The following is a 72,089-nucleotide window of genomic DNA, read 5'->3' on the forward strand; positions in this document are numbered from 1 at the left end:
AACCGTGAACTACCCAAACAATTTAGGCCACGTCACCGATTCTCCCACACTATAAATTTGAAGTTTGGCAAAATGGCTAAATAATTCTTATTGGCCAGTCGTAGCCTAGCCAGTAGCCACAACTGGGTCATAGCCAAAGTTGCAGCCCACATCCTATAAAGACGACAAGCTTACGGCATACAAAAGCCAAACACACGGAACTCCCAAAAGACAAAACAAGCTTTAATTTCCAATTTGCTCGTGACGTTGGTATTTAACCAGTTGGATAGTCAGATAGAGCCATAGAGGAAACACCCTGTTATTACACATATACTAAAGTCGGAAAGTTACGTATCACTGATGGGCAAAAACGGAAAATCACATGAATACAAACAAAACACTAGTTCCTGTCACACAAAACGGATAATTAGGCCCAGGCCCATTATGGAGGAAAGCTTGAAGGAGAACGGATATGATTACAAGGAGAGACGAACATACGTGGTCCTAACGTATTTGCAGTTTGTACTTGGCCTCTTTATGTCTGCACTCACTGTCCATGTGAGGGTAAAAGGTCAACAAATTTGAAATTCCACCAGCCTTTGGAAAACTCGAAGAACACAGATGTAGTTTCATGGGCTTGGGCTTGGGCTTTCATTTCTTTATATATCTTTACACAAATGAAATGAAAAGGATTCCGTCTCGGTTTGTCTTTGGTATCCAAATTCAACATGGGAGGCTGAGAGAGTTGAGAGTTAAATGAATGTTGCTGTCATATGAGGTTGTGGTGTGGTGGTGCTGGATTTTGTGGACCTTGATGGGTAGGCCTTTGGGGAAGTCGACGAATGGGAAGGCCAGTGCATGATCTGATTCGGCTAACTCCCACTGGTAATTCAGGACCAGGTGATGCATGAACACGGCCATCTCCAGCTTGGCAAGTTCGGAGCCGGCGCACAGTCGTGGTCCACCCCCAAATGGCATAAAGTTGATGCTCATCGTCGCATTCGAATTAGCACCCGTGCTGCTACTATTGCTGCTGCTGTTGCTACTACTACTGCTACTAATGTTCTGCACCAACAAGGAAAGATAAGTAAGCAATGAAATCGAATATAATCTAGCTATTGGGGATTTGGGGTTCGCTTGACCTCAGCTTGAGATGTCCATTTCAGGCCTAAACCAGTTCGAATTCGAAACGTTGTAATTGGGCCCCAGTGGGTAGGCCGGTTGGTCGGGCTAAGAATGGTCACCAAGAGATGCTACATAGTACATACCAGTAAGCACTGATTATTTAAGATTTTAATAAGCCCAAAGGCCCACTAACCGAGTGAGATAGAGAGGGAGAAAGGGAAAGTTATGAAAGGGAAAACGGATGGTGATTTCTACTTTAGATGGTGGGCCTCACATGCTCACCTTACATAGATTTGTCATTTCCTTTTTGCTTTCTTTTCTCTCAACTTTCCCTCGTTTTCTTGGGAAAATCGGGTCTATAGTATTTAATTTCTAGGTATGTATTGCACGCATGCACGTGCATGTGACTCTCAAAATCTCCATGGCCCCACAGTATAGGGGCAGTCGGAAAATTAATTATTAATTAAAAACAAAAAAGAAAAAAGAAAAAGAAAAAAAAGAGGAGTTGTGTGATACAAGTTAATCACTTCCCAATGGGCCCTACATCCTTACAGCACATGTAACACAAAAGCGAGTTATGAGATCCAGTTCTGCTGTGGTGGATCACAGTTTTTGAATGGCTGACTTCATCCCCGACCCGACCCCCATGCCAAACGTCTATTACTTGGCTTGATTTCTACTTTTCTAGAAGATCTCCCTATCCTAAATGTGGTCCATCCACTGAACGGTCCAGATACGTTGGTTAGTGGGCCACACGTTCCATCCATTCTGTACAGCAGATAAGCAACACCACATAACTGATATGGGAGCATCTGATTTTCTACAAAATCGTTTTTGCTCTTGGTATGTCCTATAATTCATCTCACACCACACATCCACTGCGATGCGCGGGACCCACCTCCACTTATGCGTGGCTTAAGAAGATTTGTAAGGCAAACAAGAAGAAGAATTGCTGCATCGCTCTATCCCAAACACAGTCTATTTTTCTAAAACCGAGCTAAATGATCTTATTTCATCGGTTCAACCAATGGGTCAATCTGAGTAAGGTCAATCGCAGCTGATTTGGCCCTGTCTGCCCAAGTCAACGGTTCATCCGATGGTTTGGCGGCTCAAAGCCAGTTTGGAGATAGAAAAAGGAGCTGGCTTTGAGGTGAACCACTGAACCGTTTACTGGGCCCGGTGCCCTGTTTAATAGCTATGGACAAGCAAAGCTCTGAACCGGCTTAAGAAAGGGAGCACAATAAATAAGTGAACGTTATGCCTCAAATTTTCAAACGGGGGCTGACCTGCTGCCATCTCCAGGGGTTGAAATGTTGAGGGTGATCATAGGTGGATGGATCCAAATGGACCGCTGCAAACACCGGAAGAACTTTCCACCCACTTGGGATATCATAACCTTTCAAGGCACAATTTACAGAAATGAAAAGGTGAGTCAGATTCCGGCAATTTCACCGGCGATAAGAAGACATCATTAATTTCTTGCTTTCCTTGTCTCACCTTTATACCGGACGTCTTTGATAGCCTTCCTGTGTACAAATCTAACGACGTTGCCGAGACGAAGTGTCTCACTAATGACCTACATAAAAGAACATATATAACATCAGTTAGCAACTTCTCTCCCTCTCTCTCACATCATTCTCCCTCTCATAAATACAGCAAGAGAGTAAGAATTTACTTACGCAATGGGTGAATTCCATTTTCTTGTAGTCATCCCAATTCATCTGAGACTCTCCAGCTTGTTTCTTGGCTCGGGCAATTTTAAGATGCTCTTCCTGAAAAGCGAAAAAAGGAAACAGATGAATAAATAAATCAATAAATGGATAACATCTATTCTGGTGAGTTCTTAAATTCTGTATAGGACAAAGCATCATTTATTCGATCTCTTACCCTCAACTGCTGAAGTGCTTTTGGACAGTCTTGCAAGAAGTAAATGGCTAAAGCTATGGCTACTGACGAAGTTTCATGGCCGGCAAAGAGCAAACTCAGTATCAAATCCAGAATTTGCTCCGTCGAAAGGTTTGAATGCTTCAATACCCACCCGAGGAGATCATCTTCTTCCCTTCTCTCGCATTCGTATCTCATGTGCCGGATCCTCTCTTCCATTTTTCGCTCGATTACTTTCAGGATCGTCGACCTCGACTGTTTTATTGAAACAAAATCCAGAGAAGAAATAAAGAAAGAGATTCATTAGACTACAAAAATCAGCAATTACTCGTCGAGAGCACACCTGCAATCAGATGGGTTTCGTTCGTTTCTTTATTTCATGTGAAAATAAAGCATTAATTTGTACCCGTAAGGCCTTCCAATATGCTGTTCCAGGCAAATTCAACGGCGCCGAGACCACTCCTTTCATGAACGTAATGTACTCTTTCTTCAGCTGCTCGGTCTCGAGCTTTCCGGGATCCATGCTCATGATATGTTTCGCCATCAAATTGAAAGTGAACTGTAAAAATATTTTTTCCCGAAGGATTAGCTTTTCTTGTCCATCTTTGGAACATATCAAAATCAAAAGGTGGAAAAAACTGAAACTAATGGTTTCTATGTATATTTTTTTTAAGATTTAAACATGCCTTCTTTGCTTCATCTTGAGCTGAAAGTGTTGAATTTTCTTTCCAAGACCTTAGAACCAGCAAGGTATGCCTCTCGACTTCCGGCAGGAGATGAGTTCGAAGCCTCACATTGCTCATGAAGTTGAGAGAGATCATCCTCATGTCTCTGTGCATGTCTCCAACCAAGACCAACATCGACCATTTCCCAAGAATCCCACCGATACTCCTTGGATAACTGCATTCAAACAAGCGCCCCTCGTTCTGTAATATAAATCGATTTAGTCCCGCATCTGCAGAAACTATGGTTGGCTCACCAAACAAGTTGGACTTGTAGATCTTTCCATACCTATAAATTTACATGGAATATGAGTCCTCAAATGAACCCAGAACTTGGGTTGTGCTTATTTATTTATTTTTCATTCTGGGTTGCAGAGATTACCTCGATATGTGTTGCTCCATGAATTCTCCTACGGAAGTAGCTGAATAAGGCTTCAAATAACCGATCGTTTCACCGAGAAAAGGCCAACCCATGTTTCCAGGTGGAAGCTTTAGTGTTCTTTCCTTCCTTTTGATGAGGAGCCATACGAGAAAAAGAGCTAAAATTGATGGAGAGAGCAGGAGAAGAAGCTCTATTTCAGCAGCCATGGAGACGCAGAAATTTCTACTCTCCTCGTTCTCCTTCTCTCTTTCTGTGTGTTATATCTGGCTTAGTTTTTCTATGAAAAGAGGTTAGAGCTATTATTGGAGTGAAGCTCTCCCTTGGAAAGGGACTTTTAAAGAGTCACTTGAAGACTTGAACAGGTTGTTTCGGAGGACAAAAATGTAATGAAAGATTTCAAGTGAGTAAGCTGCTTTTAAAAGCCTTACTTTTTGATTGTTTTGCCCCTGGGAAACGACAGAAACTGACCACTGAGGTTGAATTTACAAATTACCCTTATAATTCCGTTGGAACCCTAGAAACTACAAACTCCACACTGTACTAATTCAGTAACTCTCTTCTCTTCTCTTGTTTTCAGTTTTTCAGGTTTTTTTTTTTTTAACTTTTTTAATCAGTGCCGATATGTTTAGAAGTATTTTGTATGGAGTACTTCTATTATTTCCTTTATGTTTTTTATTTTTTTCCTCTTTGTTTCTCTTCTCTTCTTTTTCTATGAAGAGGAATAGAAATTAAGCCCTCTTGAGGAAACACTGACTGCTTTGTGGCAACATCAAACCATTTAACTAGTACCCATTCTGTTTCTCAATTCTCTTCATTTTCTATGAATAGGAATAGAAATTAAGCCCTCATGAGGAAATACTGACCACTTTGTGGCAACATCAAAATATTTAATTAGCACCCATTCTGTTATTTCTTCTATACTTTATTTTTTTCCCCTCTTTGTTTCTCTCCTCTTTTCTTTTTCTTAGCCCTCTTGAGGAAACGCTGACAACTTTGTGGCAGCATCAAAACATTTAACTAGTGCCCATTCTTTTATTTCTTCTTATTTTTTTTCCTCTTCGTTTCAATCTTCTCTACTTTTTCTATGAAGAGCAATAGAAATTAAGCCCTTTTGAGGAAACACTGACTGTTACGTGGCACCATCAAACCACTTAACTAATATCCATTATGGAGGTAAAGACAAGAATACAAGATGGATATCACGCCAGGTCTACAGAAGCAATACCCACATACTCTACCAAACTAACAATTGGCAATTTTCAACTCACCAAGTTGAAATCCTCTGTTTTCACTACTTTTTCTTGTTAATCCCCTATATGTTTTATTGAGAAAAAGGGAAATCACAAACCATCCTTAATTGCACAAGTTATAAAAGACATTCTAATAACTAAAGTCTATTGCCATTGAATCGATTAAAGAATTGGGAGAACTAGTCCAAATGGTTCTGTCCTTTCAAGTTTCAATCACTACGGGACAGCAAAGTGTTGAAGACATTGAGAAATAAATGAGAAACTCCACCTTTTGTGCAGTAGTCAAGGAAAGGTAAGAGAGAAGAAAGAATTCAAAGAATTAGAAAACAAGAGGAGAATAGAAGAAAGAAAGTAAATAAATAAAAGTACGTTTTAAATGATTAAAACTGACAGTGTGACTATATTCCACAGGTAATCAACTTTGTGCAAAAAACAATAATAATAATAATAATGAATAGTTTTTAGTTGGTGTTATGTTGACTTAGATAAGGAAGATATTGCCTCTCTACGCTGTATTTGGCTTGAAGGAAAAAGTAGGAAAACCTATAAAGCTTTGTAAAGGTTTCTTCACATTTCTCTTCCTTTCCTTACCTTTTCCTTCAAACCAAACATAACCTTGATGCATTTCAATTGAAGCTAGCTAGTTATGACCGTAAGTCTTCCCCTTTTATACAACATTTCAGTTTAAGCAGAGTATAGTCATAGAGTCTTCTTTGGTTCATGCTACAACTGAAGAAGTTTGATAATTGGACAGATTTATTTCATCTTTCATGGAAAATTAACTTCAAGGACGTTTTTGATAATTCAAAGAAAATTCCTATTCCAAAAGTAATTTTGCCATTCAGACAACCATTTCTATGTAGCTTCCTCAACAATTGATTTTCCAAGAAGAGAACCTTTTGTTAGGTAATAAAATTTCTCTTTCACATAAAACATTTCTCTTATCCTTCTTCCCTTTTGTGGTGAGGACCATCCATTATTTTAAACTTTTTATACCCTTTATACTCTAGGGGTCTAACTAGGAGGCAAGTTGGGTGGGGTTAGATTTGTTCGCTTTCTTTTATTTATTTATTTATTTTTAATGTTCCCATTTTTTAAACTTAGGATTAAGTCGATTGAGTCTAACCATAAAGACATGATACCAGAAGGGTTTTGACCAATCAATGTCCCTGTGAATTTGATAAAAAAAATCAAACGATTGGTTACAAGGTTTTTTTTTTTGGGTATCATAGTTGAACCTTATATTATTTATTTAATATTTATATACTTAAATATGGATGAATGCATTCGACTTCATTTTTTTAATTTTATTTTTTCTTTCCTTTTTAATTATTACTATTTTTCTTCCTTTTTTTCTATAATTTAAGCCAGCAACTCAAAAGACTATCAGTTGAGGAACTTCTTGATTTTAAAATATCTGTAAGGTATTATTCTTGAAGGTTGAAATTCTTTAACGGATCTGTGGGGGTAAGGAATATAAGATATTTCTCATGTTAATTGAGATTCTTTTTTTTCTTTTAAGAAAAAGCCTAAAGGAATATTAACTCAGGGATGTTTTCGTCATTTAAGACGATGTAAAGAGATGGAAAATATAAGACTGAGTAGAGCTAAGAAACGATTCCTTGCCTGTCTACACATTGGGTAAGGAATTCAACTTGAAATTCGGTTGACTTGATTCCTCTACACTACCTTAAATTTCTGTGGGTGTTTGGCACCGGTGTGTTTTACAAGTGTACGGTTTTATAAACAAACTCTGATTTATAAGTGTTTCTTTTTACTTAATTTTTGAAAAATACAAAAAAATCGGGATACATGTTCATTGGGTGTTTAAAGTGACTTAATCTAATATTATAATATATTTATAAAGACATTAAAATTTCAATATACTGTGTCATCAGGGTGATTCAAGGAACATCAATTTGATGTTTCAAAAAATCCGCCTTTTCCTGAATTCTAAAATTAATCATTACAATAATTTTTTCTTTTTTTGAAAAACAGGATTGCCGAATAGGATTTTCTTGTCGATTCCATTTATTTGCTAATGTAACATACATGACACATCAACATAAATGAAACGCATGTAAAATGCACTGGCGTCAAACACCCACAGATCTGTTGCTCGTTGTTGGTATGATCTGACCCCATGACTTTTTCATCTTTTCATTTATGTCCTTACCATACCTTAAAAGGTTGTGTTTGTGTTTGGTATCATTATTATTATTGTTTCTATCTAAAACGTTTTGAATTGATGGCAAGCAGCTTTCTTTCAAGGCTGTTTGTAACTGAAGACATATCTTAAAATGTTCAAAATGCCCTTTTGAAAATTAAAATTCCATTAATCTGCTGATCTCTGATAATCAAATTTAAAAGAATGTGGGACTTTAAATTGTAATAATACCAGAAAATATCAAACTGTGGGTCCAACGATCTGTTGGTCATAGGCCCTTCAAATCAACATCATAATTGCGGTGAAATCTAGCTTATGATCAAAAGATCCACGCTGATCGCCTTCTTTCATCATGAAGAACTGCTGCGGTAGACCCCACCTCCATTTGATTTCCAGTCAAAAAAGATGGCTCACAGTTTTGATGATGGAAACAGAAAAGATCTTTCCAACCCCAATGGTTAAACAATATTCCATATCCGGTCAAACCGGCTTTTCCCCCTTAGAAGAAGAAGAAGATGAGGCCAAGAGGGAAGCGAAGCCGGGGAGGGGTAATGATAAATGGGCATCGGCACGTGGGACCCACTGAATGATCGGCCACAGCATTACACGTGTGTACTGTTAGGAGACTGTAGACCGTGCATCGGGTCTGCTCGAGCGTCCTTTTTATAATTGGCGGTTTGATTTATTACTCCAAAGTCCTCGAGTCCTTGCGCTGTACTCTGAATTTTGTCCCTCTAAATTCCTTTTTGTCTTCGTAAACGCGTGTGGGCTTTTGTCTTATGCCCTCCACGCTCACTGAAATTATTGGCCTTCCCATGTGAGCCAAACGCCGAAACCTTTTCCCACTCCCACTCGATACAAAATTGTATACACAACTCATTTGTACCGACGCTTGATTGCGTCGTTACAAAATGGATGGTGGAAGAAGTGGCACGTGTATTGAGGTGGTTTGGTTTTGCAAACCTAACCACTCGTGCGGAGGAGGAGGAGGAGGAGGAGAGGTTGGGGGTCATCTCATATTCTTATCCTCATCAAAGGGTTTGTTTGGGGAAGCGAGGCATTTGGTCGTACCAATCATTGTTACCATGCGCCTTGGTTCCTTTTCAACGCCCTCGACACCACGTGTACTATGACGAGAGTCCCGACGCGGACGGAGCTGAAATAAATGGAACCGAATTAATTCAGAGAAAAGTTCATTCGAACAGTCATCATATTCTTGCATTGGGAATATCTTTCCACGAAATAAAATACAGAAGTACGAAAATATTCCCGATGAAAGGTTGTAAAAACTGTTAGGGCCTAGCTCTGACTGAACCTCCCACCCGTTGGCGTTCCAATGCTCCACCCTGCCTTTACTTGAAAAATCTTCCGTCTTTGATTTGATAGGCAAATAGTACAGAGAGGAAAAAGTCAAATAAGGATCTTCAATGAGCCAACGGTGATGATTTTTTTCTCCTCACTAGTCTTCTCTTCATTTCATAACGATAAAAAACAAAATATAATAATAATAATAATAATAATAATAATAATAATAAAGGTGAAAAACTGAAGATTGATTACGATCAAGGCTCTGTAGGACCGTAGGAGTATTGTAATGTAGGACTAATAGTATGGCCTAGGCCCACCAAAATAATTTACCACGTGTCCCGTTCCTAGAGCATTGGGACCCATAAACTGATGGGCCCGCTCAAAGGGCCAAGTATTGTGCTGAGGCACAGAAACCTGGCTCAGCCGGCCTCGGTGGTACTTCGGTACTACTACTACCCCTCCTTTTGCATGTTTCTGGAGCTTCGGGCCGGTTTCAAATATTTGAAAACTCGGTAAAGCATTGACCTACTAATCCGTCCGGTTCAGCCATTAACTCATTGAAATTCGAAGGGGTTTTGGTTGACCCAATCGGGTTTGACAATTTTTCAGTATCTCACATTTTGTTATATATTACAAAAATAATGACAATTTTAATTCATTGTTTCTGTATTCACAACATTTTTCAATCACAAGACAACTTTAGAGTTTCGTTATAAAAAGAAAACTTGAGAGCAGTCCTTATACTAGTTTTCTACACTATTTTGTAATTAATAGCTTTTTTTTTTTCACGAATTCTTGTGAAATCACGGGTGAGTAAGATTGAGCGAGTGGTTGGACCAGTTACCCATGATACAGTACAACTTGAGAGCAAATATGTAAGTAAATTCCCAAGGAGTATTCTCTCATTTGAATTCGACGGAATTGGCTGAAAGCGAAATAAATTCAACCTCCGATTAACCCCGTGAGCCCTATCAATGTCATAGCCAGAAGAATGATCAAGAGAATACTAAGCATAGGCTTAAGCGTAGAAATACCAACGAAGCAGTAGGGGCACTTCGAACTTTAAGTATGGGAAAATCTATGATGCCATACAGATATGTTGTCGGAAGAGTTTTGACGAATCAAAGTTCACCCGTAAATTTTGATAAATACCATATGATTGGTTAACACGTTTATAATTTCGGTTGATTGGTTATATATTTTTCAGATATAATGTCTTTGTAATATCATGGTCAAGCCTTTTAAGTATAATAATAAGAAGCTTGAAGTTGTTCTAATAATCTAGATGATATTAAACTCGAGCTCCAGTAGTTTGGGTGTAATATGGATGGAAAATTTTTCACTTAGGAATCCTTCAGCCATGTTTTCATACTTCCGATACAAAAAATACGGTATTTTGCACCTTTTCTTTTTTCTTTTTTTCTCTCCCAAAGTCTAGCATTAAAGTTTCGTTAGTTTTTTGGTTAGTCATTTACCCATAATCTTTTAATCATAAGTGTTTCCTATGTAAGTGTTATTTTGATCTTTTTTATCCATTAAATGCAATTATTACAATGAATGATTTTATCCCATAATATTTTGACAATTTCTCACAAACAGAAAATTACTTAACCATTTAAGAGATGAATATGTGATATTTGAGTAAGTGATAGCTTGAAAAAAAAACAATCTATTGTGGAACCTACAATTTAGTTCTTTTCTCATCTTTCTCTCAGTAAGCTTATCCCATTCAAAATACTAGAATTATGATGCTTTAAAATTTCATAATGTTCTCATTTTATTTTACTTCTAATATATCTAGAGCTAGATTAAAGGTGAGATCATTGTGCATACTGAATTTTTCTTTCTAAAAGTGGATGATGAAATCTTAACCCTAGAAGTCATCACTTTCACCACCAACCACATTATCTACAAAACAAAAACCAACTTAAACTATTTAATATGTAAATTTCACTGCTTCAGGATTTATTAATAAGGCTTTGTGGGAGTGTGAATGCAAAGAGTGGAAATTCTGGCTCACCTTTGTTTCAGGCTTCACTTCATTTGCTCTCAATTCATATCAAATTCTGGCTCACCTATAAGAGGTGACCAAACGTTACATCCATGTTTAATAAGCTATCCATCCTCCTAGAAAATAAAAAATAAATAAGAAATACCAGATTTGAAAAAGAATGCATCACTTTACCTTATTTTAATCCAATTATATGTAATAATATTACTTCTCTAATTTTCATTTTTTGTGATGAATTTTCTGTACTTTTCAATGGGGAAAGAAGTAATAGCTATTTAGTATACCATTTCTTTTTCATATCAGACAAATGGAATATACATATTCTTGACCATGACTGCATAATCAATCACAAAGTCCTTTAGGACTAGATAAAATGGGTATCTTAATGAGATGATATTAGAAAAATTATAATATTTGTTCACATTCGGTGATCAATGTTTTAAAAATCAACATGCATGGAAATAGAATGGCTTTTTTGTTAGGGTGGTGAACCAGAGGTTCAAGTTTCAACCATTTGAATAAAAATGAGTCAATTCGTAATGTTATACATAAATTAATATACAAAAAATATAGAAAATAGGCATGTTTGATATTTGTATTCATCATGTTAATAAAAATAAGTATTATAAATAATAATTATTGTTACTAATTAAGGATGGTGTTAGAATGCACATGAATTATGAGGAGTGAAAGAGTTCCACATTGGTAAAACACAAGAAGTGCAAGGCATTTATATACAAGAGTGGCCCATAAAGATTGTAGGCTTGTGGGTTCGAGCTCGGGCTCTGACCAAAACACTAAGCCTGATATTTTGGGGCCGTGCTTAGGCTTTCGAAAAAAATCCTGACCCAAGCCTAACTCTTCTTTTTGAGGCCATTTAATATAAATAAATCACTTTTATTGTTAAATAAAAGAAAGTTTTCTTTCCCAATTTCTTGATTGGTCTTTGAACTCGGCTTCAAGATTTAGGTCTGATGGTTGAGCTGGGCTCGGGTTCAAGATCTAGGCCTAATGGTTGGGCTGGGCTTGGGCTTGAACATATTTTATTATTATAGAGGCAAAGTCTAATTCAAATTTGACTAGGTCCGACCCATAATCAGGTCTCGCCATAACCCTATAGTTTAAGCTTTTGAGTTATAAGTGATGTCCATCTCTCGTACCTTAGTCCCATGTGCGAGCTCCGAGAATTTTAACCACTCCTCATGGTTCGTGACTCCCTTGGAGGCTCAATAAATAGAACTTACTAAAAATAATTCTATTTGCTCTATGATTCTAAAATTTAATTGTGTATTTTCTTTCCAATCGGACATGGCTGCTCTATGCCAGAGAGAAAAAAAAAAAAAGAAAATGGTTGCTAAAAAATAGAAAACTATTACTAGACTGCATAATCATCAGCGGAACTTTCAATTCACAAGAGAGCTCTTCCGCTAAACGAGCTTGAACTAGTTGATGATCTCAACTTTCCTTACACTTTGTGTCTACGACTATCAGAAGAAGATTGAATTGGTCTTTAAATAGCTTTTGATTTCTAAGGAAATTGGGCTATCCATTTCCTTTTCAACTTTAGATTATAATGAAATTGAATTTAGATGGTTTGATAAAATTTTATATCATACTAATTAGTTTATCGAATCAAATACGAATTCATGTTGATTCGATACATGGCAGGGATGTGCTGTGGGGCGCCCCCTTGTGGGGCGCAAATCTGAACTCTTAATTTAAATACATAATTGTTAAATGCCTATCAGAAAAGAAAAAAATACATAAAATTATGGACAGGCTCAATACAGTTTTATAAATTCCCATGTACACCTATAAACATTCAAAATGTCAAACACCCCACTCTATACACTAATGCCCCCCCCCCCCGACACTTACCTCAATTATACTTTGTGCCTAAAAATTCTAACCCTGAACTGAACCGTCATTTTGAACTGGCACCTACCGCAATGATGTCACCTTAAGTACAATCAATGTTAGATAACCCTTTCTCTCTCTCTCTCCCTCTTCTGTAGTGTTTCCTATTCTTTGCAACTTTTGCAAGTTTACAATATCTGTTGCCATTAATTGGAGTTGCGAGTTGCCTTTCATGTTCAATATTTTCTACGTTATTTCAAGAGGTGATGCATCTATACCCAAATAACAATAGTGATGCGCTCATGCTCAGGTGATCCATCCTAGCACCTCTGACATTTCCGGAACAATAACTCTTAACATATTTTTCTTTCTCTTCTTACAATTCTCCACCTCACCCTAATCATATATTACATTTTTTTATTCTATTTTCCTTTTTTTTTTTCCTCTTGTTCAATGACTTGTTGTAGACCTTGGATATTTCTTGTAAGTTTTATTTGTAGAGGACACGGGGCATGATGCCATGGACAATATCAATGTCGCAGGGTGCTTCTTCCTCTTCTCTCAATGAATCTAGTTATGTTAGGGTTTCAAAGGAAAGTAATTGGTCCAATTTAAATCGAATCAAATATTTGATGTTTTAATCAATTTTCATTTTGATTGATAGTTTTGAATATTCGACAGATATTTAATCGATCGAAATTGAATCACCTACTCTGTAATTGAATTCAAATTGAAAAGACTGATTTGATTCGAATATGCTCTGCTTAGAAGCCTAGTTTTAGCTAGACAAGGACACATTTAAGCATAATTCCCTTCACAAGGAGAAGGCTGTGAGAAAGGGAATATACCTAGAGCTAGAAGATAGAGTCTGCACATGGCTGCTATCTGCTGATACAAGTGGGTGTTCATGTGTCTCAGTTTTTTTAAGGCCCCATTTGTTTTTTTGGGAAATAAAAGGGGGAAGTTCGTCAATGAAAAAATGATTCTTATTGACCAATTTTATAATGTTCTTTTTTTTAATAAATTCTGAGTCTCATGATAAAGTTGGTTTTATTGACTCAATAAATAAGAAGTCTAAAATCTAAATTCTCAATTTACCAAAAAAAAAAAAAAAAAAACAAAAGCACCAAAATGTCATAAATACCATTTACAGAAAATAGTTGGTCTCTGCTCTATTTTGATTAGAGCCCAAAATTCCACTGAGTGAAAATTAGACTCAACCGAGTTGAGAATTAACTTTTGACCCACCACCTCAATTTTGTATTATTTGCAGTCATTGTTGAGCGTTGTTCCAAATGGTTTTTTTTTCTTTCATTTTTCTCTATGCATGCATGTTCGAGTGTACTGACATAGAAGGCATTTTACTAATGCATCCCTCTTCAGAAGTACTATATAACGTGCTGTAATTCTCTGGTACACTTGAATAATAGTAGGCTTAGTTAGGACGTACGAGACATAGGCATTGCTAGAGCATAAGCACAAGGAAGAGAATGGTGATGAATTGTCATGGAGCAAAGAAAGCGAATTTGCAAACTTTAGATAGAATCAATTCTCCGCCAAAGATGACTTGAATGCAGATGGAATCAAACTATTACCGTACTTGATCAGTATCTTCATCGCTGTTTTCCAGTAAGGGTGTCAATGAACCGGTTTTGGATTAAATCTCTTATTTTAAAATCAATTTAGATAGACCAACAAGACATATTGAATTGGACCCATCCAGTCTAAAATATTTATTAGACTGAATTGGACCTGGTCCATTATAATATAAGAATATAGGTGTTAAATGGACTGAGTTTGGATTGAAATTAATTTAAATCAAAACGAATTTAAACAGATTGGATGGTCCAAAATGATCTAAAATGTTTATTGGACTGGATAGGACCTGGTCCATTTAGAATGGACACACATTGGACTGGACCGGATTAGACCAAATCCGGTCCAACTGACACCCCTATTTCCTAGTTTGACTCGATATAGTTTCTACCTGCTGGTTGCATGTCTCAATTGGAGTTTTTATGGGTTAATCTTCCTTGGCCCTAGGCTCTTTGCTGTTTACCCCTACCAATAGGCCGTAGCTGCTTGGCATGTCTCATATGGAACATTATTCAAACAACGTTCGATCACAATGTTTACAGGTAAAGGCAGTTTGAAGGAAAGTTCTCAAGGAATTTCACAAAAATTATTAGTCGTTATAACCCTTATAAAGCTACACTTTTAGATAGGGCCCACGTAATGTATGCCACGTAGTGAAGTATCTCAATTATGCGTGTTTCTACTGTATATGCATGGGCAGAACAGAAGAGAAGAATCTATTATATACAACTTATTGGGTATCTATACCCAAGAAAAAAAATTTTCCTTGGTGGGACCCATTCAGTAATGGTGGGTCATGATCTTCTGGATCTGCAATAACACAAGCTGAGCTGTACAAGCCTACAAAGGGGCTTAATCATTAATTGATCCTATTTAAGATAGAGCCTAGACCAAACTTTACCTTATATACAGGTTCATTAGTTTCGATCTTTCCAAGAGTTGTACTAGAATTTTGGGGAAATTACAGAAGTTGATTATTTTTCATATGAAATATGGCAACTAAGGGAGCTTGACCTAAACTTTTATTTGTATGAGTTTTCCTCTCAGAGTTGCAATATAATTTTGAGAAAACTTAAGGCTGTGTTTGGTGTAAGTATAATTTTATTTGCATTAGTATAAATGCATGGAGTGCAAATGTTAAAAAGCAAATTTCTGTTTAATTTTGTTTTGGATTTTATTTTATTTTGTTTCATGTCTTAATTTATTTCATTTGCATTGCAACTAAATAAAATAAGTTATAAAATTGACACAAAAATAGGTCTGAATTTACACTCAAAACATTTGCACTGTCATAATTTTGCATCAGTACAAATTTATTTGCATTGCAATCAAACACAGCCTAATGATGCCATTGCCATGGTTCTAACTGTCGGAAAATTTTGCAAATTTTCAGTTTTGGATAGATCAACCGACATTATATATCTTCATATAAAAAATATCTTGTGGGTTTATTTCAGCAATAATGTCACACAAAAGTTGAATAAAAATCAATAATACATACATTCATACATAAGTAGTAGGGGGTGTCAATTCAATTATATCCAATCCAATATGAACCCATTACAGATGGACCAGGTCCAATCCAATCTGATGAATACTCTAGACTACTTTGGACCAATCCTTTTCAATGTCGGACTGCTCAATTTATTCAAATTGGTTTCAATTTAGATTGGCTCCAACTCAAACCTGGTCTATTGACACTTGTATTCTTATCTTCTATAATGGACTTTATATTAATTCAATCTGACCTAATCCAATATAAGATGGACCATTAAGTCTGGATTGATCCAATTCAATGTTTTAAATCATTAAATTTTATCAGTTTCTTCATCTAAAATTAGAATATTTTCAATTTGGATCAAGGGTCCCGAATGGCCAAAATTTCATTCAAAACTTGGGTGACACCACTCCAAAACAAGAAACCATCTACCCATGTAGCCACAAGTTAACTTTATGAATTAAAACAAGAACTAACCTTGATAATGCTAGTTGCTATGGGGAATCACTTGAGAACATATCAAAGGGCGAATCCCTTATCCCTATACTTAAAAGCCATATAAACCCTTGTTTGTAATTCCCTATAAACAATTGGAGGCGTGCCCCCTTGTCAAAAATGGAATATGCCCAAACAGCTCCATTTTCTTATGGTTTTTACTCAATTGGGATCGCATCTCCAGCTAATTCTTAGCCTACTTTATATTGGAAAACATGACAAGTTATGGACCCCCACATCAATCTTTTGGGGCACAAAGCATTCACCAAGCTTTTGCCTAATGCCTATGGCTCCATAGACTGTTAGGACTTGGGGCAATATGCACAGATGAATTTAAAATGGTCACCATAGATAAATTGATCCAAATTTGTTGACTTTTGGAGTCAGCACTCCAGCTAGATCTAGGGCAACAGAAACCCGAAAAAGGCTCTAAAGACTTCATATATGATATAACATACCCTTAAATATAGACAACCCAATAGGTATTTCATCATCTTCCTTTTTGGGTCATCTGCATGCCCAAAAGAACCAAAACAGTTCATATATATCACAATGATTATAAGTTACAAAAGATAATGAAATCCAGGTAGGAACCATTGAAAGATGAGTCTAAGATCCTCTCTTTTCTTGATTTTTCTTCCTTTTTGGGGTAATTGCAGTCAACACTCTTTACAAGCACACAATGTGTATATATATACAGTTTTACCCTGTACGACCTTTGGTCATAAAATGAAGACTGACTTGGTTGGCCCAACTTTAAGACCAGGCTAGCTTTGAAGCCAGATTTACTTAAAAACCTAAAAACTGGATTAATTGCACTCAACTCTATATCAGTTTTGTGTGCTAGCCTAAATAACCCAATTATCGATCGGGTTAAGCTTGTCAAATATGGTCCCATTCTGATGATGACCATGATTTGGACTGCCTCTCTAAATCCAAGAGACTTTTGTCTTCTGCTTTATTTGCTTTCTTGGCACCTAAAAACTAAGGACGGATGGCCGTATCAGTAAGATAACACACAGCCTCATAATTTTGGGTCTTTTGACAATTAGAGAAGCTTCCAAGAAAAAATATATTTACTCTAGTAGATGATAAGGGTTTCCTTGTCTAAAATCTGCAGAGATGGACCGACCCCATTGATTATAATGCTAATGCTGGGGCCAAAGAAAAGGCAATGAACAGAGAGTGGCTTCGTCCATATTTATCATGAATTTATGAATAACAACTCATTACAGAAGACAACAACACAGATCGATTTGACCCATGTACTAACATACATGCAATCCTTTTTCTACAAGGATTAATTCTATCTAACAATGAAAACTAATGAAGTTAAGGAGATCGTGCTTTGAAAATAAGTAATAAGACTCGGGGTTAATTTCTTCTTCTGTCTTTCATTGCACTGTGAAATATCACTGCTGTTGCAGTAAAACTTGATTCCCTTACTAATTAATTACCAACATAAGCCACTACTTCTTTTTGTCTCCATTTGAAATCTTTTATTTCTATTCTATTTCCACTTGACTCCTCCTGGTGACTTTAGAGAGTAGAGAAACCAACTGCATGCTCATATATCCTTATTGGTTTGAGTCTGTCTTTATATTGATCAGCAGTTCATTTTCTGTAATGATGAATTCACTATCACTGAATCCGTATCCTCTTGGACCAATTTAATCCCTTGTTTGAGTGGAATGGAATTATGCACTTTCCACTTCACGTTATCGGTTTCTTTCTGTTTTTCTTTTCTCCTTCAATTCTAAATCGCTTATTCGAATCTTGTAAAAACCACTGAAAGTGATTTAGAACGCATGTTCTCACACACCAATGTGCTCTAAATTATTGGAATGGAATCCGAGGACTAAAATGATTCATACCCAACCCCAACCTGTCCTCATGAGTAGAAATTAATAAATACAACTGCTCTCTCTCTCTCTCCTTTGTCTTACTTTCTTAGCTTAGAATTCTTCCATGAAAGTACATGGGTACAGATGGTTGGAGGAATGTTGGCATGTAAGGACGTGCTTTTCTGAATAATTTTCAAAAGGATATTCATCATATAAAGCTGAGCATTTCATGGCTTTACGTCATGTCTTGTAGCAATCTAATCGATGGGAAGCAAAAGGTGTTCTCGTTTTTTAATGTATATTAGTTGAATTGCTATTGGTTAGTGAGTGATGAATCATCTGGGTGCCACATGGAACTATTCACCAAACGAATCATCAAGCCCACATTTGGTCTGCACAAGTGAGTGGAACATGATTGCTCACAAAAGGCGAACCGAGTGGGCAAATAATTAAGACTTTGAAAAATGCTATAGTTGTGTCTTCTCCTGTTGAAGAGCTAAAGCCTAAAGGGGTTGAATATTCTTGCCTCCCTGCTTTATAATTCCTTCTTCCTTGGTGGGGAAAAGAAGTAGATGGCCGGAGAATTGCAGAAGAGAATGGAATTGACCAACTCTTTTAATTATCACCAATAAGCAGTTCCCAGTTTTGGCCAAGGCTTGCGCCTGCAGAAGAGAATGGAATTGACCAACCCTTTTAATTATCACCAATAAGCAGTTCCCAGTTTTAGCCAAGGCTTGCGCCTGCAGAAGCAGAAAGATGTGTAGATGGGGTGGGACACAGAGAAATTTAACTGTAGGGATGAAAGCAGCATCAGCAGCTTTTATGGTACTTGATCAAATGTCAATACTTAATAATTAAAGATCCCCATGATAGCATTGTTAATGGAGTACTGATAGCCTCAATGGGAACTAGAACTAAAAGGATCCCATTAAGTAGTTGTTAATTGATTTAATTCTTTGGTGGGAGCACATCGACCTATTGGTTGGTCCCAGGCATTGAATTCTATATATCAACTAAAGAAACATGCTGTAACAATCATGTCTGGCTATCGATTCTTTCTGGTATAGGATCAAAGATGTGACCTTGCTCCTAAACCACCGTTTTGGATAAAATCACCCAAGAAGACAAATGTGGCTTCCCGACTCCCAAGCATGGAGCATCTGGATATTACCAGAGATGGAATTCCTTGTACAGCCTGCAAACTCTCTTTTCCTTTTGCTTTAGTCGAAGGGTTTATTGATCAAATAAAGGGTAAAGCAGGACTCCCCTTTAACATGTAGACCTTCTAACTGGCAATGAAATAACTCGTTAGAGAAACATTAATGGTTAAATTAAACCCATTGTTTACATGAGAAGAAAGCACTTATCAAAGGCTGAGTTTTTTTTTTTTTGTGGGGGGGGGGGGCGCTTGGGGAGAGGGAGAAGCCTGGCATTTGGGGTTGGAATTAGCAGATTCTGGGTCAGGGTCGACCTTTCTCAACCCCAGAAGGACAAAAAACCCTATCAGCTAGGAGCCTAGGAAAAAGATTGCACATTCATTCTCAAACCTGATAGATCAAGTAATAAGATTTGCCTGGTAGGCCCCATATAGTCGGGCTAAGGTGAATGATGATGATGACGACGACAATGATGGCCCAACCAATTGCCGCCCTTATTTTTAGGCTTTTTACCATTTCAACATACACCCTGTGCAGCTTAAAAATATTCCAATTTTGAAAAGCAAGATGTTTTCTTTATTCTCCCTTTCTCTTGTTCTTCACTGTTTCAGACCAAATAGTATGATAAATTAATGATTATACTGTGAAGGATCTCAAACTATTCTCTTAACAGTTTAGAGGATCTCAATGCTTAATGATAACTGTAATTTGTGGCAGCTCTCCAACCGTTGCCAAACCAATTAAATTAGAAAACCAAGAGAAGAGTTGGAAGAAAGAATAGCTGGAAAAGCAGCACCGAGCCCCAATCATCCACAACTTGTACCCAACCATTCCAATCTTTAAGCACCAAATCAAAGGAGATGCAGTTATGGAGAAATGATTTGTGGGTTGTTCCATTCTCATCTCATATAACCATCAAATGGAAATATAGAATAGACAAAAAAGGCCCTTTGCTTTCTTTTCGGGCATGCGATGGGAGCTATCAATTACCATTCTTTTGATTACTTTTTTCAAAGCATATGCTACCCAATAGACTATAACTTCTGTTTTTCATTTTCTTTCTTTTCACCTTGTTGTCCGGTGGTAAGTCTAGCCACGGTTAAGGAAACCAAAATAGCATGGACCTCAGAGGGGCCCATCACATTGCAATTCTCAACCATCTTCATTATGAACTTGACTCGAAGGGAGATGTCGGTGGAGAAAGAATACAAGAGCAACTTATAGGAAATCTCCTTATCTTCTTTAATATTAGCATGTTTTGCCAAAAAAAATTGAAGCCCACCACCCACCCACCCACAAGTCCATGACTGAAAGTCTCAACCCAGGAATAAACAGAAGATGAAAAACTTGGGAGAAATATTGTCCTTGTTTACTTTGTATAAAACACGGATTCCTGCACACCCACAAGCCTGGGCTGTTGATTTTATCAGTTTCAGACTTTCGGGTCAGAGGCTTGCCAGTTTGACCCAACCCAGCCCATTGCCACCACTTTGTTTTTCAGTCGCAGAATCTAATGAATACCTGACACATTATGCCTCTTTTTCTTTCGGGTTCAGGATGAGTTCGAATCCAATCCTCCACAGTTTGACTGTTCTACATCTCGTGATACTTGGCCAATTAGGGGTGCAACTTGGGCGGGCTCAGGTTGGAATTTGTTAAAGATAGGGTACCCATTAGGTCATTACCCAACTTACACCCCTTATGGCCAATCACGAGACACCACGTCAGCTCTATATACATGGGTGATGGGGCCCATATATTAGGTTCATAGGCCCAGTAGTAAGTATCCTTCAGTGTGGTTGGAAAATTTTGCAATCCCGCTCTTCCGAACAAGTGACAACACAAATGGATTTGCGATTTTCTGTTTCCAGTTTGAAGTCAAGAAAGTGGCTTGGCTTTTAGATTCCCTTAATAATATCCACCTGTTCAAATTGGGACGTTCAACACAAGGAGTCCAGGTTTGCACATGCGAACGCATGCTTGAAAGCAGTGTTTCCGATTACCCATATCTTAGTAGCCAATCATGTCAAATTCTGTCCCTTTGACAAGCTTATAGGACTGGGTCTCTGTTTGTTAGATTTGTCATCTACAGAGCATTTGTGGAATATCTGCACATGGCAGCTTAGGAGCAGCCAAAATGGATCTCTGTGACATTTCACATCAACCCTTTCTATGTGGCAAGTTTCCGTCCAATCCCCCGTGAACAAATAAGGAACAGATTTGGTTCTTTTTTTATTTGAAATTAAACACAAAGGAAACTCGAGGCCTATCATTCATGAGGGAAGATGTAATGTTGGCATGAGGCTGCAGTGGACAAGTAAACTATGAAAAAAGACTGTCAGATGGATATTCTGGGTCTACAACAAAACCATTTCAGTACTCTACATCTTAGAAAGCCATTGTATGTGAAATATTGAGACCATCAAAATTCAAAACCATGTATTTTTTTGTTAGACTATGAATATCCCTGATTTTAAAGGATGATTCCATTTTGGGCCGATTTCATGTAGTCATGTAATCACAGAGGAACTCATCCTCTTTGATTCATTATATGTTTAGACCATGGCATTGATTTGGTCCAGTTTGGAGGAAAATGCATGTGGTAAACTTAAGGGGGGCACATTTCAGTGTGCTGTTCTCAACCCATTAGTATGGCGTAATATGAGAAGCGGCCTTCTGGCAGATTCGTGCAGCTTTCAAATCTCCACCATGAAAACAGATTGATAAGAGAGAAAGAAATCATACCACTACTCCCAGATGAAGGCTGCGATTCTAATGACTGACTAATCTAAAGTGCCTGAACTGAATGACTTGTTGCTTTGTCTATTGGTGAATAAGTTATTAAGAGGGTCATTAGCTCATTAATGAATGAAGCTGAAGTTGGGTTAACATTTTACTATTTAACTATTTTATCAATTAAGGACAAAACAACGTCATTTGGTTCAGCTACTTTAGCTGTTAGCAAAGAGCCAGCCCCTAATAGGCTAATACTAGTTTCCAACCTTCTAGGTGCTCTGATACAATCAACAAGAATAGAAGGAAGCAGCAAAACATGAACTTGTAGGAATTGTCACATAGAAAGTGGTAATAACATCCTTCTCTCCTTTTTCTTTCTAAGTGAACTTCTATGTCTAGAAACCTTCAGAGATAAGGGAAGAAGAATACAAAGAAATATAATAAAAACCCCAAGATTGAAGTGTCTGAAGTAAAGTGTCAAATAGGAGGATATTAGAAGCACAAAAAACAGCATGGCAAAGAAGGCAGCCACAATTTCATCAGCCCTGCATGAAAACAACGCAAATTCTCACACCAATGAATAACGATTAAAAGCACTTCTTGAACTGAAAAGATATACATAAACAACCACCGAGGTTAGAATATATAAGGTACTGAAAAGCTGTGCTGAACTAATGTTGCTTAAAGGTGACAAGAAGATATAGCAAGAAAGAGAGTACAGTGACAAGGAACTTGATATATTGAGTGATGATGTAAATAGATTTTAATTTCAATTGACTTTGTCTTAGAGGAACATAATTTCAGATACTTAGGTGGCTTTTAGAATTTAACCACAACCACTATTTCAAATGACACTTTATTGTTCAAGCACAACAAACAGCTTGGTGATTATAGAAGCAAGCACCACAAAGGCACACAAGAACAGATGGAAAGCTATAATACTGGATAGAACTTAGAACACTCGCTGGAAGTTTTTGTGCCTCCACTTTGCCTCAAGAAAATGATAGGACTCATTCTTTATCTGACAAAAAATAAGTACTATACTTTCTTTTATGTATTAACTTTAGCCAAATTACCAAATCCTCTCTTCAACTAGAAAAGAACCACTGAACCATGAGAAAGAAGTCAGGAAGTAGTCTGTGACTCCAACAAAACTTAGTTACCAACTCAGAGTGCTTGACTGACCAACCAATCCTCAGATGACTCAGATTGCTAACAAGGTCTAAACCAAAAACGAACAAGTGCACAATTCCAATGGAAGTTCCTCTATCAATCAATAGGAACATTTGTTTTTCTCCCAAGTTATCAAAAAAAAAAAGTGTATTTATCAATCAAAGGGAACAAAGAAAAGGAATTGGGCTACTTAGAGACAACTGAGTTACTGGGCATTTCAATAAAAACCAACCAAATCCTGTAAGCCAATGAAGACAATTTTGTGTACTCTCTCGTATATCCCAATAAGAAACCATAAGACAACTGAGTTACTGGGCATTTCACTGCATAATACAGAATAAACCATATTTGGAAGATGTCCTATTAATTATCTGCCTTATAAAGTCCCAAACTCCTTGGAGCTGGAGCTTCCCGTATCTTTTACAGAGCCTATATGCCATTTACCCCTGAAAAGCGCAGTTAAACACTAGAACAGAAGAGGTAAGATACAATAGCTTCCTGACCTTGCACCTACCAGATTGCTAATTTTAGGAAGAGATGATATGCATATGAATTAGCATAAACAAGTAAAGAATACCACACAAATTTTCTCAGGATGAGTAGACCAAAGCAGGAGTATAGACAGAAAAGTCTCACATCCTCATTCCTTGATTTAAATATGGACTCCTACCAAAACATCACTTTTTAACAATCCAACCCATAGATCTGAACCCCAAAACCATTTACTACTATTAGCTCCTTCTGGAGACTGAAACTGGTCATTTTCCCAAAAGAGAATCCTCTTCAGAGAATGGAGTAGCTGAATTTCATATCTGTTTTACTGGCTGTGGAACCAATCATTTTGTTCCACTGAAGCCATAAATTGCATGTGGCCCATAACCATTCAATCTCTCACTTGCATTTACTGGCTGGTGTGGAACAAAATGATTGGTTCAACAGCCATAAAACAGCTATCAAATTCAGCTAATCCGAAATCTCCTCTTCATTCATCCTGCCATGCCTATGAGGCAAAATTAGAGATGGCAACTGAACAGGTTAAATGGGCAATCCACACAAATTCAATTGGTCTGACAGATGCCACAATAGGTAGGATGGATTTGGTTCAGGAAAATGCAGTTCTTGTCATGTTCAGGTCAGGCCTGTATGATCCCTTCCCTCCACGACTCCATCACCATTGATTGAGCATTTCTGAGTTTCAACATCAATTATTACATTGCAAGTGTTGAAGATTAATCAGTTTTATGATGTTTTTTATGATTAGATGTTTTATGTTAGTTGTTAGATAGGAGGTGGGGACCACAGTAGTTATGTGAGTCCAAATTTTATTATGTTTTTGTGTCTTATATATGCTGTTTTATGTCTTGCCACCCTATAAGGGCATAGTCGTCTTTGCACTGCTCTATTATTTTTAGTATAAATAATAAGTGAAGGGAGTGGCCAGATTATTGCTCTCCTTTCTTTTCAACTTCTCTTCTTCTCCTTCTCTCTTCGTTTTTTCTTCAAGAAACTCCTTTTATTTCATATTTTTAATTCAGCAAGCTTTCTACTTGGTATCAGAGCGGTGGCTAGAGTTTCTAGAAGCATTCTCATGCAGCCCTAGATCAACCAACTGCATGAAGTAATAAAGGGATGATCGATCTACTGTAGATTGCCCAGTTCTTGGATTTTTTTGTGGGATCTAGTCGTCAGGAAGGTGATCTACTGTTCAGCATCAAAATCAAGAAGAATTGGAGTACGGGGAAGAGTCCCAGAAAAGTTGGACTCTTTGTTTTTTATCTGATCTTGAGCGGCTAGGTATTGTTAGCTTTCTTTTGATTTCCTGAAGAGTGCGGTTTGGTTTATGGATTTTTCCGAGCCTCCTGGAGTGATCGATTCACTCTTCTCTCTGTTGGGAGGCATGGGGAGGAGAGAGATGTCTCTCCAACTAGGGTTTTCTTCTTCCAAAAGGGTTTGTTTCTGTTTGTGTGATATTAAATTGCTTTTGGAAGGTTTCCAATCTATTTTTTCTTACTGTTGAACTTTTGAAGTAAGATGGAGAATTGGAATACCAAGATGAAATCTACCGGTACTATGGGACTGGGTGTTGGAGGTAGTAGTGATATTTTTAGGTCTGAGATCATTACTACAATAAAACTTGATGGTACAAATTATTTGGAGTGGGCACAATCAGCTAAGGTGGCTTTTAGTGCCCGTGGAAAATTAGGGTATCTCACTGGGGAGAAGAAACCGGATACAGACTCTTCCCGATGGGTGCAAGAGAATTACATGGTAATGTCCTAGCTGTGTAGTTCTATGTAACCTTATATTGCAAAAATTTTCCTATGGGCTAATACTACCAAGGAGATTTGGGATGGAGTGACTGAAACCTACTCTCAGAAACAAAATGAAGCCAGAGCCTATCATTTAAGGAATCAGGTGATAAGTATGAAACGGGAAGAAAAACCTCTTACTGTGTATTTCCCCATGCTGAAAACTCTATGGCAGGAAATAGATCACTTAGAAAATGTGGTATGGGAAAGTGTAAATGATGCAGCAACCTATCACAGACTGGTAGAGAGGAATAGGGTTTTTGAGTTCTTGGCAGGGTTGAACCCTGAATTCGACATTGCTACGCAGCATATTCTTTTTAGGGAGGGTGTGACACTCTCTCAAGCCTATGCCTTTGTCTCTGGAGAGGAGAGTAGGAGGAATGTAATGTTGAGACAGCCTGGGACTAACTAGTCGGCTATGGTTGGTACAACAAAACCTAAGTCGAATGGAGACAGGGGGAGTAGTGAGACTAGAAGGGAAGATAAGAAGGACTTGGTGTGTGATTATTGCAAAAAGCCCAAGCATACTAGGGACACTTGTTGGAAGCTTCATCCAAATCTTATGCCTGGCAGGATAAAGAACAAGAAGGGAAATGCAAATGTAGCCACTACAGAAGACTCTTCGGTCCCTCTTTCCCAAACTGATTGGGAATCCATTGCAGTAGCAGCAGTGATGACAGAATTGGAGAGGTTTGGACAGCTTATGAGTAAGAAAGGTTCACCTAGCACTAGCCTTCCAAATGAACAACAGAATGCAAGAGCCAGCTACACCTCTTCCTTTGCACATATAGGTAGTTCATATGCAGCTGCAAATCTTGCATCCACTTTAGGTAAGGAGGGACCTCCTTGGATTATAGACTTAGAAGCATCTGAGCACATGACTAATTGCCCATACCCTTTTCAGTTCCTATTAGTTGTGTTCTGGTAGAGACAGAGTCTCTATAGCAGATGGTTCGCATATTCCCATTGCTGGGAAAGGGACAGTTAGAGTGACCAATGATATAACTCTGCCTTCTATTTTACATGTCCCTAGACTTCATGCCAACCTACTATATGTTAGCTCTTTGACAAAGAATTTGAATTGTTTTGTGACATTTCTTCCTGATAATTGTGTTTTGCAGGATCTAGAGTCAAAGAAGATGATTGGGAGTGGTCGTAAGGTGAATGGAGTCTACTTTCTGGATGAGATTCCGAGACATCAGAGCCATCATGTTAGCAACAGCGGTAATAGTGGGCCAGAGTCAGTGAACCAGATTATGCTCTGGCACAATCGCTTGGGACACCTTTCTTTTAGTTCTTTGAAATGTCTTTTCCCAAAGTTGTTTGAGTCTGTTCAGTTACCTACTTTGAAGTGTGAGAGTTGTCAATTAGGAAAGCATTGTAGACAGTCTTTTAAACCAAGTAATAAAAGTACTTTTTCTTTTAATATTGTTCACACTGATGTATGGGGACCATATCATATCCCTTCCATGGGAAGATTCCGTTACTTTCTCTTGTTTGTAAATGATTATACACAATATTCTTGGATATAAATGATGATATACGCGATGAAGTTCCTAACTTGGTACGATAGTTCCACTAGATGGTTCTCACACAATTTGGAGTGAGAACTAAGGTTTTTAGATCAGATAATGCTAGAGAGTACTTTGAGAAGGACCTGACCACGTATCTCCTAGAACGTGGGGTAATTCATCAGAATAGTTGTGCATATACACCACAACAAAATGGAGTTACTGAGAGAAAAAACAGACACATTGTGGAGGTAGCAAGGAGTCTTATGGTGTGTGCTTCAGTTCCTGTGCAGTTATGGGGAAAAGCAGTTCTTACTGCCGTGCATTTGATTAACCGTGTTCCTTCACGAACTTTGGAGTTTAAGGTGCCATTTAGTCTGCTTTTTCCAGATGGGGAGATATTTCATATATCTCCGAGGGTTTTTGGGTGTGTTTCCTTTGTTCACATTCTTGGCCCTCATCGCAAGAAATTGGATCCTAAGGCCAAGAAATGTGTTTTTTTTTTTGTATGCTCATAACCAAAAGGGGTATTGCTGTTATGACCCAGTGTCGAGGAGCAGATTTGTCACAATGGATGTTACCTTCTTTTAATCCACCTTCTTCTTCTCAAGTGGTTCTCCTCAAGGGGAGAGTTTTGGGGAGGAGAACTCACAATCTGTTCCTCTTCCTGTTTCTTTGGTGCCTTCATTAGTTCAACCAGCACCTTCATCAGTTCAGCCTACAACTCCAGTTTCATTACCTAAGCCACTATGGGCAACCTCACAGAAATACCAGCGCCGGCAGATGATGGTTGACTCCACACATCCTCAACCCACATCACTTTCTATTAGTCCTTCTGAAACTCCAGATTCGGCAGATACAGTTCCAGGTATTCCTCTTGAGCCTGAGCCTATTATATTTTCGGATGATAATGTTCCTGTCCCTAACACCATTGTTGTAGTTGATCTCACTAACCTTGATCTTCCCATTGCACTTCATAAGGGGAAGAGAAAGTGTACAACCCATTGCATTTCACACCATTTTTCCTATAGTGCCTTATCACCCTCCTACCGTGCTTTTCTTTCTTCCCTGGATTCTGTGTTTATATCCAGGAATGTTACTGAGGCTTTCTCCAAACTTGAGTGGAAAACAGCCATACAAGAAGAGATGGATGCTGTGGTTAAAAACCAAACTTGGGAAATAATTGATCTCCCCCCAGACAAGGAGACAGTCAGATGTAGATGGGTATTCATAGTGAAGTATAGGGTTGATGGCAAGATAGAGAGATACAAGGCAAGGTTGGTAGCAAAAGGGTATACTCAGACCTATGGTGTTGATTATCTAGAAACCTTTGCACCAGTAGCTAAGATGAGTTCAGTTCGTATCCTTTTATCTCTAGCGGCCACCTATTCATGGCCTTTGTTCCAGCTTGATGTCAAAAATGCCTTCCTCAATGGTGATTTATAGGAGGTATATATGGACATTCCAGCAGGCTTTTATGAGAATGTTGGTAAGGGAAAGGTGTGCAGACTCAAAAAATCTATGTATGGATTAAAACAGTCACCTAGAGCTTGGTCTGACAGGTCTAGAGGGGCACTCATCCGTTTTGGATACACACAGACACAGTCTGATCACACTCTCTTTGTGAAGAGGAGAGATGCTCTGGTGTCAATTCTGATTGTGTATGTGGATGATATAGTGGTGACAGGAAATGATCTGGAGGAGATTGATGATCTCAAAAAATCATTGCAGCAAGAATTTGAGATCAAAGATCTTTGCGAGCTCAAATACTTCTTGGGGATTGAAATTGCAAGATCCAAGCATGGGATCTTCATTTCACAGAGGAAGTATGTACTTGACCTATTGTGGGAGACTGGGAAGCTAGGAACCAAACCAGCAGACATTCCTATTGATCCAAATCACAGAATTAATGGTGTGGATGGTGAGTTGGTAAAGGATGCAGGAAGATATCAAAGAATGGTGGGTCGACTGCTGTATTTGTGTATGACACGACCGAATATTTCTTATGTTGTCAGTGTTGTGAGTAGGGGTGGATTCGAGCCGAGCCAAGCTGAATAGTACCAGGCTTGAACTTGGCTCGAAACTATTCTATAAGGTTCGAGCTAGAACCTTGAGCTCGAGCTCGGCTCAAATCAAGAGTTCATAAGCTCGAGCTCGGCTCGACTCGGCTCATTTTATATTTTATAGAAATATTTTATTATATATTTTATAAATATTTTAATATAAAAATATTTTAGAAAAAAAATATTTTATAAAAATAAAAACTATATATAAAAAGTATTATATTTTATATTTAAAAATTTAAGAATTATAATAATTAACAACTATAATATTTTTATTATATATATATATATATTCGAGCCGACTGGCGAGCCTCACAAGCCGAGCTCTAGTAGGCTCGAGTTCGGCTCGTTTAATAATCAAGCCACTAAATTGCCACCCCTAGTTGTAAGTCAGTACATGCATGCACCTCGGGTTTAGCATTGGGAAGCTATTGAGATGATACTTGCATATCTGAAGAAGCACCCTAGAAGAGGCATTCTTTTCTCAAATCATGAGAATTTGAAGCTAGAGTCCTATACAGATGCAGACTGGGCAAGATGCTTAGATAACAGGAGGTCTACATCAGGAGTGTGTACCTTTGTAAGTGGAAACTTGATCTCCTAGAAGAGTAAGAAGCAAGCGATTGTGGCAAGGTCAAGTGCAAAGACTAAGTATAGATCCATGGCTCATGGTATTGATGTTTTTTATAAGTAGATGTTTTATGTTAGTTGTTAGATAGGAGGTGGGGACCACAGTAGTTATGTGAGTCCAAATTTTATTATGTTTTTGTGTCTTATATATGTTGTTTTATGTCTTGCCACCCTATAAGGGCATAGTTGTCTTTGGATTGCTCTGTTATTTTTAGTATAAATAATAAGTGAAGGGGGTGGCCAGATTATTGCTCTCCTTTCTTTTCAACTTCTCTTCTTCTCTTCTTCTCTTTATCTCTTCCTTCTTTCTTCAAGAAACTCCTTTTATTTCACATTTCTTAATTCAGCAAGCTTTCTACTGAAAGATCTCCCTCTACTGCAACTCCATAAAAAAAGAGAGGAATACTAAACACCTATTGGTAGGGATGGAAACGAATCGAGATTTTCACGAGATATTCGAGCTTGGCTCATGAAAAGCTAGATTCAGCTTAGTTTAAACTGAGCTTTGAGCCAAGCTCAAGCCCAACGAAGTTCGATTCGTAAGGTTCGCGATCCTAACCGAGCCTAATAAATAATTTTAATATATGTAAATAAAATTTTTTATATATAATATTTTTATTTTTTATGTATAATAATAAATATTTTTTATGATTCTTATTTTTTGTATGTCAAATAAAAATAATATTTTATACTATAATAATAAATATTATGTATATAATTTTTTATTTTTTATATGTATGTCAATAAATAATTTTTATAATTCTTAGTTTTTGTATGTAAAATAAAAAATATTTTATATGTATAATTTTTATTTTTTATAGGAAGCTTGGCTCACAATCGAGCTCGAGCTCAAGATGAGTTGGAATGTACGAGCTTTTGAGTCAAGCCGAATTCAAGCTCAAGTCTCTAGCTCAAATCGAGCTCAAGCCTAACATTTTTCTGGCGAGTCGAGCTCAAATAGCCAAATATTCGACTCAGCTTGGCTCAAATCCACCCCCACCTATTGGAATATAATCAAGAAGATAGAAAAAACACACCACTATACAACCTTAGAATTTGAAGCATTTCAAGCTCCTTAACCAATCATCCCATGATGAGATATGCTCAGTTCACATCTAGCCTTTTGATTTGCCTATGGTTCAGACACCATTTAGGGACTATGGCTGCACTTGGCATTCCTTATTTTAAGGACTTATCTCCTTTTTGCTATTAAAATGCCCCTATGAACACTCAATTTTTTATCTGCAAAAAGGAGATAAGTCCTTAAAATAAGGAATGCCAAATGCAGCCTATATCAATTAGCTTCACTTACCAATCACTATTTATTTTCATCTTGTTTCAAAAATAAGAATATTTGCCATCTACACTCTATTGCCTACTTTGCAATTGTTCTCTCTCCTCCCCACCCCCCTCAAGTTTAAAGGTTTTACCATTTTACCTCATTCAATTTGCAATTGATCTGCAATTTATGTTAGATGCCCCTTGTTTCACAGGTACAGCTTTCATAGCCACAATGGATATATTATCCATATTGATTCATGAAGGAGCTAAGGAATCTCCCCTCTCTGCTTTCTTTCTCAAATTAGTTAGCACCCCACTTTTTCATAGGGTGAACCAGGTGTTGTTTTGGGGTTCAGCTCTATGGGTCAGAGTTGGTATGTTCGCAACCTAGACCAAACCCAACCTGTTGCCATCCGTAGATTGAATTAGTCAATAAGACTAACTTTCCACTTAAACATTTTCTACTTGTCTCTCCCTTTCTTTTCAGTCTGCACATCTATCCAACACAAATGTAATTAATAACCCTAACTCTGCAGCTCGTCTTAAGGTACCACTTTCCAATCTTTCAACTTGCTCACAAGTGCCTCCAGCATACTGCAAGGTGGTAACTAATCAGTAGAAAACACAAGGAGATGGCCATAACAAACAAATCAATTTTGGACTATTCTTTCTTTTCTTATTTTCTTGTTTTTCTTTTCGATGAGAAGCAATACTGCCACCTTATAGATAAGTTACAGGTATTGCTTAAGCATACGATAAGTTGAAACTAAAAGTAGCTGAAGATGCTATTTTACCTTTGATAAAGTAATAATTTTGCATTGATGTATCATGAAGTAGAAACAAATAGGTACTGCACATCTAGTTCGCAAGATAACCTACGGCAAGCTGGGGTAGGAGGGGTTCTTGGACCTAAAAGGCAACTATATTTGGTTTTTTAGTGGTCCAATAGGGATGAAGATGTTGTTAAAGCTGAGGATATGACATTGCTAGCTGGGATAAGAATTGCCAAGAGAATGTGTCCTACTTCACTTTTAGTTTGCAAAGATTCAGCAAATGCTATAAGATGGGCTCTATGAGAAGTCTCTTTTTCATGAAGATTAGCACTTTTTCATGGAGATTAGCAAATTCCATTCCTACCTTAGTTAAATGGATTTCTAGGAATCAAATTTTGGTTGCCAATGATTTAACTAGGAGGGAAGTGGGACAAGTCTTAGTAGAACAACAGCTCTAACTTTCACTAATTTTTCTGATCAAGGAAGGGACTTCATTAGTATACTTTGTACTTTCTATACATCATCTCATATACATTGTTTGCATATTTTACTAATAGAAATATTACTTTCCAATATGTGTCGACAGCCAATACATCATCTCTTGATTGAAAGATATTAGTTTGCCAATCACTACAAAATTATGTCAGAGATGGATCATCAAATCCCAATAAAATAAAAAGACCCTGAAAAGATCTCTTCCCATGTTTTCTACAAATTCTTCCACCAAGTTGCACTTATTTTTAAATATTTTTTCATTTAAACTCCTATAAACTCCAATAAATGGAAAAGAAGATAGATCAATGTTGTTAGAAACAGATAGGACATAAAACTAGAAAGCTGATTGATTCATGGGTTGACCAGTTTAACTGGTGGTTCAGTCATTGAGCCCATGAAACTGTAAAGAAACATGGACCTGTAAAGCTCATTGGTTCAATGATTCAACTATTTGGTCTGATTATTCCTTAGTATGCTCCTTCTCTTTGCAGGGAGGAGGAATTGACAACCATAACCAAATAAGATACCTCATATCAGCAAGGATGGACCATACACTTCCAAAGAAGTTTGTAAAATGACACCATATCTTAAAAAAGAATGTGAAATTGAGTAGTAACTAGTAAATGAGAGACCAATTCCTTGCAGACATGGCAAAAAGAATATGCATTTTATATGTACCACACTCTCACCCCTAGTAATGGTCAATGGTGAGGATCTTATTTAACAACACCATCGGCATGAGGAAGAATGGAATGGTGAAACAGGATTCATGTAGCTGACTCCATATAGATTTGGACAAGGCTTAGATGATGATAATTGGCATAAAGATGAACAATTTTTGGGTATTTTTGGACCCCAAATCCATGGCCTAGGTGCATTCTCCCACCAATCAAAAAAAAAAAAAAGATAGCACATCTTAACCATGAAATTGCTATTTTTTTTTATGAATAACCATGAAACTGCTATTTGGCCCAAGTCACATGGTTTTTCTCTACTTCTGCTTTATCTTTTTGGATAGTTTAGGTTAGATTTGATCAGAAGAGATGAGTTATTTGATTGTTCTTGGGTCTAGTCCCAGTATTAGTTGGATTGAAGTGGAGTATCTTGTAGAGCTTCTAGCACATCACCATGGAAAGCAATTCACAAACTCCTTCCACTGCTGCTCAGTCATGTCAGGTTTGACCTCAATTCAGGTAACAAAATTAACTTTTGGGAAGATGTGTGGGTGGGCAACTCTCCTTTGAAGACACTGTTCCCCTCAATATGCCCTTTCCTCTCTTAAGAACAGACCAGTTGCTGATTTCTTAACCCCTTCTCCCTCCTAGTCTGGTTTTGCTTGGAATTTGAGGCTTTGTAGAAATGTGAGAGATTCTGAGATGGGCTTGATGTCCTCTCTCCTTCAGCTGCTAGATGGGGTGTTTATTGATATCCCCAAACAAGATACTAGGCTTTGGACCCATCACCCCTCTGGAGCCTTCAGTTGTGCTTCCTTCTTCAAAACCTTGTCTACTTCTGCTCAACCTGGGGTACTGTTTCCAGTCCAAGAAGTTTGGTGTCGCCCCATTCCCCGAAAGTGAGGTGCTTTTTTATGGGAGGTCTACCATGGTGCAATTAACACCTATGATCTGATGCAGAGGAAGAGGCCTGACTGGTGCCTTTCTCCTAATTGGTATTGTTTGTGTGAGTCAAGTGGCGAAACTGCTTTTCCTATTTTTGTCTCCTCTCCTGTTGCTAGCTGTATTTGGGACTGGTTTTTCTCTCTCTTTGGATGCAGGTGAGATATCCCAATGAGTTTGGAAAGGCTATTTGACTCCTCCACTTTCAGATGAACAATAAGAAGAGGTAGAATGCTATGGAGATACACTCTGGCAGCAGTGCTTTGGGTGATATGGGAGGAAAGAAATCTGAGAATCTTTGAAGAAAACAAAAGATGCAAGGAAGTGCTGATAGAAGGGATCATGATAAAGGTGATTTCGTGGGTAAAATCTGTGGGATTGTTCTCAGATTTTACTGTTGATGATATCTTCAGAAATTGGAGGACAGTAGCTTCCTCTTCATCAACTAAAAAGGTCTTAAGAGAGTGGGATCCCCCTGATTCTGGCTTCCTCATTAAACTTTGATGGAAGTAGTTTTGGCAACCCAGGAATATCTGGAATTGGAAGGGTGATAAGAAACAACAAAGGGGCTGTGGTGGGGTTGTTCTCAGGCCCTATTGGAAAGGGAGACTCCACTACAGCTGAACTAAGGGCAGTGGTTTTTGGGATACAAAAGGCTATGGAGTTGGGAGTGAGAAAACTGATTGTGGAAGGCAATCCCAAAGTGGTCATAAGCTGGTTAAAGCAAAATGAAAAGACTCCCTGGCTCTATAGAAATAAAATTAAGAAGTTTAAATGCTTTTCCAAGGACATGCAGTTGTTAATACAGTGGACTCCAAGAGCAGCAAATGGCTTTGCAGATCAGCTAGAAAAACAGGGGTTAACAGGGAACATTGTTTCTGGGCTCAGTTGTAAGGCTGGATAATTAAAAGTTGATAGTTGGCAAACTCTAAATTCTAGTGGGGTAGCCGAGGCTACTCATTTCTGTAATCTTTCTAAATTTATAATGAAATCTTTTTTACTGATAAAAAAAAAGTTGGATTGAAGTATGAAAACTCAGAGAAAGTTGAAACATGTATAGGTTTTTAATTATCTGATGACCTTAATGAGATCTAGAAGCCTCTAGGAGTTGTAATCTTGTTGTAATTTGTTTTGCCTAGCCAGGAGCTTGTTGTATCATGCTCTTGCTAGTTCTTAAATAAAATTTACCCTTTTCCCAAAAGAAGTCTAGCTTCAATCTCCACCAAATCCACAGGCAGAGTAACTTTTTTTCGTTGTAAATATTTTCCTTTCATTTGGTTTCTCTGATTTAGTTTTATTTGTTTGGGTGGCTTAAGTTAGTGTTGGCTACAGGAGTTGGGATATTTTAACTTATTTGAGGGAAGTTAAACAAGCACCGGGTCCATATATAGATTAGGACTTTAGAATAGGTTTATTCATTTGTATGTGTATATGTATAGTTGTATACCAAATGCTCTCTTTTTTCTATTCTTTTTCATTGATTCTAATAAAAATGGTTGAATAAAAGTAAAGTAATTATTGCTTATTGGACAATTCCACATAGGGACATACATTGTACAGTCCAAACCGTAACTGAACTAAACCAAATTTGCAGTTTGGTTTACTATATTTTATAAACCAACCAAACTGTAAACCTAACATATGATATAAATATGTAATCTAAATGTATAATATTATATTATATATAATATATCTAAATATAATATAATTTATATGTATTAATATGTAATATAATAATAAACTCTTATTTTATAATACTGGTACGAAAATACATGCACATAAAAAATTAAAAAAAAAAAAAGACTTGGGGAGGGCAGGGGTGTTATTTGGGCTTTCTAATTGGGTTAAGCCCAATAGAATCATAGAATGGCCCAAACTGTATTAGAAATCGCACCAAACCACAATAAAATAGTATGGTCTGGCTTGGTTTGGTCGGGGAATTTCTCAGACCATATTATACTGGTTTGGTCTGAGATCTTCTGCAAACTGCACCAAACCAGACAGTGAACACCCCTAATTCCATAGCTAGAAGTGCAATCCCTTCAAGCCTATGTGCTGATTAAAAAGAAAAAAGAAAAACTGTTTGTTTCTCAGAACATAGTCCTAAGAAATTCTAGGTGACCACCCACAAATAATTCCTTAATCCCTAACCTATACCCTTTTGATGGCCTTTTTACACTGCCAGTTTGTTGTATTTTAAGTAATAATTTAGAACAATATCCTGTTGTTCCAATTTTATTCCTTAAAATCCACCGTTTATTTCCTCTAGATTGAACCCAACAATAAATTTTATATAGACAAGCACCCTAAAAAACACTTAATCTCACTATACAACCACTCTAAACATTCCCCACTAGTGTGGTTCTTGAACAGCCTTAGATGTGATGCATCAATTTGATAGCAAAGGAGTGCAAAACAAAGAGCAAGTTACTAATAAATTTAATAGGGGCCTCTTAGGGGCCGTTTGATAACAGCTGAAGTTGCTGAACTGAATGACTTGTTGTTTCGTCTTTTCGTGGATAAAATAATTAAACAATAAAATACTCAACGGTATAGTAGCCTACCCAATTTCAGCTTCAGCCATTAAGGAGCCTTAACCTCCTTAAGATCATATTCACTAAAAGACAAAGCAATAAATTTCAGTTCAGTCACTTCAGCTGTTATCAAACGGCTCCTTAGTCCCACCTCTTCTGAGAGACAGGTGATCAATTATTCAGTTAGGCCCAATGCTCTACTAAGGTTGGATAGCCTTATTCAGCAGATAATGGGTGGCCCCTGCAGACCTACTTATGCTCCTCTCATCTTGGTCTATGTAAGAAATTTTCTCTGAGATCACCTTTCTTTTGCATTATTCTGGAGTTTGTGGGGGGAGAAATAATCATATAGAAACACACACACGCATCTAAGGAGGCTCTAATTGAATGGATTGAGAGGCTTTTAATTTTTCGGTGTCTTGTGCTGAAAGAATTTCACAGCTCAGGCCCAATGCTCAAATAAGGTTGGATAGCCTTATTCAGCAGATCATGGATGACCCTTCAGACCTACTTATGCTCCTCTCATCTTGATCTGTGTAAGGAATTTTCTCTGAAATCTCCTTTCCTTTGCAATATTCTGGAGTTTGTGGGGGGAGAAACAATCAAATAGAAACACGCTCACACACACGCGCGGACCGAGAGGCTTTTAATTTTCTGGTGTCTTGTGCTGAGAGAATTTCACAGATGCCCTTTCAATCACTTCAGGAATCAGTTGGGATATCTAATCTTTTATGAGGGCTTTACTACTAGGTGATACATTGTATCTCTGTTTCTGATCATCTTTTTGTTTTACTTGTTGTATTTATCTTAGCGTGATTCCCTCGTCACTCTTACTGTTTTCCTTCCTGAATAATGTTTTCACCTTTTATCATAAAGGAAAAGGTTGGATGAGATTGCACAGGTGAACAACAACCACGGAGGTTTTTCTCAAAGCCAGTTTGGCATACTATCACCTCCAATAAAATGCTGGTATTTTTGCTGTGTGTTTGGTATTTTCAAGAGAATCAAAGACAGGGATTGGAGCTGTGGTTAGAGGTTCCTCTGAAAGGAATGGTCAGAGGAACTGAAAGGTTCCAGTTCTACTGAAACTGTGGTGGCTGATCGGTGGTAATTATTGGGTAAAGCAACACAGTAGGAGATAATTTATGGTAATATACACAAGAAAATTTTGAAGGAAAGATATAGAAAGATAATTCTATGATTAAGGTAGCAATAAAAGTTAAAATGCAAATTTTAGTTACGAAATTCTACTGCATTCAAGAATTGTCTCTTCTCACTCTCTCTGGACAACTTAAAGGTACCCCCCCAAAAAATAATAATAATAATAATAATAATAAATAAATAAAACTGCACCTTGCCGTTGTATTATAATGGCCACTATGAGTCTTCCATATTTTACTATTTTATGGGCAAGCTAGGATCACTTACAAATCAGGGTAGAGGTGCATTAACCCACGCAAGACGAAGATACTAGTTAGAGCCTTCAAAATTCTTGGGATTGCTACCAGGTGACTCAAAGGCAACAACTCGTTTATTGAACCTGGGATCTATTATCATTGGATAATACTTCTTTACCAGTCCAGGAGGCAGGAGCATTCTTTAAATATTTATATAAGCCATCTTGTTGCGTATGATTCATAGAGCATATGAGTTCGACCTCGGAACTTCTACATGTTATCAGTGTACATTAATCTATTTGATCCATGGCACAAGTAGACCAACTTCTGATCAGGAAAACAAATTAAAAAAAAAAAAAAAAATCAAACTTTCCGACCCAGTGAAAGACAAACATATAGTCCAAATGGGAGGAAAGTACCTGGTAGTGATCTGGTGTTTGGGGGAGAATATTGAGAGGGCGTTCCGCTTTTGCCGTGAACGAATGTCATAATCTCTGAGTTGCTCGACGAGCTTAGAACGAGTGATCATTTCTCAGATCGGAGCTTTCCCCCGACCTTCTGGAAAAAAGGAACAATTTCCCTATCAGAATTCTCGAGTCGATCAGACTGCGAATTAGAATTCTAGATCGAACGAGCCCAATAGTAAGATAATCTACGAATCGCACAATTAGATTTCAAGATCGAGTGAGTCGAAATTTCTGCAGTGGCAGTTGTTAGGAACGAGTGAACTGGGGATGTTTGGTAAGAGGAAACGATTCCTCGAAATCCATTCCTGATGATTCACCCAAATCTGAGGCGTTTGGATTTTGCAAACTCCGAATTCCCAAAAAAAAAAAAAAAACACATCTTTATAATTTCTGTTTGGTTCGTTTTTTCATCTGCCTTTGAACAACACTATGTTGTTTGGTAGGTATTTTCATGTATTGTGCACATTGGCAAGGTGATTTTTTGCCATGCACTCGCCATATCAGTGAACTGTTGGGGGCAACGGTTCACCGATGCATGAAACGCCAAATGCAACGGTTCAACATCAGTGGGTCCCGATTTACAAGGCGCTTAAACCAAACAATCATGTATATGGGCGTCTATTGAAATGCCTATGTGAATCTAACGTGGCACCGTTTTTTCATAAAAATGGTCACACTTCCAAACATCCCCTTAAAAAATAACTTCCTCGTTGAAATGCACAAAAACAAAGTCCACTTTTGCCATTTTCTATGCATACATAAGAGCAATAGAGCAAAATCATTTATTGAAGGGTAAAATACAAAATCCTTCCTAAAGTTTTTGACAATCATAAAAAGCTCTCTTATGGTTTCATTTTAACAAATGTCTCCCCTAAACTTTTGAAAAACTCAACAAAAACCTCCCTTTTATCATCATCCCAAACGGAAAATGTTAGGTTGATGCATCATTTTTTTTCCAAATACCCATTTTACCCTTTTTATAACTTATTTTACATACAAAATTATTGAAATAATCCCATTTTAACTCAACAAAAATCATATTTAATGATCATCTCAATAATTTTACATACAAAATTATTGAAACATGTATTTGTATTGAGTTAAATGGAATTACTTCAATAATTTTGTATATAAAATAATTTATAAAAGGGTAGAATGGATATTTGGAAAAAAACTGATACATTAGTCTAACATCAATGGGGTCCTGATTTACAAGGAGCTTGAACCAAACAATCATGTATATGGGCGTTTGTTGAAACGCCTATGTGAATCCGACATGACACTGTTTTCCATAAAAAAAGGGCCATGTTTCCAAACATCCACTTAAAAAATAACATCCCCAAACGGTAAGTGATGAAGGATGATTTGGCCCGACCTCATAGCTATGCGACACGTGGCAAAAGCAACAGCTCGGCACAAAAGCAAGCCTAAGGCATTTTCATCAAGAGGAGAAGCCAGCGGACCGAGCTCCCTACTAGGGGCCCGAACTCACCCTTGGCCCCAAACCGAAAAGAAATCCACTGGCCTTCCTTGCAATAGTTCGGGACATATCTCGCTGAACTGACCTACCTGGTAACAGCTTGGGATACACCTCGCCGAACTGACCTGCCTTGCAACAGTTCGGGACATACCTCACTGAACTGACCTACCTGGTAACAGCTCGGGATACACCTCGCCGAATTGACCTGCCCTATACATACCTCCGAACTCGAGACTTCGCCTCGCTCACCACTCCACACCTTCAGGGCACCAAAACCAAACAAACCGTACTATGCCTGACACTGAGGAAGTCCGTTCCCAAGGGCGCCGCACCTGACTGGCTTGGGATCTGACGCTTGACGGCCGCACTCTAAACGGCCACCTGACACCGCCATCTCCAGTTAGAGAGACGGTTAGGCAGTGACGGTTCTGTCCCAGCAGAAAGGACGACGACCGAATTGATAGACGTAAGGGTAATCATACCCGACCTGACAAGGGCCTCTGAGCGAGTGCACGAAGTGATTATAAGAGCCCCTTGCCCCCAGCGAACAAGGTATGTGAACTTTGCGCCATCTGGTCTACACTGTGCCTTTGAGATATTACTGACTTGAGCTTTGGAGTTATCACATCGGGTTCCCCCCGGAGTTCTCTCATTTTTCCCGTTTCAGGCTCCCCGATGCTCCAGCTTAGAGGCAAGTTCGTTGACAGTTAAGACCGACCGGATTGCGCTCCATCAGTAAGCATGCACGAAAGCAAAGTCCACTTTTGCCATCTTCTATGCGTATAGAAGAGCAATAGAGCAAAATTGATGAAGTGGCACCTATGTAACGACATTTATTGAATGGGTAAAAAACAAAAAACCTCCCTACAGTTTTTGACAATCATAAGAAGCTTTCTTATAGTTTCATTTTAACAAATTCCTCCCCTGAACTTTTGAGAAACTCAACAAAAACCTCCCTTCTGTCATTGTCCTAGACGGAAAACGTTAGATTGATGCATCATTTTTTTTCAAATACCCATTCTACCCTTTTTATAAATTATTTTACATACAAAATGATTGAAATAATCATGTTTTAACTCAACAAAAACCTTAATTAATGATCATCTCAGTAATTTTACATGCAAAATTATTGAAACATGTATTTTTATTGAGTTAAAATGGAATTGTTTCAATAATTTTATATATAAAATAATTTATAAAAGGGTAGAATGGATATTTGGAAAAAAACTTGTACATTAGTCTAACGTTTTCTATCTGGAATGGAAATTAAAGTTTTTGTTGAATTTCTAAAAAGTTCAATGGGATATACTTATTAAAATGAAACTATATAGGAGGTTTTTATAATTCTCAAAAACTTTGAGAGAGGCTTTTGATAGAGGTAGATTTGGCCCAACCCCTTGGCTGTGTGACACGTGGAAGCAACCGGGTATGACTTGGCAGGAGCGTCAGCTCAGCACTGCGACATAGCCATATCCAAAAAAGAAGCTCGAGCTCCCCAATGAGAGACCCGAGCTCCCCGAAAGGAACCCGCGCTTCCCAGGAGGTGGAACTCGAGCTTTCCTTAGAAGTCCCGAGCCTTGCAAGGACGAAGCCCGAACTAACCCACCTTGGGTCAGTCCAAGCCACACCTCGGCACCTCAGGACGGTCCGGGTTGTACTCCTATCCGGACTCAATTCACCTCGTGCACCAGTTCGGCACCTCAGCTCCAGGTCGAGTGACTGAATAACCGTACCTGACAAGGAAGCCCGTACTCTGAGGTGGCGCACCTAACTGATCAGGGATTTGACAAATGACAATTGCACTCCAACGGCCACCTGCTACCGCCATCTCAATTGTTGCAGAGACGGCCCTGACAGAGAAGACAGTGGTGGTTATGCATGCCTTCCACAAAGGTGGTTATACCTGATCTCACAAAGGCTTGAAAGTGAGTGCACCAGGGTGGTTATAAAAGGCCCTCTCCCCCCAGAGTAAAGATAGGTGATATTTTGTGTCTTCTAGTCTTAGAATCTCTTATTTTCCTTGCCTTCTCAAGAGTACTAATTTGAGTATCTGAGCATTCCCACCAAGTTCCTCCCTCGGAATCTTTTGTTTTCTCCCTGTTTCAGTCATCTTCTGCTCCCTCAAAGGCAATATTACTGACAGCTAGGACCGACTGGATCGTGCATCATCAGCTTTCTTTATATTTGACCCTTTATTGAATAAACGCCTAGCAAACACCCTATAATATAGTGAATTATCTGAAATTGTGGTTGTTTGCTGTGATTAACCATTTTGAATTTTTTATCTAGGCTGACATAAAAGCGTATATGACCACGCAAAGAAACCTCTTACCCGTAATGGTTCCACATCCATGCTCAAAAACACTGTTGTTGTGTATTAAGAACATCTCCCAACAAAGGAGATATCCCCAATAAGCGCCTGTAGTGCTGCTCTTTGGGCATGAATGTGGAAAAACTCTCCGGGTAGGAGATTTTATCCCCAAATAAATATGGCTTTTTTTAGATTTCAGTCTCCCTCAGCATTGTTTTGTTGGTTTCTAAAATGCATTTACGCTCACTGCCTATAAGAATCTCAACCTTCCCCTAACATTGACCAAACTGTACTATTGCATTAGGAATTGTGAGGGAGATCAAACTCATTATTGAGTTAAAATCTGCTCTTCATAAAGCACTCCTCACATCGATCTCATAATATTAAAAAATTCGATTTCAAAATTGAAATTCAACATAATTAAGTCGAATTTGAATATTTAATCAATCAAAATTGGATATTCTATTCGTATCGAATAACTAAAAAATATTCGAAATCGGATATGACCTGATTCAATTCGATAAATATCTAAATTTGACATATTATTTAATTTTTATATTAATATATAAAATATTTATATAATTTATATATGATAATTAAATTATATAAATACAAATATTTATTTTATATATTTATTAATTACGTAAAGTAATTAATTGATCGAATTCGAATAAAATCAAACATTCAAACATTTAATCGAATTTAAATTAAAATATTAATTATCATTATCTATCAAATATCAAAACAGTTTCAAATATTTGATTTTTCTAATCAGATTCAAATTAAAATATTACTTGATTCGAGTCAAATTTAATCCATTTACACCCCTATAGGTGGATGTGAGGAGTGTTCTACGAAGAGCATATCCTAATTCCAAATTACCCCAACAAACATTCTGTTGCTTGAGGCCACAAACATGCTCTCCCACGGTAATTTGTCAATGGGCTGTTGGGGCTAGATGGAAAATCGAGATATGCAAGTGGATTCCGTTACAACTAAAGGTGATTGTACCATCTCTATTTTCAGTTGAAACGCTGTCATGTCAATGTCACCTAGACAATTTGAGTTGAAATATCGAATTTCTGATTGATTAAGACTATTTTGAGATAAAATGGCCATAAAAGATTTTGACTACAAATATGAACCAGGGGTGTTTGTGGAAAATTCCAAGCTGGTGTTTCCTTCATTAGCTACTCATTTGAAGAAACAATCTCTTGGCTATAAGTTGGCATCCTAGGTGTAGTGTATGTCTCATATTATCAAAGATGGATATATACCATGAATACCCATAATCCTTCCAAGAAAAATGTTTTTTTTAATGCTTCTAAAACCATTATATCTGCATCTACATGTTAATCTACGTGTAATAATGGAATTTAAATCTACCCCCCACAAGACTGCGCCCCACAACATGCACATTCCTGCAGTGCATTGGAACATTTCCCAATGATAATATTAGAAATGATGATGTTATCATTGGGAGATGTTTGTGATACACGGTGACATTATAGGGCAAAATCTTGTGAGAGGCTGATTTGATCTCATAATAATGAGTAAATTATAAAAAAAAAGTATTTATTTTTTAAAATTGACTATTTGATGGTTTTTCTGCGCTAAAAAAAAGACAACTCTCCATTGAGAATGCTCAAATTACAAAAAAACAAATAGTTGAGCACCACAAAGATAAAAACAACAACCTAAAAGAGCTGAGTGTCATTAAGTAAGGCTTTTGCAATTGATGCCAATGAAGAAATCGCCAGCAAATGAAAGTCATAACCTCTCAACAAAGACCACAAAAGCTAGAAGACTCCCAAAACAATGAAGTACAACATAAACCTGAAACACCTATTGACAACCACAAAGTAAAAAAAGAAAAAAAGAAGATACTTAATTTAAATACATCAAATACCCTTCAAAAACTCTAATTAGACATGAATTGTCATTGCCTAGTTGGACAACATGGTTGGTTTTGCTTTTTGAAAACAATAACAACTGACATAGGAGCAAAATTGTATTATTTTTTTGATGTGGCAATTGTCATTGTTTTTAAAAACAAAATTAGCCCTGTTGTTGAACACCCTAAATGTTTGAGACCGAAGTGGCAATGATACTATATACAACCTAAATCATGATAAATATGAATAAAATGTTGAAAATGTGTTAATGAAAATACACTACTTGTTTGGTTTGGGTTTTAATCTAAGAATCTATTTTAGGTGACATTGGTTGGTGTAATGGTAAAATCTTGGACGGACAGGCGTAAGAATGCGAATCCGCGAGTGGCTACCATATGTAAAAAAAATTCTAAAAGCTACCGTATCCAATCCACCCCCTCTCAAAAACCTAGATAGCTAGGGCTGACATTGAGTAATGGCTATTTAATTTAATTATATAGATTTATGCTGATTATATGCATAATCACTAACATCTGAATCAAACGTATGTTGATTTGGATACTCAAATACCTAAAAATATTGACTTCAAATCCATGTTTAACACACAATCATTGGACACTTAAACTCTATCTCTTGGATAGGGCTGCAAACAAGTCCGGATCACCTGTCCATACAAATTCTGCTCACGTCTACCCATATAATATTGCAGTCACACATGGAGAACATCTCCTCCTCTTACATAGTGTTATGCAGGGGGAGATGTTCACAATTCACAGGGGTAGTGTGTTGTGGGTCGTAGGAGATCCAGAGTTATTACAAACAGTATCTGATTATCAAATTCATCTTATTAAAAGGTTATTCGAGTTCAGTCCATTTATAATTGGATCAAATATGGATCCACCTTTATCAAATTCAGTATAATTCAGTTTGATTATATATATATGCTTAAATTTTATATTATATCTATCATGTTGTTCTCAATGTTGCATATCCACTAAATTTTCACATGTTCAAGTTTTATGCAAATAATTTTTAATTCATTTTGTTCAAAAAATCAATATTAAAACTATTTTAACCCAATTTATTAATAAAATAGATATTTTGATAATTTTTAATCAAATTTATTCATACTATTTAATATCCCATTTTCGATTCTGAATCTGTTAAATATCAAATGGATAAATTCAAATATAAACAAATCAAATTTTGATCTGCCTATATCCGATTTGACCCAATCCATTTGCAGACATGCTCTCGAATTCCTATTAGAATTGAGACTAGTTAAGCAACAAAGGCCATGATCATGAACTTTTCCTTAACCCCTTATTCCCTTTTCCGTGGGGCCTTTCATTGTTGGCTTTGATTTTCTCGTTGTAGTCCCACGAAGAGGATCGAAAGAATTGTAGTGGCCTCCCCCCAAGGTGGAAGGAAAGCAAAGACCGTCCTTCCAATGTTAAAATGGGTAGACTGCGATAATTACCGATACATGAACACTTATGAATGCTCACTTATAGTAGGGAATGTGAAACAAAATTTTTATAATATTTTCCCTCTTATACCCACTAGGTCCTCTTTAAATTCAACGTATATCCAACTACTCATAAAATGACCTTTTAGACATCAAATGGCATTCTATTTATTGCTTTTTATTATAGGATTAACATATATTTTATCTTTCCTTCATTCGAGCATTTTTATAATGTTAAAGATGTAATTTCCTTTATACTTCTTTTTCATGTTTATAGTATCAATTAATCAATTTCTGAACCAACCATGTCAGACATTCCTGCTAACGAAGGGTCCCTTCACGTGAGAGGAGAAACAGTGACCAGCGAATTGGTGTGGTGTCAAATAGGACCCATCTCAAATCAAGGTGGGAATGGTCCCCCCTGAGTGCCAGAGTGAATAAATATATCAGGACCGTCGATGATGGGCTAAAAAAAGCGAAACCCGATGAAAAGACCGATACTGTGCGACTGCACCAGAATTAAACCACACAGTGCCGGGACCACCCGGTCCACATAGTGTCGGGCCGGGTTAGGTCGGGTTGAGGTCAGCCTTAATCCAACGTCTCAACCCAAACCGTGAAACCCTATCCCATGCGCATCCCATACCATACAACACCAGTGAGACTACCTAGGACGTAACACCAAGTCCCAAGTCAACTAAACAGATGGCTGAGATTCTGCTCTTAACAACAACAACAACAAGAGTGTAGGGACCCATCACGAATCAAAATCCAATGATCCATGAAACAGTAGTGGCGTAATAACCGGGAAAAATTATGGTGACGAACAGTTAAGCTGATCACAATAATCACTCGTGCACGCTGGTCCCTGGGCCATGGGTCTGTACTTGTTGCCGTATCAATGGATCCCGTAACGCGTATCCAATCTCGAGAAGCAGAGATCCAATGGTAATCAGCAAAGGTTCCTGATCTCAGAAGTTACACAGCCGGTTCAGATTGACGGTGTATGATAGAAGTCCGCATTATAGTTCCAATGTAGTCGCACATACAAACTCCCAATTGACGATTTCCGTACCCGACAAACATCTGACAGATAGCTTTGCTGTACAAAACCCGCGCCAATTATCGCCCCAAAATTAAACGGTAAAGTGGGGATGCGTCAAAGCTTTGCCGGGGCCACTGGCGCTTTTGGCCTTTCGGTAAAGTCATCCACAAGTAAAAAGAGTAACAAAATAGTTTTCCTTTCTATCGTTCTCCTCTGCTTGAAAGAGTAGAGCAGCATATTTGGTCAGAGGTGATTGATACGAACAGCAAAAACACAGCTCTGCTTTTAGTATATAAGAGAAAGTGTGAGATAGATCTTAGATCAAGCCCTAGCAATGGAGGAGAAGCTGATTCAAAGATTGGAGTCGGCAGTGGCTCGTCTGGAAGCGCTTTCTCTTGGATTCCGTCCCGGGAGTTCGTCGGAAGATGGCGCAGATGCACCGGTTGATCCGGCAATCGTTGCTTATGATGATTTCGTGGCAAAATTCCTCGGTAGAGTCTCTGCCGCTGCGACAAAGATCGGAGGAAAGGTTCTAGAAGTATCGAAGATCCTCGAGGGGGCATTCTCTGTTCAGAAGGAGCTTCTTGTTAAAGCCAAGCAATGTCAGGTCGTTTTCTTGTGTTTTTTTGTGTTTTTTTTTGTGTTTTTTTTTATTCTGTTTAAAACCAGTTTCGGTTGAGTTTTTCTTTGAATTTGAAACTTTGGATCGGAAATATGTGCGTTCCGATGTTTATTGCTTGAACTAATCGGAAAAGATCAGAATTTTGTCTTTATAATGGTCCACTGTCAACTGGGCGTGGATGGAGGCTCTATTTTTCGCTAGATATTTAAATCTAATTTCATTATACAAACCTGAATCTGGATCATTTGACCCTGATATTGCATTCTCGTTTTCTTTACCACTACCATGGGCTGCAATATGTGTGATTCATGCCATGAGTTTTTCCTTGCAATTTATAGGTCTGACCAATACCAACGCATGTTGCGAATACCAACGCATGGAAGTGAATAAAAACTTATTCATCTTTTGCCCAAGGAATTCATGGGAAATATCAGAAACATGATGCTTTTTACTGTACATGCACAATGCAAATTCATTACAATATTAGGCTGATGCAGACAAACGGTGAAGTATTTGCTGATTGACTGCCATTATTACCATGATGCTTACTTAATAGTGGAATCATGCATGAATCTCCATCATTAGGATAAAATCTGCAAATTGTGATGATAATCCCTTACGGCCGTTGAATTTTACCATAGATGAAGGTTAGCAATCTATGAGTAGTAATTATCCTCCAATAAGTAACAGAACTCTGTAAAGATCTTTTTCCATTTACACATCATTCACAAGCTGCATTATGTTAAGTCCTAAAGACCAAAGTCCACTGAAGTTGTATATGGAGTCAATCCTTCAATCACCACATTGAAAAGGCTTTGATATATCTTCTCTCAACAAATAAAATGTCTTTTACCTTGAAACATCACATATATTGAGTAATTACTATGTAGAAGTACTGAACTACATCAATCTGAGTTGCTTGGTTTCATCTTTTGTTTCTTTTTAATTTATTTTTCTTCTTTCTGTGTTGTTGTGTGTGACCAGTAATAACAGTCAAAGGCATTTATTAATAGTAGTGAAAGAGGAAAATAGCAAAACCTGGCTCGGTTGGTAGGTTATGTGTCTGTTTGTACTTTGTAGCAGAGACCTGGGATCAAATTCTGCTGCCACCAGGGTTGAGGGGTTATGGGTTTGGGGGATGAGATACCCCCATTATGTAGCTGCATGAAGCCACAAATAAAATAGAAGAAAATAGAAAAACTCTCATATTCAAGAAATACTCAGATGAAGGGAACAATGCAAAGCCCAACCTACTAATATGCATCAAGCAAAAACAATTACATAGTCTGCACCTCCATGCCAGCAGCTCCCTTAAATGATACAGACCTCCCAACCCCCTTTCTAGCAAGCAAGGTTTAAAATGTCGATGTCAATGGAAATGTCGCTTACCAAAATATAGGACATATGTCGGAAAGGTCGAGGGGAAATATAGTAAAAATTAGAGACATTGTGGAAATATTATGAAATATGTGGAAATATGCAATGATATTTTGTAAAATGATAAAAGAAGCATTAATACATATTTCTAGACTATTATCTTATTCCCAACCATTATATAAAGCTAAGAAACTAAGATCAATAACAAATTAGTAAATGACAATTTACTGATTTATTATGCATTTTGATGTTTTTACAAGGTTATCTGATATATTTTCTTTTCTTATTTTTAATTCTGATTTATTATAAATTCTAATCTATTTATTTCACACTAGCAAATAGAAATACATTTATTCTGATTTTTTAAATATTAAAGTTATAATACATTATGTTTTATTATAAATTTAATAAACTGATTCTCCTTTTTGTAGTATTAAGATTATGATAAATTCTGATTTCTTATAAAACTTAATGAATTTATTATGATTTTTAATACTAAACTTCCAATAAATTATGATTTAGTATAACATTTAATAAAATTTATTTTGATTTTTTTTATATTAAATGTAGAATATGATTTATTATAAAATTTAATAAACATTTTCTGATTTTATAAATATTTTAAAAAATACTAACTAGTTAATATTTTATTACTTGAAAAATATTTTATGTTTTATATTATAAAGTAATTAATTTATTCTTTTGTTTTTATATTTTGTTAATTATTTTTTATAAATATTTTATTTGAAATATTAAATAGAAATTATTAATGGAATAATTTATATTAATATACTGTATTATAATAATATAATATACTAATATATTCTATTATTAATGTACATTAGTTGACATCCTGTCGACATTATTGACATCCTGTTGACATAATAGGAAAAATTGTCTGTTTTTTGGTTATTTGGACCGATTTGGTCAACATTTCCGAAATATAGGAAATGTCGACCGAAATAATGTGATTTTTATATTACCATCCATTTTCATGTCGGTGAGTCTCGACATTGACATATGTTGGGTGACATTAGCGACATTTGAAACCATGCTAGCAAGGGCATTGACCTGTTTATAATCCATCTAATTGAGTTGTTCATCGTAGATGTTGTAGCATGTCTAGTTGGATATACAATATTTTATATTTCAGATGTAATTTTTGGTCTTTCCTTGATTTGTTGTTGATGTCCAGTTAGATTCTGACTGTTAGTTGGGTGTACTGTTTTTTCATTTCATGGGAGTAATTAGTTACTTGTCCTTTTTTATGTATTACATTTCTTTCTCATGAAGGGGCTATTGCTTGGGCCTTGGTGTAATGGTAAAATCTCAGGCCGGCAAGTGTGAGAATGCTGGTTCAAGTCTGAGAGTGGCTGCTTTGTTTAAAAAAAAGTGCCAATGGTTAGGTCCATATCCAGTCCACCCCTCCCAAGGCCCTAGATGGCTGGGACCAACATTGGGTAATAATGCAGGAGAACAGGTCTAGCAGATCTGTTCTAGTGATTTTTACAGAAAAAATCACCCAAGCTGCTTGAAAAATTCAAGAGAAAGAAGAAAATAGAGTGAAGAAAGAAAAAAACAGCTTTCTTGAGCTTGAAGTAATTGAGTATCCTCCTTTTTTCTTCTTTGAACATCAGTTAATAATGTTCTTATATAGGAGTTCTATTTAGGTCAGCAGCCAATTAAACCTAGAAATTACAAAAATACCCGTCCCAAAATAGTAAGGAAAACCCAAAAATAACCTTTTTTCTAATAGCTATATACCTTGTAAGACTCTTCCTAACAATAATTATCCACTAGAAATCATTAGTTGACTGAGCAACGACCTAGGAAATCATCAAAGCAAAATTAAAAAAAAGAAAATAGCTAAATTCAAGCACGGGAATTCTTAACTTTCTTGTTCCTTCAAGATTTGTCATGTTTTTCTTCATAATTAAGTGTTGCAGCTTCTACGTCAGTCCCCTCCACTTGAAGAGGACTGACCCTCAAGTCTTGTTTGGAGATGGGTGAATTGTACTCAAAAAGATCAGCAACATTGAAAGTTCTAGATATATTCACGGAAGTAGGAAAGTCTACAACATGGGCATTGGTATTAATCTTCTTCATGATCTTTTAGGGTCCAATCTTCTTTGGCTGCAACTTGTTGTATTGCCCTATAGGGAACTGGTCCTTACTTAGAAATACCATTACTTCATCTCCTTCTTGGAAAAACTTTGGTCGCGTATGATGATCAGCTGCTTCCTTATACTTGGCTTTGGCCTCTTCTAGGTGTTTCTCTACTTCTTCATGAATGGATATGATCTTGTCAACAAAGTAAACTATATCCTGGCAATTTTTGAGGTGGCACCAAGTCTAGTGCGTCAAAACACAATCTAAAATGGAGATTTGCTAGTAGATCTGTTCACCATGTTATTATAGGCAAATTCTGCTTGTAAAAGAGCTAAATCCCATTGTTTAGGCTTCCCTAGATAGACTGTGTATCATATTACCAAAAGTCCTTTTCACCACTTTTGTTTTCCCATCGGTTTGATGATGACAAGTTTTGCTAAATTGTAGCTCAGAGTCAAACCATCACCATAAAGTCCTCCAAAAGTGGCTAAGGAACTTGGAGGAGGGAGGTGGGATGAAGATGGCGACAACCAAGAGGAGGTGTTTGTTGGGGAAGATTAGGTTCTTTCTTCTGCTTGACTCATCTTGCTCACTGCTGCAATTGACCTTTATGAAATTGGTCTAGGATCTGGTGCTGAAGGAGTTAGTTTTCTTTTCTTTTCTTTCTTCAGAGTCTTTTGTTGGCTTTTATTTAGTGTAAGAAGTGTCTAAGTTAGTCTTATCTTCTTTCGAGTGATTTTTTATCACCTTCCTCTTTATAAAAAACTTTGTGTCATGATCTGAGGTAATAGACTTTGGAATGCCATGTAGTTTAATCACTTTTCTAAAGAATAGGTTGGCTACATGTGTTGCATCAGTGTCATCCTCAAGGAACAAAATGAACCATCTTCGAGAAGCAATCCACTACTACAAATACTGTATCATGTTGCCTCTGATTTCTAGGCAACCCAAGCACAGTACATGAAAAGATCCTCCCAAGCACCCTTTGGAGTAGGCAATGGCATGTACAACCCTGTGTTTTGGGTATGCCCCTTAGATGTCTGGCAAACATAGCAACCTTGTAGAAACCTCCCAACATCCCTCTTGAGATGTAGCCAATAATAACGCTTGTCCACCATTTCAATGGTCTTGTCTCTGCCCAAATGACCCCCATTATGTAATTATTTAATGATTTTCTCCCCTGAGGATCCTCTAGGATTGCATAATCGAGTTCCTAGAAAGAGAAAACCATCATGTAAGGCAAACTCACTATGCTGTCCCATTTGGAATTTTTCCCATTCAACCTGGAAATCTTCATCTATAGCATAGAGTTCTTTTATGCATTTGAACCCTATGACTTCTGCTTGCAATGTTTTCATCAAAAGAACCCTCCTACTCAAAGCATCTGCTACTTTATTCTGTTCCCCTGATTTATGCTTGAGAGTAAAAGTAAACTCTTGTAGGAAGGCTATCCATCCAGCATGCATACGGTTAGTAGTGTTCGTGTTATTAATAGACTTCAAAGCTTGATGACGGGTATATAAAACAAACTCCCTTTGGACCAAATAATCCTTCCAATGCTTCAAAGCCTGCACTACTGCATATTAGCTCTTGGCCTCTTGCTCATAGGTAGACCATTTCCTTCTAACTTCATTTAATTTTCACTATAGAAAGCCATAGGTCAATTCTCCTGAGACAGTACGGCACCTATCACTGCCATTGAAGCATCACATTCCACCTCAAATAACTTATCAAAGTTGGGCAAAGCAAGTACAGGAGCTTTGGTTAGCTTCTCCTTTATCAATTGAAATGCCTTTTCTGCCTTTAGTATCCTTTGAAACTGCCCCTTTTTTTAAGTAATCATTAATAGGACTGACAATGCTGCTGAAATTCCGTATAAATCGCCTGTAGAAAGTAGCCAAACCATGGAAATAGTGCACCTCGTGTACATTTTTAGGCGAAGACCAGTCTCTAATAGCCTTAACCTTCTCCTCATCAACCATAATGCCCGAGTCACTGACCACATACCCAAGAAACACAGGGTGCTTGACCTCAAAACTGTACTTCTTAAGATTGGCATAAAGCTGATTTTGGTGGAAAATCTCAAATACTTCTTGCAAACGTTGTAGGTGTTCTTCCTTGTCCTTGCTATACACTAGGGAGCAAGGTTTGGCTGAATGTGATGGCTGTTCAGCGGGCTCTGGAACCAATGATGAGGTTCCACGCCAGTATTTAAATACATGGGGCCTGCACCTTTTACGGTGGGGCCCATGAATTTATTACTGGTGTGGAACCTCATCATTGGTTCCACAGCCTGCTAAACAGCCACCACATTCAGCTAATCCGAATTCTACACTAGGATATCATCAAAATATACTACCACACCTTGCCAATCAATGGCTTCAAAACATGGTTCATCAACCTCATGAATGTGCTGGGGGCATTGGAAAGTCTAGAAGGCATAACTTTCCACTCATAACAATCCTTCTTTTGTCTTGAAAGCTGTTTTCCATTCATCTCCAGGGCGGATTCTGATTTGATGATAACTACTCTTCAAATCAATCTTAGAAAACATTGCTGCCCCATGAAGCATATCTAACATATCATCCAGCCTAGGGATCGAAAACCGATTTGATGGCCCTACTGTTCGCACACATCCTCCAACTCCCATTCTTATTTGGTGCAAGTGCTAGAACAACACATGGGCTAGTGCTGATTTACACCATTCCCTTCCTTAGAAGTTCAACCATTTGCCCTTGGAGTATTTCATGATCCTTAGGACTCATTCTATAATGTGGCAAATTTGGCAAACTAGCCCTTGGAATAAAGTCAACAGCATGCTGTATTTCCCTCATACAACCTATCACTGTCAGGTAATTCCTTAGGGAAAACACTTTTATATTCTTCAATTAATGGTTTCATGGCATTGGGTACATTGGTAAGCAGGGAACCCTCACCCTTGGCAACAATAGCATATATTTGCCCAGTCTCTTTAGATTCCTACAAGAATCTTTGAGTAAGAAGAAGGGTACGCCCCTGCACTTGACAAGCTTAGGGGCATTCCTTTATTCTCAAAGGTGCAAGAACAATCTTCTGTTTATTTTTAGTGAAAATATAAAGATTATCTTTTCTCTTATGAGTGACATCATAACGAAATTTCCAAGGTCTTCCCAAAATAAGGTGGCTAACATCAAATAGTAATTCATCAAAATATACATTACCAATAGAGAAAGCCACCTTGCACTGTTGTGAAACCTTTTCCGGCTGAATCTTCTTCATCCAACCAGCAATGAAGGGATCGGTGTTAGGCCTTTTTGGAAAGCCCAACTGCTCTACAATTGATTTGGCAATGACATTCATTTCTGCCCCACTATCAATAATTAAATCACACACTATATCTTTTATTCTACAATGTGTTTTGAAGATCTTCTTCTCTTGTGTGTCAAGCATTGGTTGCTTAACTGCATGAAGAATACGCTTGACCATACCAAAATATCTCTCTTCTTCCGGAAAATCCCAATGAACATCATCTCCCAAAACCTCTTCTTCATCAACAATAGGCTCTTCATTTTGAGGTTGAAAATCTGGGTTGCCTTTAACCTGTTCTATCATATACACTCCTCTCGTGCATGGAGTGGGCAAGAGCTAGATGTGTGACCACTTCCCCTACACCTATAGCATTTATTCCCTATAGGATATGCATAGGGGTTGTTACTTTTAGGTTGATTACCTTGCTGGACAGGTTGGTATTGCCATGCCATGTTTGAGGCTGAATTAGTTGCCCTCTAGGCTGGTTCTTTTGTTGGAAAGTGTTATGGAATGGGGCAGTGGGCATTCCAGCCTTAGGAGCATTCAAGAGAGTTTTCCCCTTCTCGACAATAGTCTCAACCCTAGATGTCTCACCCAAGTAGTGCCTTCCTAAAGTTTGGTGTCTAATTGGGTATCGTTCAAGATGTCTTTCAGCCTTTATAGCTAAACAAATAGCCTCACTCAATTCCTACACATCTTGGGCTGCAACTCTTTCTTGTATAATTGGTTTGAGACCCTCAATAAACTGAGCAGCCTTTTGTGGTAGAGTTTCAACCAACTCGTTATGAACTGTGTAGAGAACACTGAAGTGGGCCCCACAGCTACGGTCCCACTGTGTTCGTAGGGTAGAAGATATTCTAGTCTGCCCAGGGTTAGCTATTGGTCATTTAGTTGTTTCAGTTGTTATTTAGTTCAGTCTTTGTTTTACTCTATTTGTTATGTAAAGACTAAGGGCAGATCTGTCATTTCCATGTAATGAGCATAACCTATAAATATTAATTAAAGTGGCGGCGGCAGAACATGAAGCTTCTGCTCCTCCTTTCAACCCTTGTGTTCTACTGCTTCTTCTCCCTCTTTCTCTTCTCTCCTCTTTCTTTCTGCTTATCTTCGATCCTGAGATTCATTAGGGTTCAAGACTGATAACAGTCCTGAACTTCTAGTAACTGAAAGCCTGAAAAATTCAGATGCACTCACTAACCCCACGTGTACCTTGCACACAATGTTGGTATTGTTGAAACAAGTATTGGTCATAATCACGTGGAAGGAATTGAGCCCAAAGTAGTAACTGCTTCATTCTTGGCGATGTCTTAATAGGTTGCTTTCCAGCTCTAACTCTCTCCATCTGAACTTGATCATACCAAGCAGCAGCTCCCCCTTTCAGCTTATAAGAGACCAATTTCACCTTCTTATTTTCTGTTGTCTCAGCAAAATCAAAGAATTTCTCCACCTCACGAATCCAATCTATCTAGGAAATCTTCAATATGCAACTGTCCATTGAAAGTTGGCAACACTATCTGCATCTTGTAATCCCTATCACCATTATTCCTTCTTCTAGTTGGTTGTTTAGCATCAATTGGCCTTCCCATACCCTGATTTTCATCTTCAAAATCATCAAAATCTTCCTCTTCATCACTAAAATCAAAGGCTGTTGCTAGGGCTTGGAAATGTGGTTGTTCTTGGGGCTGGATCACCACTCGTGGCTGAAACCGATTCCCTAGATCAACTCTCCTTGCTGGTACAGCAGGGAAACCCCTAGTTTCTTCTAGGGTTGGGGCTGTACTAGGCGGCTGAAGATTAGTCCTAGTGATTGCTTCAGTCAACTGCCTAATAGCAGCTTCTAAACCTTGAAAGGATGCAGCTTGTTGCTGTTGTAACTCTCTGATGGCTGGGAGAATCTCAGATCCATCACTGGAAGCATTGTTGTGGGCTTTGAGAGAAAACTCAGGCTCTGATACCACCTAATGCAGGAGAGCAGGTCTAGCAGATCTGTTCTAGTGATTTTTACAGCAAAAATCACTCAAACTGCTTGAGAAATTCAAGAGAAAGAAGAAAATAGAGTGAAGAAAGGAAAAACAGCTTGAAGTAATTGAATATCCTCCTTTTTTCTTCTTTGAACGTCAGTTATGTTCTTATATAGGGGTTCTATTTAGGTCGGCAGTCAATAAAACCCAGAAATTACAAAAACACCCCTGTCCCAAAATAGTAATGAAAGCCCAAAAATAACCTTATCTAATAGCTATATACCCTGTAAGACTCTTCCTAACAATAATAATCCACTGGAAATCATTAATTGACTGAGAAACAACCTTGAAAATCATCAAAACAAAATTAAAACAAGAAAGTAGCTAAATTCAAGCACGAGAATTCTTCACTTTCTTGTTCCTTCTAGATTTGTCATGTGTTTCTTCATAATTAAGTGTTGCTGCCTTTACATCAGGTAATGACCCTTTTCACTTTTTTTCTCATGAATGGAAGTTTCTTATTTCTATTAAAAGCAAAATAAAATCCCCTCAGCTCTGCAACAGAATGCTTTCTGATAGAAGTATGAAATTGTCTTTCCATCTCACTTATTTCTTTGCTAATAAAGTAGTCTCTGGATCTCAAATATTGTATGCTTCATTCTATCTATCTCGAAGGTTTTCTGTTTGTCTGTATTTTGTAGAAAGCAATGTGTTAATAGCTTAAAATCAAGTTCCCCTAAATAATCCTGATTCCAGACATAAGATCACATGAGACTTGGAAAAATATTAGGTGGAAACTAAATATGAAAAAAGGTGAATAGTAGTTAATGTTGGATGCAATAGAGTATTTGGTTCTTTCACTTCTTTTACTGCAAAATTTCAATTGAGTTTGTATTGGCTGTACAGAAACCTGACATTGGAGGTATGGCGGAATTTCTCAAGCCACTGAATGAAGTGATCGTGAAGGCAAATGCATTGACTGAAGGAAGACGATCTGATTTCTTCAACCACTTCAAGGCTGTTGCTGACAGTCTCACAGCTTTAGCTTGGATTGCATACTTAGGCAAAGACTGTGGTAAGATAATTGTGTATTAATGTTCCTATGCTAAAAGCAGATGGTTTCAGTTTAGCAACTATGTTTCTTTCTCCTTTCTTTTTCAAGGTATGAGTCTTCCTATCACACATGTGGAAGAAAGTTGGCAAATGGCAGAGTTCTACAACAACAAGGTATAAAAGAGGTGATTTGACTTTTAATAGTTTACCACTATGCAACAGGAGCATGTTTTTCTTAGTGGGGAAACAAAGGGCTAGGGGCAATATATTGCTTAGATCCTTGTTTCGTTTTGATGCTTTTAAGATCAAATTGCCCTCTTGTATATTCTTCTCTCTTTTAAGAGAAAAATGAAAAATTTGATGTTTACTTTAAAATAAAAACTCATATTAGCAATAGAATCACGGGGTTTAGAAGAAATGCATTTCTTCTTTATTGCTTAATGCTATAAAAGCATTCCTTATATTTTAAATTATGCTTGATTTTAAAACATTTGTCTACTAAAATAATCTATAAAAGTGAAACCTATTTATTGTGTCACATTTTTGGGCTTCCCTTATTATGAACTTTTAGTTTTTATTTGGTTCATGGACTGGAATTATTTCATCCTGTGATGTTAGTCTACTTAAGCCAATGTGAATTCTGCAGGTTAATACTGACTTTCCACTTTTTAAATCAGGTTCTCGTGGAGTACAAGAGTAAAGACCCTAATCATGTGGAGTGGGCTAAAGCTCTAAAGGAGCTTTACATGCCAGGCTTGAGGGATTATGTTAAAAGTTTTTATCCTTTGGGCCTTGTATGGAATCCTACTGGAAAAACAGCTACTACCCCAGTATCAGCTCCATCAAAAGCTTCCCCCCCAGTATCAGCTCTATCAAAAGCTTCCCCAATAAATGCCCCTGCCCCTCCACCTCCTCCACCCATTTCTCTCCTTACGCCTGAATCTTCTGGCACTTCATCATCGCGTTCAAAGGAAGGGTTGGCAGCAGTATTTCGAGAAATCAATTCAGGGAAGCCTGTGGCTGCTGGTAATGGAACAATATATTCTATATTTGATGGAATCATCTCTTTTTTTAGATGGCTTATAATGTCATTTTAATTTGAATCCTTCCTTCATAGGTCTAAGAAAGGTAACGGATGATATGAAGACAAAGAACCGTGCTAATAGAACTAGCATTGTTGGTTCCAGTGAAAAAGATGCACGCACTAGTTCTCCATCATTTTCTAAGGCAGGACCTCCAAAGTTGGAGCTTCAAATGGGTCGCAAGTGAGGATCCTAAGAATTTCTTTAACATTGAAAGCTAGCCATGTTTCAGGAAGCATCTTTCTTGATAAGCTTTATACTTATGTAAGAGGTGGATTTGGTATTTGATTTGTCTATTGTTACATATTTAACAGGTGGGTGGTTGAGAATCAAATTGGGAGAAAGAACTTGGTTATTGATGATTGTGATGCAAAACAATCTGTATATGTTTTTGGGTGCAAGGACTCTGTTTTGCAAATCCAAGGTAATTGCTGCTTCCCATAAGCTGTACCAGTATTTTTGGGCTGGTTATCCAACTACTTGTATATAACAAGGTTGGGCATCCAGTCCTTGAATAAACTTTTCTAGGTTTTATTATCAGAAAGCAAATGAATTTATTATTACCTAAACAATTTGCAGGGAAAGTGAATAATATAACAGTTGACAAATGCACTAAGATGGGGATTGTATTCACGGTTAGTACATGTGAATAAAATGGCTATTCTATTATTGCATGAGACTTGAACATAGATTGGACTTGACTCTGATCTGTGGCTTTTATGGTTGAAATAAAGGATGTTGTAGCAGCTTGTGAGATCGTGAACTGTAATGCTATTGAGTTGCAATGCCAGGTATACATCTATTTCTGATTCTTGGAATTCTTGCTTTTGAGTTTTAAATGGTTATGCAAAAATTTATCAATTAGAAGAAGGTGCATTCACCTAAATATGAGAATGGATTATAGTTTGCTTCTTTTACTTTTTCTTTTTATTTGCTTACCAGAGCAGTGAGATTTTTTTAGTTCGTTCTAGCAACCCTCTTCTACTGCTTTCAGGGCTCGGCTCCAACAATTTCAGTGGACAATACAGGAGGCTGCCAATTATATCTGAGTAAAGAGTCTCTGGGGGCTTCTATAACAACTGCTAAGTCAAGTGAAATAAATGTATTAGTACCTGGTGGTGGCCTTGATGCTGATTGGGTATGGACTTGTCTTTGTTTACCTGGATTTGCTATATTTGCAGATGCTGGTCGAATTGTTTTATTTGGGTGGGGTTGGGATGTTGCAGAGTGTGTAAATATGTTTCTCTAGGGTGTTTATATGCCCCTTTTTCATTTTGTACCATCTAATATAAAGTACCAACCTTTTAGAGTTTCAGATATTATATAAGGTACTCATGAATTTGCATCTGATCTACCCCCGGTAAAAAGGAAAATAAAAAGAACTAGAGTTTCATTTGTAAGAATAGGCTTTTTTTTTTTTTTTTTTTGGTGCAAAGTTAACTGAAAATTTTATTCAAAAGCAATAGAGTTTGCAATTTGACAATGTGATTATTACTCTCTAGATAACAATATGTTGCCCTTTGCCATAGGTTTATATACCATAGTCAGTTCTTCATGTGGAGAGAGGCTCTCTTCATCTGCACAAACTGGTTGATGCATCAATTTTATATGCATGACGTTTTTGACTCTATAATTGTATAAAACTAACATGGTTTTGGCTTTATAACATGCATGGAGCATCCTAGTACTAAATCTTGCACTTGTTTTAACTTTTTTTTTTACTGAAATTGATCAATGAACTCTTTATTTATGAATGACCCTCAATTTTCTTGGAAGGAAACATGTTCAGAAATTTTGTAATAACTGAACTCTTTGGCCAACATGTGGAATATATCTTGGAACTAAAATAAAAGGCCATTACCCAATGTTGATCCCAGTTATGTAGGGTCTTTGGAGGTGTGGACTGAAAGCCTTTGACATTTTTTGCACACAGTGGATGATCTCAGACTTGAACCCACATTCTCATGCTTGTCAGCCCAAGAATTTTCCAATAGCATTACACCAAGTAATGACCCCTATTATGGAACTAAAATGATAAGGTTGAAACAATTTTGTGACATTATGCTGCCTTCCAAAAAGCATAACAAACAAAAAAAAAAGGATTAAGATGTTGAGTAAATATTAAAGAAGATGATGCAGCAACCTTTACTGATTAGACAAGCAAGTTCCATTATGAGACCCTCCGAAGAGACAATGCAGATTGCGGAGAACTAGAAGAAAGGGACAAGTTTAAATATTCTGAAGTCACATCCATTGAATTAACTAAATAGTTTTGATGTCAGTAATTTCAGAGATAGGGGTATGCTAGAGGGTAGTGTGAGGATGGCAGGTTAGTGGAGAAAGTGTCTGCTTTGGGGGGGGGGGCAGTTGTAATTAGTTTTTGAGATAGCTGGATTTGAGGGCATATTTTCTGGGTATTGTTGCTTGGGATCTGTCTTTTGAGGATGGGGAGAGTGACTTTTATGGGGGCATTGGGGTTGACAGAAATGGCAAGATATTTTAAGGTAAAGAATTAGATACTAACTTCTTTATTGGCCTTACCATGGTGAGAATTGCCCATTTAGTTTTGGCATGTGGTGTGTCTGTTAATGGCCTATGGAGAGGATGGCAAATAATTGTTGCCTATCAAGTGAGAAATCAGCAAAGACAAAAGCACTGGAGCGTGCTTGAAGTAGGTGAAGTCAAAATTAAATTTTGATGGTAGTTTAGGTGACCCAGGGGCTTCTAGAACTGGTGGTGTCTTTAGAGACTGCTAAAGCAGTGTTCTCAGCTATAAAGGGCCCATTGGGCATAGTAACTCTGTCTCTCTCAAGGCTGAAATTCTAGTTCTGTGGCCTATGTTTGGTACATATGCATAGATGGATATATTAATTGTTGAAGGGGACTGTCAAGTTCTTTTTAATTGGGTGAGAATAGAAGAGGATATTCTGTGGAGGTACCAGTCAATGGATAGACAGGTATAGGCTCTAGGACACAACCTGAATAACTCATTCAGGTGGGTCCCTAGGACAGCAAATACTTGGCTGATTCCCTAGCTAAAATGGGTGTAACTAGGGGTGCTCATAGTTCGGTTAACCGAACTGTGGGGTATTTTTTTTCAAACCAAACCGACCTGATTGGTTTTTTAAATATTCAAACCGAAACCGAACCGATGCAATCAGGTAACTGGTTCACCGGTTAACCACGGTTCGGTTTTTTGGTTTTCTTATGCACTTAAAATAAAAAAAAAAAACTAAAACTGTTGGTGGATGGTGGTTGCTATCGGTGGTGGATTTTTCATTTCTTTTTTCATTTTTCATGAAGATGGTGGATTTTTCATTAAGACGGTGGTTGTTGTCGGTGTCGGCATTGGTTGGTGGTGCCTGGCGGAGACGCAGAGAGGAGAGGTGAGAGAGAGAAGAGAGATGGAAGCCTGTTGGACTATTGGTGCTTGCTTGCCGATGAGGCGGCGACCGGCGCTGCCGCTGGTGCTGCCGTGCTGGTGGTTGACGTGGACCGCGTGGCCGTCTGGTGTGGGGATTGGAGAACAAGACAAATGAGAGACAAAAGTAGAGAAATGAGAGAGTGAGAGAAAGGCAAAACACAAAAGAGAAATGAAAGAGCGAGAGAGTGAGACTGACAGAAATGAAAGAGTGAGAGAGACCAAAGAGAAAAGTTGAAAAATGAGAGACTGAATGAAACAAAAGAGAAAATGCCAGACTGGCAGATTGGTAATGTTGGGAAAAGATAAAAAAGAACCAATGGGCGATGGACAATATTGGAGACTGTTAGACTAGCAGTTTGGCACTGCCGAAAAAGGTTGAAATTTGAAAGAGAAAGGCTGAAGCATATTGCCGAACTCTTTTATTCGAATTAAAAAAAATAAAAAAATAATATAACATATATAATATTATGTTGTATTGTATATATCGGTCGGTTCGGTTAACCGTCAGTTTTTTAAATGGTTAATCGAAACCGAACCGAAACTATTGGTTTTTTAAGAATGTCGAACCGAAATCGAACCGACTAGTTCGGTTAACCGATTTTTCGGTTCGGTTTCGGTCGATTCGGTTTTTCAGATTTTTTTGCTCACCCCTAGGTGTAACTAGGGAAAATCTTGTATGGATATTGCCAAGGCCAGGGATTAACTTGTACTACTTACCTTTCAAAATTACTATTGACTTTGGGCTTTTGTATTGATCCATGCTATCCAGTTTTTTGGGTAGTATGGCTTTATTTGAATGAAATTCATACTGTTACCATAGTAACTGTTTTTCTTTTCTTGTATCTCCAAAAGTATCCACTAAAAATGTTATGAAATGCTGCAGTAGTTCGGGCTATTTGGGGTGAAAGGAATAGGAGGGTTTTTTACCAAAAACAGTCTCAAGAAGAGGTGTTGATTAAACAAATTATTGAAAACCTTAGAAGCTGGTTGAGTATTAACCTACGGTTCAAGGATGATGATCTTTTGTCTTCTTTTTTTGCTGTTTACATTTTTGGGGTCTCTTAATGGTTCATATGTGCAGAATCTTTTTGTACAGTGAACTAACTTACTTGTATACTTCTTTTTGATTAATACAATTTTACCCTACCTTTTAAGAAAAATGCTGTACTAGTTGCTCTCACTATGTCCTGGTAAATGGTGTTTATGTGCTAATTACTTTTTTTTTTTCTAATTTCTGGTCAATATTTTTATTATTTCTTGGTTGGTGTTCATTTGGTAAGTTGTAGTAGGGTTAGTAATTGATTTTTAAGTTGTAGTAGGATTATTAATTGATATTTAGTGTTTTAGCAATTAGAGTTGGTAGGGGTGTAAAATCTCAGGCTAATGTGAGTTGGAATTTGAGAGTAGCCACTTTATGCAAAAGTGCCAAATTTTAGGTCCATATCTAGTCCTCCCCTCCCAAGACCCTAGATAGCCAACACCAACATTGGGTAATGACCCTTCTAGTAGTTAGAGTTGGTATTTGAGTTCCCATGTAGGGTAGTTTGTAAAGGATCCCCCCCCCCCCCCCCCCAAAAAAAAAAAAAAGAAAAAAGAAAGAAAGAAAAAGGCTACGGTAACATAATTAGGTTTCTATTAACAACCGAACAGAGGAGAAGAGAGGAGAGAAGAGAAGAGAGAGATTTGTAGTCTGCTACAGTGCTGGCGGCGCCAACTTATATTAATATATATATATAGATATATAGGGCGACCATAAATAGAAGGGAAAGGACCCTTATGCCCCTACTTAAGTTATAGATGAAAACAAAAGAAAAAACTGCTTTAATTTGTCCAAACGGACCCTAACTCAGCAGAATACAAACATAATAAATAAAGCCAACATTCCAACACTCACCCTCAAGTTGGGACATGGATATCAATCATGCCCAACTTGTCACACAAATTATTATGCCGCACGTGTTGAAGGCCCTTGGTGAAGATGTCTGCAAGTTGTTCCTCTGAACTAACATAAGGAGTGCACACTTCTCCGCTCACCAGTTTTTCTCTAATAAAATGCTTGTCCACTTCAATATGTTTTGTTCTATCATGGAGGACTAGGTTAGCAACAATGTTGATAACAGCCTTGTTGTCACAGTAGAGTGATATAGGTTTGTTAACTGCAAAACCCAACTCTCCTAACAATTTTTTTGTCCACATCATTTCAGCAATTCCATGAGACATGGCTCTGTATTCTGCCTCAACACTGGATCTAGCCACCACACTTTGCTTCTTACTTCTCCAGGTGACTAGGTTTCCTCCCACAAAGGTACAATACCCACTGGTAGATTTTCTATCATCGATTGCCCCTGCCCAATCAACATTTGTACACCTCCACTTTCAAATGCCCATGTTTCTGGAAAAGCAAACCAGCTCCTAGGAACTTCTTGAGGTATCTAAGGATTCTTTCTTCAGCTTCAAAGTGAGTTGTCTTAGGATTATGCATGATCCGACTAAGAACACCCACTACATAGGCAATATCAGGTCTGGTCATAGACAAATATAAGAGCCTCCCTATAAGTCTTTGGAACTTCTTTACATCTTTCAAACACTCCCCCTGATTGTCTCCTAGCTGATGGTTGGGTTCAATGGGTGAATCAATTGGTTTCACTCCCAACTTGCCTATATCCTCTAATAGATCTAGTACATATTTTCTTTGGGAAATAAAGTTGCCACTTTTTGAGCGGGCAACTTCAATTCCAAGAAAATAACGTAAGGGGCCTAGATCTTTCACCTCAAATTGAGTGACTAGGAATTTCTTTAGTTTCTGTATTTCAGTCTTCCAATCTCCTGTGATTACTATGTCATCAACATAGACAATTAAAGCTGCAATTTCCTTTTACCTTTTTTCACAAATAAAGTATGATCTGACTGGCATTGTTTGAATCCCATTTGTTGCACTGCTAAATGAAACCTACTAAACCAGGCCCGAGGTGATTGCTTCAACCCATATAAAGATTTTTTTAACTTGCACACCTTCTACTCACTACCTTTGGCATAGAAACCTGGAGGTTGAGTCATGTAAACCTCTTCCTCTAGGTCACCTTTCAAGAATGCATTCTTGATATCCAACTGATGAAGTTCCCAATCAAGGTTAGCTGCCAGTGAGAGGAGGATTCTGATTGAATTTATCTTGGCCACTGGTGCAAAGGTCTCTGCATAGTCTACTTCATACACTTGTGTAAACCCTTTGGCCACCAATCTAACTTTATATCTTTCTACTGAACCATTAGCTCTATGCTTTACTGTGAATACCCATTTGCAACCCATTGGTTCCTTCCCTTCAGGAAGATCCACTAACTCCTAGGTGCCATTTTTGTGTAAGGCATTAATTTCTTCCTTCATTGCATCTGTCCGTTCAGGTTTGGATAAAGCTTCTGCCACATTCTTAGGAACAGAGACAATGTCAATAAAGGAAAGGAATGCACGGTATGAAGGTGAAATATGATCATAGGACACAAAATGAGAGATAGGATGATTAGTAGTGCAAAACCTAACACCCTTTCTCTTATCAATAGGAACATCAAGATCATTAACAACAGAAGGATCAATGTTAAGAGATTCAGGCATATCAATGGGAACAAGTGTACCTGACTGATGAGGAGGATCTACCTCTAGAGAGTCCGATGATCTTAGTTGCATAGTTTCAGGTTCCACGGCTCTTGAACTCTGCTGGCTCTTATGGTGGCAAAGACCTGAGATGGAGAAGGGTTGGGAAGAGGAGGTAGTTGAACCTGAGTGTGTTTCTCCTCAACCCTACTCTCCCCCCGAGGAGAAACCGAGAAGAAAGGTTGACTCTCAAAGAATGATACATCCATGGAGACATAGTACTTACGTGAAATAGGACCATAGCAGCGGTAACCCTTTTGAGATAACGGATAACCAAGAAAAACACAAGGAGTGGCACAAGGATCGAGTTTACTGCGAGTAGGAGACAAGTCATGAACGAAGCGACGGCACCCCAAAGACACGCATTGGAATGGGGGACAACGGAGTTGTAGGAAACAAGAGCTGATGTGGGGCCTTATACTCTAGTAACCGAGATGGCATAGGTTGATGATATATGCAGCACACATAACAACATCCATCCAAAAACGTTTTGGAACATTCATATGAAGTAATAAACCACGAGCTACCTCAAGTAGATGACAATTTTTCATTTCAGCAACACCGTTTTGTTGAGGTGTCCTGGCACAAGAGCTTCGATGAAGAGATCCACATGAAGCAAAGAACTCCGTGAGATCACTATGGAAGTACTCTTTTGCATTGTCCGGTTGGAAAATGTGAATTTTAGTTTGAAATTGAGTGAAAACCATTCATTGAAAGTTTTTCACAATCTTTGGCACTCCATCTCTAGATCGCATAGGATACAACCAAGTATATCTAGAGTAGTCATCGATCAACGTAATGAAATATTTATATCCAGTCTTAGTTGGTAGGGAAATAGGGCCCCAAACATCAGAATAAACAATATGAAAAGGAAATTTAGATCTTTTATTTCTTAACGGAAAGGAAATTCTACAATGTTTGCTCAATTAGCACGTATGACACTGCAATTTACTAACTAACAAAGACTTAAACAACTCAGGAAACATAAGCTTTAAAGACTCAAACGAAAGGTGACCAAGACGATTATGCCATAAGTAGGCATGATTTTCACTAGAAGAATTTAAAGACTGTAGCCACAAGACCAACTTTATTCTCTAACACGTAGAGGCCATTCACCATGTTTCCTCTACCAATCGTTTCTCCCGAGGTCAAATCCTGAAACACACACGAAGAAGGAAAGAAGGTCACTGAACAATTCAAGGAATGAGTAATACTGCTAATGGAAAGTAAATTGATAGGTAATTTAGGAACATGCAACACATTAGAGAGGGTAAGACCAAGAGGAAGGGAGATGGTTCCTTGACTAGCTATGGTGGAATAAGACCCATCAACCAGTCTCACCTTATCTCTCCCAGAGAGGAGGTTATATGCCTGAAATAAATTTGACTTACCAGTCATGTGGTTTGAGGCTCCAGAGTCAATTATCCTAGGGGAATCGGATGTATGAGATGACACATGGAAGGCAGTGGCAGTGTAACCTGATTTAGACGCAAAGGAGGTAGAAGGAGTAGGGCCAGAATCCATATGGCGAAGTGTCCTACCATATAATTCCAAGTGGTCACGAAAGGAGTTGATGATCTCTTCCTTGGGGTCAGAACTAGAGTGTCGCTCTTGGGGGTACCATGGAACTAGTCTCTTGAGATGCCACATTTGTTGAGTTATATTTCTTCTGACTCTGCTGGGTTGGTTTCTTACTCGGATCAGATTTCTTACTCAATTCCTGAGCCCATTGATCCCAACATGTGTCTCTAGTGTGTCTGGACTTTTGACAGTGAGTGCACCAAAGTTTGTCTTTGTCATCCACACTTCTTCTGCTCTCTTCAGACTGAACTAGGGCATAAGCTTCTTGGACTGAAGGTAGGTTCTTCCTTCCTAAGATTTGTACCCCCATGTATTCATATGTAGGATTCAACCCCAAAAGAAAGGCAAATACCTGTTGTTGGGAAACAAGTGATTTGTAGGCCATTGCATCCTCATCGCACTTCCAATTCACATTTTGATAATGATCCAGTTCCTCCCAAATTGATGCCAAGTCTGAATAGTACACCGAGAGACTCCTCTCCCCTTGCTTGCAAGTGGAGGATTCTGCTTGTAATCGATTTATCTTTGCATAGTGTCTCTGTTTTGAATAGGTAGATTTTGCTTGTTCCCATATTTCACAAGCTGTTTCAGCCCACAATGTCTTCCTTACTTGTGGCAGCATGGAAACCAAGAGCCATGACATCACCATGCTATTTCCGTGGTCCCATCTGTCATGTTCGGCACTACCAGTCCTTGGTTCCTTGATTTTACCATTAATATACCCAATTTTTCCTCTAGCAGTAATATAAAGTTTAACTCCCCTAGACCATTCAAGATAGTTCAGTCCATCAAAGGGGATTACAGCCATGGGGAAACTCATATCCATCCCCCACTCATTCCATTTTGACCTCCTGAAATTCCTGAAGTTGCAGAAGCCCGCATGCACACACTACAATCTGGACACAATCTGACCACAAACCAGCCTAGATTGTCAAAAAAAGGCAAGATTTTAGGGTGATCTCAGAGCTGATCTGACCTAGCAGTCACACTCCACCAACTTCCAGACACCCCAAACACATCCGACTGCTAGGAGGGGTCATAAACCAGTATGGTTACACCACAAGGATTAAAAGATCATGTCATCCACGATCTACAGATCTGAATTCTCAGACATGGGACCACACGATCCATAAAAAAAAGAGGTTCGAACCTCAGCTTCTCAGACAACATTCAGCAGTCTGGAGTCATATAGTTTCTTCTTGGTACACGACCAAGGAAAAGGAAAAGAACACTAAAAAAAATCTGTACCAGTCATAGGTCTGCATTTTTTTTATCTCAGTTGAAGAAGACAGCAAGTTGAAGCTTGTTCGATCTGCTCACAGGCCTAGCAGAACCGCTCTGATACCATATTAACAGCCGAACAGAGGAGAAGAGAGGTAGGAGAAGAGAAGAGGAAGAGAGAAGAGAGAAAAGAGATTTGGAGTCTGCTACAGTGCTGGCGGCGCCATCTTATATTAACATATATAGGGCGATAATAAATAGAAGGGAAAGGACCCTTATGCCCAGTAGGACTTAAGTTATAGCATAAAAAAACAAAAGAAAAAACTGATTTAATTTGTCCAAACGGACCCTAACTCAGCAGAATACAAACATAATAAATAAAGCTAACATTCCAATAGTTTCTTAGTTGATTTTGAGGAATACAATTTTATAATGAATTGCCTTGCTGGACTTGTTTGGATATCCTTATATTTTGTTTTCTTATTCTAGTTCACCTTTCCATCTTTTTTTTTTTTTTCCTTGAATCTCTGCTTCTGTTCTATAGTTATTCTTGATTTTTGTCCTTCTTGTTGATGGCTTATAATTGTTATTTCATAATTTAATTTTCAGCATATGCACTAATTTCTCTTTAGCATAATATGTCTTGAAACAACTCCAACATTGACTTGAAGAAATAGAAAAACCCAAAACCCTATCAATAAAATGGCTATATCTCTTTCAAGACATGCTGGATTTACAAGATCTCGGCCCCATTGAATGGATAGCTCAAATGACACTGAAATCATGCAAAGTGGACAAGTTATGACCCATTGAAAATAAGTTGAATGAAAATGATGTAATTTCATCTTCAACTTTTCAAAATTCTAAGACCTCTCCAAAATGACTGTTAATACTACTAAGACCCTTAAATAAATTTATCCCTGTTCTAGACACTGACAAACTAGTCAATAAATTAGCAAAAACACAAAAGCACCAAAATCTAAATTACCAGAAAATTACAAAATTGCCATTGATTCAAGAATGTGAAGAAACTTGATTTTTTCTTCCACGTCTTCTTTCCTTACTTCCAATACCTGCATCACTGTAACTTTTACAAAAGAGGCCCCCTCTATCCTCAATTTGTCAAGACCAATCACTATTTTTTTCAATTCTATAGAAGTCTACTTATTTGAACAGCCATGATTGCCAAAGTTTCCTTAATCTCATTTAGGTAGTGAGTCATGCACTAGGGCTCACTTACCACTCTTCAGTAACATCTTATGGCATATGCCAAGTCCCCTTCAATCACCCATGAGGACAGCTTGTGCTGATTGGCAATATAATCACTCATGACAAGTGCCCTAACCTCTGCCTACTTGGATTTAGTGTCTTTTAGTAAAGGGACTTGCATCAGATTAGATAATAGATAACATCCCTCCAATGCTTAATGGCCTTGACTGGCAATACTGCTTCCTTCAAATTGCAAATTTATCTCCTCTTCAGCAATCTGATCAGAAGGGTCTTAAGAAAATTCCTTCTCAGATCATCTGATGAGTTAGGCCTTTGAATTCATCAGTTACAAGTGCCTAAGAGCTAAGAAGAGGACAAAGCCCCTTAAGTACTCAAATGATTTCTTCAATTTTTTTTTTTCATAAGTTTGCTTTGCTCTTTTCTCCCAGGTGTTCCACACCATTCCATGGACCATAACCTTACAGCCCCCCAATTCCATGCTTGTGACTTGCCAACAGAGTAGCATTATCTCTGATGCCATTTTGGACAAACCACCAGAGCCCTACTGTCCTGAGAAAACTGCTAAAGTGCCATAGCTGATGGAGCTTTAGGCCCAAGGGGTGAACCTCATTCACGTAAAGAAGGGGTTAATGTGGTTGTAGGAGTAAGAGGATGAACATATTTAGTTCAGTTCAGCTTTCTGTAGCAATAGAGGATACGGTAATCAATTTGTGGAGATATTTGAGCATCCCAAAGTTGACTAAAATATATGAGAGGAAGAACCACAGGCTGCACCCAGATTTGGAAGCTGGCAGCAGTTTCTAAATCTATAGTTTCTATTTTTATGTTTCCAAACCAGTTGTTATTTTCTTTAGGCTGTGTTTGGTTTGAAAGAAAAGGTAGGGTTTCCTTCTTTTCCCTCTCTTTGCTTTCAAACCAAACAGTCTTAGGGAATGCCCTATGTTTTTAGAAGGGTATACAACTATTAGTTTCCTATTTTGTTTAGGAAACTATTAGTTTAAGTCAACTACTATTTTGTGAAGTTTTATTCTTTGGAGTTTCTAGGTTCTAATTAGAACTCAGCCGCGGTTTTAGTAATTGCTAAATTTATATTTCAATCAGAACTTTGAGGAGTTCTATATGTAAATCTGTCCAGAATAGCAGAAATGAATGAGTTGATTTTTGTTCTTCTATATAGTAGCTCTTTTTTTTTCCACCTTTTGAAATCCATGTTGGAAAAAAATATGATTTCTTCTCTTCTTTTTGTTATTTTCTAGTAGTTCTCTGCTACTAGAAGAAAACCAGCAACTATTGTCTAGATTTTCCCTAGACTTCAGAGTATACTTGGCTAGACTTTGAAGCGAGGCTACCTATTGACATTCTCTTCCATCTACCAGCCCCTACATTAATAAAGATGATGTTGAATTTTATCTCTCCCTTAACAGTAAGAGGAATTGTTACTTTTCGATTGGGTTAACAGGTGAAAACTAGTGAATCTCAAGTAAATTCCTTCTCAGATCATATAACGAGAAGGCCTCAAAGGATTCTTCTTTGTTTTCTTTTCAAAAGTCAACCTTTCCTTGGCTTCTGAACTGTCTTTGTACATAATGGTAGAACATGTTGATTGAGAAAGTATGCTTCTGAATATTGAAGATATAACTTTCCTTACAGAAAAATGTATTTAAAAATGGCCTAACCATATAAACACCCTAAAAAACTAAAGCAAAATATGAGCGTGTTACTTGCTTTTGTTGGTGATGCTTTACTTGGATTTGCATCGCAGGTGGAACATTCATTGCCGCAGCAGTTTGTTCACACACTTAAGGGTGGGCAGTTTGTAACATCTACAGTCTCTCACTCTGGGGGTTAATTGCGAAACAAGCTTCCAGGTTGCAGTTAGGTTCCCTTTTCTCCTGTCTCAATTGTGTGTTGGGTGAAGGCGGCTTTCTGTTTGCTTTATTTTTGTCTTGTGTCCATTAAGCTCGGTTGTGTGTATACGAATGTATCTTGTAATCCTTAGGTCATGTTCTTATTATTCTTTTGAATTTTGATTGATCCGACTGTTGTAATATTTATTCCTAATGTTCTTGGGAGAGTTGGGTTTGTAATTGTACTTGGTCTCTTTGCTGAGTTGTCCGGTAGTGACGCTTGTGGCATAATAAGTTGCGCATTGGGTTGTTGCCTTGTCAGCACTTTTTTTTTTGTCGCTTCATTTTACCTGATCTATATCTGCAGAATAGGAGTCCGGATCTGCTCCTCACACCAACCCCACAGGCCACAGCACGTTCCAGCTGCACATCGGGAAGATTTCTTGTACTTGTGTGTTGTTATTCCTAGTGAGATGTTCCCAATACTTTGGTGGGATGTTCTGTGAGATCGGTGTGAGGAGCAAATCTCAATTCGCAGAAAGTCCAGATCTGCTCCTTACAGAGAGCTTTCTTCTTTCGACTGGCTCACGAGCCTCAGACTACCAACTGTGGTCTTCGAACTGGTTCTCTCTCTCTCTCTCAAATGCGTTTTTCTTTGGAAGGTTCCTATCGTCTCCATTGTCATTGTGGGGCATTGGATGGAAATTCCATTTTCAAGTTGAGGTAGCTTTCCTCAGTGTAAGAAGTAGTGACGTACTGGCGGTGTTACAAGGAATATTTGAAAGACAATTTTAAGAGACAGTAATTAAATATGCTCTTGAAATCGTATGGTTATGGTGAAAAAGAAAAGATACACGTGAATGTGTTAGAGTAATTCATATAAATTCCAAATATATATCAACAATAATACTGGATCCAGAACTGAAATCTTTATGAATAAGTAAATACATTCTAATAGTTTTCTCTGAAGTGTGAAGTATTAGGATGTACTTGAAAAATATTGGTAAATGGTGGAAGCTTTTAAACATATTTGTATATCTTAATAAATTAATATAAAATCTATTAAATACTTAAAAATATCAATCTTCTAAAAAGTGGGCATAAATAGTTGTATAAAGTTAAAAGCCTTTACCTACCACCGATCATCATGTCGATGGACCAATTGTTGCAATGTCTTTAGTCGTGGTAGC

At 37.7% G+C, this 72,089-nt stretch overlaps 2 protein-coding genes and 1 long non-coding RNA gene across 3 annotated transcripts; 1 reads left to right on the top strand and 2 right to left on the bottom strand.

Moving 5' to 3' along the window:
• Nucleotides 1-282: 282 nt before the first annotated feature.
• DWF4 (Cytochrome P450 superfamily protein) lies at nt 283-4,481 on the bottom strand. The gene is made up of 8 exons (XM_088942844.1): nt 4,093-4,481; nt 3,675-3,999; nt 3,395-3,547; nt 2,992-3,243; nt 2,784-2,876; nt 2,602-2,680; nt 2,391-2,500; nt 283-1,044 (listed from the first exon to the last, which is right to left on the bottom strand). The coding sequence occupies exons 1-8, from the start codon at nt 4,296-4,298 to the stop codon at nt 703-705; spliced, it is 1,560 nt and encodes a 519-aa protein (XP_088798970.1). The 5' UTR covers nt 4,299-4,481; the 3' UTR covers nt 283-702.
• Nucleotides 4,482-22,155: 17,674 nt separating this feature from the next.
• Nucleotides 22,156-38,656, bottom strand: LOC148850908 (uncharacterized). The gene is made up of 3 exons (XR_016098797.1): nt 38,459-38,656; nt 38,213-38,351; nt 22,156-22,556 (listed from the first exon to the last, which is right to left on the bottom strand). It is a non-coding gene; the product is annotated as an uncharacterized LOC148850908 (long non-coding RNA).
• Nucleotides 38,657-46,552: 7,896 nt separating this feature from the next.
• LOC148850909 (cyclase-associated protein 1-like) lies at nt 46,553-71,220 on the top strand. Its single transcript, XM_088947132.1, has 10 exons — nt 46,553-47,066; nt 56,723-56,891; nt 56,979-57,043; nt 57,547-57,895; nt 57,987-58,134; nt 58,266-58,375; nt 58,531-58,586; nt 58,686-58,742; nt 58,946-59,089; nt 70,815-71,220. The coding sequence occupies exons 1-10, from the start codon at nt 46,794-46,796 to the stop codon at nt 70,899-70,901; spliced, it is 1,458 nt and encodes a 485-aa protein (XP_088803258.1). The 5' UTR covers nt 46,553-46,793; the 3' UTR covers nt 70,902-71,220.
• The last annotated feature ends 869 nt before the right edge of the window (nt 71,221-72,089 follow it).

This window comes from Nelumbo lutea, chromosome 5, assembly GCF_056320005.1.
Source record: "Nelumbo lutea isolate HS-2025 chromosome 5, American lotus-T2T, whole genome shotgun sequence".
NCBI lineage: Eukaryota > Viridiplantae > Streptophyta > Magnoliopsida > Proteales > Nelumbonaceae > Nelumbo > Nelumbo lutea.

Bases quoted from the DNA above. Each gene is read 5' to 3' on its own strand.
- DWF4 (XM_088942844.1), bottom strand. From the start codon at position 4,298: ATGGCTGCTGAAATAGAGCTTCTTCTCCTGCTCTCTCCATCAATTTTA. The intron at 3,244-3,394 runs GTACAAATTAAT...TCAATAAAACAG, and splicing joins CATATTGGAAGGCCTTACGG to TCGAGGTCGACGATCCTGAA. The intron at 2,501-2,601 runs GTGAGACAAGGA...GTGCCTTGAAAG, and splicing joins CAAAGACGTCCGGTATAAAG to GTTATGATATCCCAAGTGGG.
- LOC148850909 (XM_088947132.1), top strand. From the start codon at position 46,794: ATGGAGGAGAAGCTGATTCAAAGATTGGAGTCGGCAGTGGCTCGTCTG. The intron at 57,044-57,546 runs GTATAAAAGAGG...TTTTTAAATCAG, and splicing joins CAGAGTTCTACAACAACAAG to GTTCTCGTGGAGTACAAGAG. The intron at 58,743-58,945 runs GTATACATCTAT...TACTGCTTTCAG, and splicing joins CTATTGAGTTGCAATGCCAG to GGCTCGGCTCCAACAATTTC.